The sequence below is a fragment of the Pecten maximus genome, chromosome 1 (assembly GCF_902652985.1).
Source record: "Pecten maximus chromosome 1, xPecMax1.1, whole genome shotgun sequence".
NCBI lineage: Eukaryota > Metazoa > Mollusca > Bivalvia > Pectinida > Pectinidae > Pecten > Pecten maximus.
In genome coordinates this window covers 6124024-6183028 of record NC_047015.1, presented here as the reverse complement: position 1 = coordinate 6183028, position 59005 = coordinate 6124024, and the positions used below count along the sequence as shown (strand labels likewise).

General features: G+C 39.9%; 2 protein-coding genes and 1 long non-coding RNA gene across 5 annotated transcripts; 1 reads left to right on the top strand and 2 right to left on the bottom strand.

Annotated features, from left to right (window-relative positions):
* Positions 1-1755: 1755 nt before the first annotated feature.
* Positions 1756-5173, bottom strand: LOC117322462 (putative nuclease HARBI1). Its single transcript, XM_033877724.1, has 4 exons — positions 4623-5173; positions 3485-3670; positions 2037-2086; positions 1756-1766 (listed from the first exon to the last, which is right to left on the bottom strand). The coding sequence occupies exons 1-4, from the start codon at positions 5171-5173 to the stop codon at positions 1756-1758; spliced, it is 798 nt and encodes a 265-aa protein (XP_033733615.1).
* Positions 5174-14659: 9486 nt separating this feature from the next.
* On the bottom strand, positions 14660-52971 carry LOC117323267 (EF-hand calcium-binding domain-containing protein 6-like). Of its 3 annotated transcripts, none has more exons than XM_033878386.1 (16): positions 52448-52971; positions 35332-35432; positions 34281-34378; positions 33209-33463; positions 32249-32386; positions 31163-31287; positions 30666-30740; positions 26285-26433; positions 25278-25486; positions 21185-21295; positions 20622-20798; positions 20057-20356; positions 19539-19782; positions 17021-17193; positions 16671-16842; positions 14660-16355 (listed from the first exon to the last, which is right to left on the bottom strand). In XM_033878386.1, exons 1-16 carry the CDS (start codon positions 52803-52805, stop codon positions 16113-16115), a joined length of 2928 nt encoding a protein of 975 aa, XP_033734277.1. In that variant the 5' UTR covers positions 52806-52971; the 3' UTR covers positions 14660-16112. The 3 variants fall into 3 exon arrangements, with proteins under 3 accessions (XP_033734277.1, XP_033734286.1, XP_033734293.1); XM_033878395.1 differs by having other exon boundaries at positions 25290-25486; positions 52448-52805; XM_033878402.1 differs by lacking the exon at positions 30666-30740 and having other exon boundaries at positions 52448-52805.
* LOC117323285 lies at positions 28183-28695 on the top strand. Its single transcript, XR_004531700.1, has 3 exons — positions 28183-28298; positions 28446-28529; positions 28677-28695. It is a non-coding gene; the product is annotated as an uncharacterized LOC117323285 (long non-coding RNA).
* Positions 52972-59005: the final 6034 nt, after the last annotated feature.

Below are 59005 nucleotides of genomic sequence, written 5' to 3'. Positions count from 1 at the left end.
ATGGCTGTAGTCGTAACAAAACTATTACTGTACCTCATGTTTAAAACATTGTGTGTTATTAGCCGAAATGTATCACGTGTCCGGGAAATAAAACATAAATTCTCACTTGAGCGCGTACCCCCATGGTGACCCTCATATTCTGATGCGCGGAGTTTTCTCCCTTCCAGTTGTTTATAAATGGCAGACGAACACAAACGCAAACGTTTTCGTGTAGTCGAAGAAGCAGAAATAGATAAAATTCTGCCAAACAAGAATCAATGGCTGTAGTCGTAACACAATTAATGTACATCACCAATGGCTGTTATCGTAATAGAAATTAATGTACATCACCAATGGCTGTAGTCTAACAAAATTTGATTATATCACCGCCAAACACGTGCACTCGTATGCTGTCTCCTATAACGTTTTTTAAGATGGACCTATTAAAATTACTGTAAATAAAAGGTTTTCGTGTAAGTGCATTTATGTTGTTTTTTTCAGGCGAGACCTTAAATTAAAAATTCCCAGTAAAACTCTTTTAACATTTCAGCAAACCCATGGATGTATTGAAACGCGATTATGAGTATTATTTTCAGAGTTGCATGTTAGAAAGAAATTGTCGAATAAAGATAGGGAAAAGTTTTTCGAACGAAAATAAATACTATGTGAAAATACTTTTTAAAATGTGTTCATTGTGATGTCTTATTATTAATTTGGATGATAAGCAACACGTTTTTTTCATTTTCTAAAGCAGATCATTCAAATATATATTGATACTCGTCTCTTTTATCACATATTTTGCAGATACGTTCATCCCTTGGTATACCTCTTCAAATTCCAGTTTCAACTGATGAATAGTTATTTCTTTTTTGGTTAAAGTATTGAAATAATTTTCAAAAACAACGTCGTTCTTGTAGACTCTATGAATTATAGATTTTGGAGATTCTCGACATATTTCCGCCAAGTTTTACTTGAATTGGCGAGCGTTTCACAAACAGGGTGTAACTTACACCCGGGTGTATCAATTAACGTGTACGTAAGTCCCCATTCGTAACTTACGTATGGGCCGTTTCACAAAACCGGGTGTAAATATCTTCGTAAGTTACGTGTACGTAAATACTTACGAGTATACGTAAGTTCAAATTTCGCGCGAAAATTGACGAGAACTCTTCATTTGGAGGTCCAAAAGCTGTATTTGACAGACGACACAAGTTTCTAAACAATGGCGAGTGCCGAGAAGAAGAAGAGACGGCAAAACTTTACCTCAAAAGAGGTTGAAGTCTTGGTTGACGCTGCTGGGGAGCACCTTGAAATAATTCAATGTAAGCTCTCCAGTAGCGTCTCCATTTCTACCAAGGCAGAGGCCTGGCAGAAAGTGACTGACAGGTAGGTAAAATGTCGATACGGCTGTTGCCGATACTGTCAGTACTGAGTCACGAAGTCAGATCAGATGTTTCGATTGTAACTGTTGCTTTCATTCTTTTCACAATATTTAATGAAGCAATTAAGTAAAAGGGAAAGCTCTATTGTAAATGATAAAAGTAAATTTGATAGCAACATAATAATGACAACACAGTTTTTGTTAGTTGTACGCTCTAACAATGAGGTGCCTGGCGGCCGAGTGTTGTGATTTGTGTGTACTGGTTCTCGAGTTAAATGACATCGTATGCATTCTACCGATTTTGGATACGGAGAGACAATATGATTTTGTTTTTCAATCTGTTGCACTTATGGGATAGTTACAGCTTAATCTATATAAGTATCACCAGTGACAGACTACAGGAGTCCTACACAAAAACGTACATGAAACTATTATATTGTAAAAAAAAAAAAGCCTAGTAGGCCTACATGTACAGTAACTGACTGATGACACGGCTACTGGTTTACACATCTTGTTATCTTACAAAATATATTTCGATGTTTCACATGATTTATGCAGAGTAAAAAACATCAACAGTATAGTAGAATTATACCTGTATAAACAAAAACATTGTAAGGAGGCTGATTTGCAAAAGTTCCATGTAGTTTACATTTCATTTCGAAAATTTTGCAAATACCAAAGGCCCTTTCAACAACACTTCTGGTTTTCTTGTGGGCGCGGTTGTACCTTCAATTTGAAAAAGGAGACTGCTATTAATCCATAGAGCTTTACTATTACAAGTCTCCGTCCAAGCGAGTTCATGGTAAGGTGAATGATCACCATTTTAACTTCTAACTTATTCTAGAAGACTGGGTGCTGATATTTATCATGAGGTATTTAGGTTGTTTCCTAATATGAATGACCGTAACTTATTTCTAAGATAAAAAAAAATTAAAAGAATCTTCTCATGATTAAGTTCTAGAAGACCCATTTTGCCAGTACATGTACCTAGGATAGCATTTCAAGTATACACAACTCTTATAATGCACTAGATTGGAATACATAATTTCAAATATATACTTTCTAGTCCATAGGGGTCAGCTTTGTTAAAATTCGAATACCTTTAATTAAATAAGTATTGAGAGTGATCACAACCGGTTACATTACTCATGAACACCAGCAATATACAACTCATATAATTTCTAATTTACATTGCCACCTTAAGGATTATTACATGGTTGGATCATTAAATTATGATGTCGTTATAATTAGCATGTTACGCTAACTGCCAGTGATAAATCATTCAGTAAATTTTATAACCAGTGCAATTGTTTGTAATGGACAAATTGATGTGATATCTGGTTATTTTTATATTGCTCGTTGTTTTATGTCTGTGTTGTTCGTATTCCACATCGTGCTTATTTGTGCCTGCGCACAGTGATCGTTTTGTGGTTGTTGCGTTGTGCGTATCCTACGTCGTGTGTTTTGTGGTGTTATAGTGTTCGTGTGACGTAAGTAGGCATGGAACGGGTTTGACCACTGACGGACACGTTTTTCTCTTTCTTTCTTTCTTTCTTTCTTACTTGCTATTGTACTTTCGCCGGCGTTTGGTACATGTAGTTCTACTTTGCATTTTTTATATGTCCTGTGCATGCCAAGTAAGGTAAATGTTAGCATTTATCTATTTATTTATTATATATTTATGCGATCGGTAATTTCATAATTTTACCGATGATTGTAACTTATTATGTTCGTCGTGATTTTTCCAATGGTCTATTTGTATTTCTGCTAATCATTCTATGTTCTTTTAGTTTTAACTTTGGATAAATGAGAATAATCTTTATATGTTATCTATATGTCTCAGATGTTATCGGATCTTTTAAATATGTATAGATGTATTTGTGATGCTAATTAAATTATGCAATGTTGTTGTACAGTTTGGCGCGTCGGTGTCGATAAATGTACCTATATTTCTTTGCTGTAAGGATATCATATAGACCTTATTCTTTTGTGACGAGTAACTCCTGTGTTCGTTATCAATACGCCAAGACCCACCCCAAATCCGACTATGTTGCATTGATATTATAATGGAATTAATATTTCATTGAATTCTTGGAAACATGCATGATTTGCATATGTATTTACCTGTCATCAGCATGTGTTGTTGGATTGGCTATGGGTGTCAAAAGCCATGGTCTAAGGGGATACCCCGAGTCACCCAGTAGCCATCCATCAATCTCCCGTCTCTCAAAAACTGCACTCAAATTGCTATTGTTCAGAATAAAACTGTCATGGACAGACCCAGGCCACCTAGCTACTATGTTGATAAATCTGCATTTGAAATAAAAAATATGCATCAATAATTTGACCTTGTTTAACATATTTAAACTGAACATTTCCATTTTGATTTATCCAGAAGATATTTTTCACTTTTTATTTTTGTAAGAGTGGTATGATCTTTCTCTAAAAAATCTTTCAGTGTTAAAAATTAATTGTTTAATACACACGGCCAATATGCAAAGTCATAATAGACTTATATTTGAAAGTAATTATGAGAGTAACAAAACTTGGGTGTACTGTAAAATCTATGAGATGATCCGTAAGTTTTAAAATGTTCACAGCACCTCTTTGGCTTATTTAAACTAACACTTAAATGCAGTCTCTTACTAGATGTAATATTATCAATTACACACAAAATGGTAAATCGTTTTGTGTTTATTTAAATCAACTTATCTCAATTACCGTTTTCTTTTGGACCCTTGTGTAGGTGTCATAATAATACAATATAAATTTGCTAATTAATCTTTTTTCTATTGCTATGATTTGGGTTTTACTGGTTTAAATCAGATATCTGTATTGAAATAGAGATATCTCAATTTTAAATTTGAATAAATCTAATTTGATTAGAATATATCTAATTTCATGAAATACTGATGTCGGCAGTATCGTCTATTTAATTACATCACATACTGTGTATACATGTATCTTGATATTTTGTTATATTAATAGAACATTTAAAGGTGTCTTGAATCTTTTGTTTGTGTTTTTTTTTCAAACTATCAAAAAAGTAAGTAAAACCTTCCCTTGTTTATGCGACGATCATGTCATAGACATGGAGGATTATTTCCGTATATATCTGTTCAGTTTCCATTCCTAATTTTAGAAAGCTGTAAAGGGGCACTACTCTAACATAGAGTCTATCAGTTCTCGATATCGGCGAAGTTGTGAAGTAGCATAGCTATGAATTTTGTTAGTTTTCAAGCGTGAATGACGTTTAACTTACCTACACCTACTGTCGACGACAGCTTGGATATTCAGTGCATGAAATCCTTTCCTACATACATACGTATGTTCGTCAGCGGAAGGGGCAATGATAGGAATTAAGGTGCCGTCGATGGCACCGACAACATTTGGAATATGGGCAATGGCATAAAACCCTTCCTTCAGCTGTAAAACATCCGCCGGAAAACTGATCATCCCTCTCAGGTGATGGATAATTCCATCTGTCACACGCTTTGTAATGCAGGAGACAGAGGATCGACTGACCCCATGTAGGTCCCCGGTTTCCGAAAGAAATCCGCCTTTTGCATAATACCTCAGGGCAATCAAAAGTTGTATCTGGGGGTCAATGGCGTGGGAGCGATTGGTTACGGTGAGTAAGTCATCTTTTATAATTTCAAATATACTCACAATTGCACCTCGTGACATACGGTAGCGTTCATTTAAATACCTGTCATCGTTTTTATCTAGGTAATTCCCCCTCTCTCTAAACACTCTTTCTCTCCTCATTGCTCTTCTCATTTCCTCATCTATCAATAACATTCCAGCCGCCATTTTGGATTCGCACTTACAAGTGGGTGTAAAGATACATACAGATTTACACTACCTCTCAGGGTGGTGTAAGTTACACCCGGTTTCAGGAATAACTTACACCCACTTGTAAGTTACACATGCTTTGTGAAACGGACCGTAACTTTTACGTACGGTTTACATACGGATTTACACCCACTCGTAAGTTACACCCTGTTTGTGGTCAGTAAGTGTAAGCTTTACTTCGGAAATTAACCATTTGGTATTGAAATGATGTTCATTAAGCCATATATTGGAAAGTCCACAATTATTCAAAATTTAATACAATCGGTCCATATAATTGTACCACCAGTTTCTTCGTTTACAATAGTTTATACCTTGTATAATATATACCTATTTTATCATGTTTGCCTGCTGTGAGTTTCGTCCAAAAACTAATCATTTTTATTTTACATGCATTAGAGTTAATTTGAATTTTCTGCCAGCAATACAGTGACATCTGCGTATAACAGACACACTAACTTTAAACACACACCAAGCTTGTCTTCTAGTATTCTAGATATTGTGGTAAGGCAGTTGACATTCATTATTTCTAACAAAAAAAAACAAACATTGTAAATCATTCAGAAACACATAAAAAAAGGAAAAGATACTATATTTTCACCTTGCCTTACTTCGTTGTAACATAAAAAATATAACTTTCTCCATTATTTGATTTTTTTACTTAATTACACTATACACAGTATACATATTATGATAATTTTATGCATGTTTCCATTAATGTTATTTACTAAAAGCTTGTGCCATAACGCCTCACGCCAGACTCTATCGAATGCCTTCGCGAAGTCGATGAATGCGCAATACAAATTATTTTTCCTTCGACTTTTCATTAGTTCAAATAGAATACATAATGTATGTATCGTGTCTATATTGTCAGTGGTGGAGTAGCCTGTACGGAAACCCGTTTGACTTTCATTGATGACACGGAAATCCTCAGATAAAGTAGTTAACATGTTGGCAAATATAGCTGTAAATAGTTCACCTATACAGCTCAAAGTCGTAATTAGTCGATAATATTTGGGATTAAATTCTGAGTCTTTATTCTTGAAAATAAGAATAATATTACCTTCGACCCAATATTTTGATAATACAACATTAAAAAGCTATACGTATAACGGTAACGTGATGTCTTTGGTAGCTTTGATACATTCATTTTTAATATTATCATCACCACTGTTGTTGTTTGTTGGGTTTTTTTTTAAAGTTTTATCCATTTTTCGATTTCAGCAACAATTATTGGCTCATTAAGTATTTTTCACTTATCTGTTGCAAACCAGTGTTATTGATTTCACTTTATTACCCATCTTTAGTCTCTGAGCTAATAGTAGGTGAACGATTCAGGTCACGGGATATTTTTACACTGATGATTATTTCTGTTAATTATTTTCCTGTAATTCTTCGGATTTTTAAATTCATTTCACGAAACGTTTTTTTACGATTTTTTTTTCGCCAAATCTTTGTTTATGATAGCTTTGTACGTATTTCTTTTCTGGACCATACACACTCCGCATGTGCAGTTTTACGTCTGTTGTAGTAATTCTTACTCATTTGGATATGTATTTCGATATTTGGATATAACGATTTTTTTATTTGACCTTATTTTTCTGTATTTCGATATTTGTTAATAATGATTTTTATTTGACCCTACGTATCCTCCTTGGTCCCTAGTTGTGCATATTGCATTTTGGGACCGATAAAAAAAAACATGGCTGACAGGCAGCCATCTTGGATTTCAACAATTAAAATTTGTTATCGCTATTTCTCAGACAGTTTTGAAGGGATCTTTCTCATATTTTATATATAAGTTCCCCTTGGTCCCTAATCTTGGATTATGACAACTGAAGTTTGTTATCGGTATTTCTCAGAAAGTTCTATATTTTATATGTAAGTTCCCCTTGGTCACATTTGCATTTTGGAACTGATTAGAAAACAATATGGCTGAGAGACAGCCAGCTTGGATTTTAACAATTGCAGGTTGCTCCTGCTATAGTGTGTTACATGAATTTGTTTTGTTTTTTTACCCTACCTTCTCTGGATTTCTACACGTTTGGGTTCTACCATTACTGAAGAGCCATCTTAGTCTGATGATAATGATAAGAAAACAATTTGAAAGAATACATAGTGTTAGTAACAATTTTCAGTAAAATAAATGTAGGTCAAGTTAGCGTAAACACGAAAACGAATTATATGATTAAATATAATATTATTGCTGTTTGGTAAAATGCCTGAACAAAAATCTTTTCCGTGCATGGTTTCACAGCAATTTTAGGAATGAGGTATATATATTGACTCGCTAACGTAATACAGCGAGAGTTGTCTCTCTTACAACTGACCTAATCATAACTCTCATTTCGCCTCTAACAGCGAATTATCTTCAACTAAGTCCTCTACATCATAACATTATCAAACTTAAATTTATCAGATACACCAAGATTATTAAATATTGGTCGGAAGTTGTGCATAACCAAATAACGAGCTTTACAGGAATTGAATCAAGTCAAGGTATTGTAATTGGCGTGTGCTTGACCGTCATACAATTTTCACAGATCTTTGGATCCAGCATCGTTTCTCTTTGATCAATAAAGATTTTCAAACTCATGCTATTTCTAATACCTTGTTAAATAATTCAGTTCTGACGATAATTTGTATTTTAAAACACTGCAACTTGCAAGTGATTAGGTTGTTGTACTAGTCTGTTATCTTATTATTGGTTAGAATCACGTCACTTGATAAACATACTGTTTGGTGATAGTGAATAATGAATAAACTTGCATCTTATTAATAAAATTAGCTCATTATCATTAACTTATTACATTATTACATAAGCTTTTGTACAGAGATCATCGGAGAAAAGGAGAAAAGGCAAACATTGCGTAGATTAGTCCTTTGAAAATGCCGCAGTCCAATTGACGTTCCGGTAACGTCACAAAGAGACGACGTCATGATTATGTTAACGATTCCCCCGCTTATCAATCCGCTGAGTCTTTTTTTTTACTGCTTTACGCTAATTTTAACGCAGTCAGAGTTTACTAAGCTGAGGAAGATATGTAAATATAAGTATAACAATGATGTATGAACAGTGGGAATTATTATAAGTATGATCATTGTGGACATTGCATAACATGAACTGTAATTGGTTACTTTAAAACAAACACTTATTTATCTAGAAAATGAATCACAAAGAAAACAAGTACTAATTGTAATGGAAAACTATTACAGAAGTCCCCAAATGCCTCCATAGTCCCGAAGATGCAAATGTGGTGATTATGGCAACGAAAATCACGTTGTGAATTCGCAGTCCCCTAAAATCCATAAATACTTTTTTTTTTATAGAAATCAAACAATATCAACATTTCGACCAATCAAAAGTCTCCGCGTGGTTGATATGGCTACAAAACCCTTGCAGTTGAATTCGCAGTCTCTTTATACCTATCTATACCATTTTTCATTGAAATTGAACAAAACCCTTGCAGTTGAATTCGCAGTCTCTTTATACCTATCTATACCATTTTTCATTGAAATTGAACAAATTCTAAATTTCTACTAAGGTCTCGCACAAATAATTATTTCACTATATGTTATTACCAATGACTCCGTCCCCTCAATCACTCATTTGAAGTTCAAATGTTGTGAAATTTATATCAAATTAAAGTTTTAAGATTTCCCTACCAGAAAAATGATGTTATTGGATAGGTTTAATAGCATATAAGAGCACACCTGTACTCATCTTCGCTAGCCAAGGCTTCTGATTACGTTACACTCCACGAACCCTTGGCGGATATAGTCGTGTTCAAACCGTCGCGCCCTGGAATCCCAGGGCATCCAATCAAATCGCGTTTTACATTCTGGCTTGGTTTCGCAGTAAACAAAAAATGCGGCACCCAGTACAGAGCTACATTGCCGACTATGTCATGGCATTTTACCTAAATACAAAAATCACAATCTTTGGGGGAACATTCGCAGTGTTTGATCAATTCATATAAGTCATTGATCACATATCTCATCGAAATAAACCTCGATGTGTGTTTGTAAACATCACCGATGAAGTAAATCGCTAACGCTTGTTTGATTGGTCGAAAATTTCATGCGTGAAGGGTGGTAATTTCGAATCGCCGCTAGAGGGCCAGAACTGACGCCTGTATCTGCCAAGGGTTCGTGGAGTGTAACGTAATCAGAAGCCTTGGCTAGCGAAGATGACCTGTACTTGGAAGACAGTAACCCTGATACTTACAGTATTGACAGTGGACAGGGGAACCCCACCTGGGGAAATTCCCATCTTTTTACACCTGAAATCCTACACCTTTCTATTTATACCAGGAGTCTATTTTTTAGATTTTTTAAATCTCCAGGCCCTACTCTTTATTCTGGTATATAGAAAGTACCCATTGTGTTTACTCAGGAAATAGCTACAAACCCAAAAACACATTTTCTTCAGGGACTTGGTTCAGGTGAAACACCAGCTGATTCGCTGAATTAGTTGTTTGGGACCTACTAATCAGAGGCCAGTAAATGGCCGCCATTTTGTTTAAGTATGAAACTGAGGCTACGAAAGTGATCAATGTTCCATTGTGTACCTACATACCAAATCTTATCAACTGAACAATATCTAAATTACGGCTAATCAGAGGCCATGAAATGGCGGCCTTTTTTAACACCGCCGTTGTTTTTGTATTGTCACACTACACCTACATACTAAATATGCATTTAATTCCAAACACATACGAACGCAAAAATTTAGCACCTTTTTGTGCCAAAAATGAAAAAAATGTAGGATATCATATATGCAATGCAAGAATTTACCATTTTGAATACATTAAGTACGGGAGATTAAAATGTGAGAGATTTTGAGAAAGAAGATGCTCTGTTTTACATTAAACGAAATTCTTTGAATGTCAAAAATACAACTTCCCATTGCAGTCCATTCGTAATATGCTAAAAAAAACCACCTCCAAACAATATCAAATAATTTGTCCAAAAATAGTAATATGACGGGTCGGGTTCATGCATGCATCTGTAGCAGGATTGGTTCTGTTTGTATTTTAACCTCCGTGATCGTCTGTCGGCTTGGCTGCCATGTTGGGTAGTAGTAAGTAGCGCCCCCTAGCGTTGGTGACGTAGGGTTTTCCCCTGGTTATATTTGGTAACCGGGTACGTGCAGCCGGTTCTGGTAGTTGGCTACGCGTGCAGCACGAGGAAATACAGACTAGGGGTTGGGCTACTGGGACTACATATTCCGTTTCGCGGGGTTCTCGCCAGTGCTGGCTGAAGTTTTGACCACGGAACTGGTCAGGTACTGAGACCCTGCGTGTCGCAACCACAGGTACTTGGGGTCAGGAACTAAAGTTATAATGGAATTGTCTAATTTTAATTTGTAACATCATTTCATGTCTATTTATGCACCGATACAACATTGGAATCGATTATAAAGCGCTTTTTAAAAAAAACACCCGTTTCTGGTTGTTATAATACTCTATATTATAACAACCAGAAACGGGTGTTTTTTTAAAAAGCGCTTTATAATCGATTCCAATGTTGTATCGGTGCATAAATAGACATGAAATGATGTTACAAATTAAAATTAGACAATTCCATTATAACTTTGGTTCCTGACCCCAAGTACCTGTGGTCGCAACGTTATTCCGGTAAGTTAGTCTAAATTATGCCTATCGGCCTGGGTCGCTATGTTTCGGTGTTAGGTTATCAGCGTTATCTGCTGATTCCCGGCTGAAGTTTAGAGAGGAACTGACCGAGAATCACCAGATACCGGCATTTAATGTCTATTCTAAATTACCGTCGTCCATAGTATATAATATGTGTCCGTCGTCTATTTCCAGTTATGTCCCTTTGTCCGTCGTCTTAAGTAGGGAAACACCTGTAGCCCTAGTCGGGGGGTTCTTGTTCCGTATATGAGAGTGCAGTATGCGAGTTAATTGTATTTGTAGGCCTTGTATTGTTGAGTGTTCTGTTTAAATTCCAGTCGTGTAAATAAATATCAAAGTTAAATATATCTGCTTGTTGATTGTCTTTTGCAATGTCATGCTGGAGATACATACCGGTGTATATAGCACACAAGTCGTAGGACCTGGAGATACATACCGGTGTATATAGCACACAAGTCGTAGGACCTGGAGATACATACCGGTGTATATAGCACACAAGTCGTAGGACCTGGAGATACATACCGGTGTATATAGCACACACGTCGTAGGACCTGGAGATACATACCGGTGTATATAGCACATAAGTCGTAGGACCTGAGAAAACATATCCACTAAACGAAAACTGTTACACGTCACACGAGACATTGGTGAGTTCTCGGGACCATTCATTGCAGACAAGTAGATATAGAGATTCGAACTCTGTGTATGGCACACTGTTCTATACATTGTGACGGACGGGCGAGTAATTACATGACGTCGATATTCTGATTTCGTTCGCCGCCCGCTGACCAGTCACATAATAAAACAATGACCGGAACATAAGACATATCGCAAAATCGAATAACCAATGAAATAAGACATGATACTACATTGTTGTAACCATTGACCACATGACGCTTATTACAACTTGACAATTACGGAACAATTAGAATACAAAATATATTAAAACCAACCTGCCACAGTAATGAAGATTTTTGTCCAAAGTAATTAAAATTGATTGACAATATTGTTATGTGATTTTTAAAAGAAAAACAAGCAATGACGAAAATCTGTTTTGCGTTGAAATATTGTAAAATGAACAGAAATAAAATGTTTATAATTGGTTCCATAAGTACACAGGGACTGACACCTACACTAATAACCAACTAAAATGAAATGTCCACTTCCAAAATGGCCGCCATGTTCCACGATAACCACCAATATTTAATGTCCGTACGACTGCTGAATCAATTTCTGACAATAACTACATGATCGATTTATGTTGGTTTACACATTAAACTACCTAATCTGGAATCCAATATGGCTTCCTCGCCCTAGAATCTGATTCGCCATGTAAGTGTTGGTCTACATCGTAGTTTTAGTTATTCAAGTCCACCTGGAAGACGGTTACTAGTGAAATCTACATTACTTGAGTTAAACCTTTTGACCTGGATGCAAAGAATGACTGGTTTCCAGATGCATTTTGTATCCCAAATAGTATCGGATACTGGATACGTGGGCGCATACCCCCATGGTTCTCTGTCCAATATTTACATTTACACTGCAGCCCCACTATATAACTTTACCAAGCTCACTTGAAGGTTACGAGTCCATAACTTCCAAATCTTTATTATGACGTCATTATTATAGTGACGTCATAATTGTCACGTCGGCGATAACGGAAGATGGCTGTTGAAAAGGCTGTTCCGTCTTTGACGATAATAATTTGTTCATTCATCGTAGAAGCAAAATTCCTGGATATAGTCTTTAAAAAACGTTGTCAAATGTAAATATAGACATTGAACTGCTTTTAGTTGGAAGTTATGGGCTGATGAATGCCACCTGGACAAAGGCAAATTCAACATGAGCGCGCTTCATTAAATTTGCCTTTGTCCAGTTGGCATTCATCAGCCCATAACTTCCAAATGAAAGCAGTTCAATGCTTAATTAATGCACTGGCAATAATCCTTTATGGGATAAATGGTGTCGGAGCTGTCCGGCCTTCATCGATCTGACATCGTACAATGTCACATGATTGCCGATAGATCAATATCTCGTAGTTACCATCATGACTGAGGTGCTCACTGATGTAGCCACCTGCCAGTGATATTCGGTATGTGCCACAGGGTAATGTCCGAAGGTATTCCATGTCTAACAATTACCCACAGTTGCATCTAGTTTGACAAATAGTGACTTGGCCCTTCTGGTAAGCTCTGACACATCTTTCACACGCTGAGCTAAGGTAACCAGCCCCATTACCATGCGTCTCGCTCTGATACTGCTAGTTCATGGTATACATAATGTCCAGACCCTGTCTTGAACAAGTTATTGAGCACCGTTTGAAATCTTTCGATCTCGATACGAAGTTTCAACAACTAGGGAAATGATGCAGTTGAGGAAAAGGAAAGGACGATCTCATCACTGGCATTAAAACATGCTATTTAATTAGTCCTTGATCTCACAAACGACGTCCTGTACATGCACCTGTAAAGTAAAATAAGCCGAGGTGACCCTAAAAAGTACACCTGGTGAGAGTCGATTAATTTACTCCTTAGGTAAATGAGGAATCTGGACTGGCTGAGGGAAAAGTTTGGAAAATGGTGTCCTGAAGGAGGAATTCGGCGATGTTTTCACGGATTATTGCGTTTTGGATGTAACAATTCGTATTGAGTGACACGGTAGGTTAAAGAAGATTTTTTCTAGATGACTGTAGTATATAGTATGCGCTATGTCAGTTTGAATAAATGTGTTTTTTAGTCGATTGAAGCATGGTGGGATGCTGTTTTGCTCGTGGCGGAGTTGTCAGCCTTGTACTTTACAGAGTACACTTACCACATCCATATCATTTTTTTGTGTGAAAATCACATTATCTATGCAAGCGGCTGTGTTTGTGATATCTAAGAAAAGTCGCACGTGTGCATTAAGTTTGGAGTGTTACAGGGCGGTCTGTTATGTCCAGTATCATTCAGCAAGTCATTGGGGTGACACACATCACAGCCAAATATCAACACTTTGCACCAATGCTATAATTTCGATCCTTGGGCTAGATTAGGCTAAGTAATAAAGCTCTCTATACGCTAAACAATTTTGAATGGATTGAATATGGAAGACATTCAAAATGCCATTTGTTCACAAAAAATGACGTTTCTTTTCCACAAAATGCTTAAAAAAATAATAATTATCGGTGGTATAATTACTGTTTTAGTATTACGGTATTTAGTTTATAGTTAAAACTTTCATATTTCGTTAAAATAGATACTTATTATCTGTTTTGAGACAATCTGCGTTCTTAGTTTATTAATTTAGTTATGTTATTAGCTTATTAGGCAAGTGCGTCATCGATTAATCTGGATTAAATTTGTATCCAATGGAACCAACTTTGATGTCACAAAGCAGTGTATCGATGAGTGGTCTTTAAGTATATAAAATATTTAGGCCGACCCCTATAGGAAATTAACATTGCTGGGAACCCCACCTTTCAAAAAATCAGAAGTCATCGGTATGGCGGCCATTTTGCTTATAAAGTCAACTTTTTATACTACATTAAAGTACATATGATAACCATCCCTCTCAATAACTTCTATTGAATTCTAGTAAATAGTAATAGATCGATTAATAGCAAATTAGATTTTCGAAATTGTTAGCCAATCGAGGCCGTAGTGGACATTTTGGTTGAGGGGGTCATTGCACACCCCAACTGAAAATACATTAATGTGTCATTTCGTTGTGTTTCTTTGTGTTTGCTTACTCGGTCAGATTATGAGGCGGTTCGTCTTGAACGCCACACGAAAAAATAAAAACAAAACAGACAAATATCACACATAGCTTTATTTATTTATTCAGAAACAATGATTTAAAACATGATTGATTTTGTTAGTTAAAATGGAAAAATATCACACACGCCAGACGGTTACTGTGTGGGACAGAAAGGGAAGATCCCCATTCCTGGAACCAAAGAGACGGACACATGTTCCTTGGACGGGTTTGATCTTGGACGACACACATCATCCATAATTTAATTTTAAGTTATGAGTTTGCTTATTTGACTTTATAAGAAGGTGAATTATAATGTTGTTTATTTGACTCTTTAAGAGGTAATTTATTTTCAGTTTGGAATTATACAAACATTACACTTGGTTTGACGAATATTTCTATTGATAACCATATCTTAGCCATAACCGTTCAATATGGGGTTACCTTCTCTAGTGTATAACGCATGACTAGATCACTATAACTGTCGTGAAAATAATTCATTCTTAGGCAGACGTAGAAAAACAAAAATAGACAAAAACACACAGGAGCCCTCGATAACAAGGGAAGCAACCCAGTCTTCAGTACAGGGGATACATAAATCAATTAAAATCTATTTTAATCATTGATTTTTTTTCCCTCATATCACAATAATTATAACGCTATTCATTAACACGTAAAACTATGTGTATACCGATATATTATGCAACAATAATACTGATAAAAGATACACACAATGAAAAAGTAAATAACCATGATAAAGTAACACAAAAATGATATCACAGCCGTTGGTAGAAACTATCCTCGTCCATATATCTACAATATTTTCTTATCCGTATGAAAAATAAAATAAAATCCATTAAATACCTGTTTTGGTTTTTGTGCCATCTATTGATAGATATATGTAGAAATATTTGTCGATAAACTTGTGATATAGACAATGGTGTAAAATGTTTAATAATGTCATTTAATACTATTAAATACTAGTGTCATAATAATAGGTAATACAGTGATGACGATACTAAAACAAATACGTCATAGAGAAACATTCATACCTGACAGTGACACAGAATAAGCGAAAATATCTCAGAATATAAACAATAAATTTTATACAATTTAATCACCCAAATGTAACAAAATCTTAACATGGTGTAAATATATAACGTATACCATCTATGCTCACAACAAGTGTCTATTATAACAAGACTGAACCATTGGGAACGAGAAAACTATTGTAGCGTGTTTACAGGAAATCAAGCCAAAGTAAACTCCTGTTTACAGTGTGTAATTATTTACCTATATATACCCGATTGTTTCCAAATTAATATTAACTATTGATAATAGTTTTCGGCAACTTGAGCCTAGGAATTAACGTATCAATGATCAACTGCAACAACAGTAATCTGGTATCGGGGAAAGTACCATTTATACGAGGTATAGTGAGCAAACTCAAGATAAACAAAATATCAGAATTTTGGTTAGAAACAATATTAATAGTAATGCTGTCTGTCTGTTCACAATCTCTTAACGCTGTGATTGGTCTGGGGTTTAAATGTCTCCTCGATGAATTTTTCGTATGGGATTTTCCCGGACATGTTGTTATCGAATTGGGTCATGACGTGATACACTTCATCTTCGTCAAGAATCACATTGGCCAGTTTCAGCACAGACCGGAACTCCGGCAGGGACAGATAACCCACATTCCTTTTATCAAGTTTCCGGAAGGCACGGCGCAAGTTCTTCCAGTCTCCCGCCAGCTAGATATAGAACAAATGATATATCCAATTATTTAACACTCCGAAATATGATAATAAAGCCTGCATTTCCCCATGAACACATTTTAGATATCTTATATGGCCTCCCCGTTCTATGATTGCACATCGATTTGGCCGGGGTGGATTTATTTACCTATATAGTCTGAATTGGAGTCATGGTGGCCCCAAAACACCTAAAGAGTCACAGAAGAATCATTAATGAATCATTTATAAGAGAACATGGCTTGTCTCAATCTCGTGATGACAGTTTTATACTAAAACATTTTAAACAAAAACATACTACGCGGAATTTCATACCTTCTGCCTTAGTTTGGCTGTGATACCGTGGAGTCCCTTCTGTGGGGGTTCCACAATGTCTGTGATGGGCAGTTCTGGCTGTGGATGCTGAAGAAGGGACAGCATGTTGTTACCATGGCGCCACACCTGCTTTCTCAGTGCGAAGGGCTTCAGGAACTCGATATAGTTAACCCTAGAATGGTAAAATAACAAAACACACATATATCAAATGATTAGAGAGGATACTGTTTATACCGTTCGTAATGAAAAATTCAATTTAAAAGAAAAATACATAGAATAATGTTTTAAACACTAAAATTGTTAGATGGTGTAGAGGTACGTGAGCTTTGTTTTGTCATCAAAGTACTTACCTTCCATCTTTCCTGATCTCGAATTTGTTACAGAGCATGTTGACTTCGTAGTCGCTGAGGTGGACACAGAGCTCAGTAAGGAGTTCCCGGAACTCGTCTCTCTGTACAAACCCGGTACCATAGGGATCCATGGCTACGAACTCCTTCCGTAGGTCCTCCCACATATAATCCACCTGTTACACAGTAATGATAGAGTTACAATTGTTGGGGAATACATTCAACATCAACAAATATTCATGCTCAACAGTTTATTTTATATGAATATCAATAGCTTATTGTCTAATACTTAACTGACAAAATAATAGTCTATCAAGTATTTCAAATTAAGTACCCCTAGTTTAAGGGTTACTATCTCTTAGAACATTGAGCAAGTCTACTTACTTCAAGGAGTTGCTTCCCCTTAAATCAATCTATCATGTCAATGTGTACATATGTCTGTATTTCTTACCACCTGTTGTCACTTTAAGGAGAAGACTTAGGTAGGCTATGCTAGATGTCGAATCATATTGACTTTTCTATTATGTTATAATCTGTTGAAATTGTTACAAAACATTTATCAGTTTCATTTGTTAGCATAACTTTCCATCGAAACCCATTTTTTTCGTATTTCCATCGTTGAATTGTCATGTCTAGTGTAGTTTTAAAAAGAAGTATGCTAAACGTGGTATGATGTGATAACAATCTAAGATTCACTTTTAAAATCTACTCTTAGAATAACTCATCGAAAACAAAATATCATAAGTCGAGGCATTTTTCGATGCTGTTTCACCATTTTAGATGTTCTAATTTGCTTAGTTAACGTGCGTCTGCCCTACAGTAAAGTGACCTGGTTATCATAGTCCAAGTTTACTGTAAAGTAAAGTGGCCTAGTCAGCATAGTCCCGACCCTAACCATACAGTAAAGTGGCCTAGTTACATAATCTCGACTCTAACCATACAGTAAAGTGGCCTAGTTACATAATCTCGACTCTAACCATACAGTAAAGTGGCCTAGTCAGCATAGTCCCGACTCTAACCATACAGTATAGTGGCCTAGTTACATAATCTCGACTCTAACCATACAGTAAAGTGGCCTAGTTACCATAATCCCGACTCTAACCACACAGTAAAGTGGCCTAGTTACATAATCGCGACTCTAACCATACAGTAAAGTGGCCTAGTTACATAATCTCGACTCTACCCATACAGTAAAGTGACCTGGGTATCATAGTCCAAGTTTACTGTAAAGTAAAGTGGCCTAGTTACATAATCTCGACTCTAACCATACAGTAAAGTGGCCTAGTTACATAATCTCGACTCTAACCATACAGTAAAGTGGCCTAGTTACCATAATCTCGACTCTAACCATACAGTAAAGTGGCCTAGTTACCATAATCTCGACTCTAACCATACAGTAAAGTGGCCTAGTTACCATAATCTCGACTCTAACCATACAGTAAAGTGGCCTAGTTACCATAATCTCGACTCTAACCATACAGTAAAGTGGCCTAGTTACCATAATCTCGACTCTAACCATACAGTAAAGTGGCCTAGTTACCATAATCTCGAATCTAACCATACAGTAAAGTGGTCTAGTTACCATAATCCCGACCCTAACCATACAGTAAAGTGGCCTAGTTACCATAATCTCGACCCTAACCATACAGTAAAGTGGCCTAGTTACCATAATCTCGAATCTAACCATACAGTAAAGTGGCCTAGTTTCCATAGCCCTAACTCTGCCTTACGTGACCTAGTTACCATAGTCCTGAGTCTACCTAAAAGTTAAATGATCTAGGTACCATAGTCCTGAGTCTACCTAAAAGTTAAATGATCTAGGTACCATAGTCCTGAGTCTACCTAAAAGTTAAATGATCTAGGTACCATAGTCCTGAGTCTACCTAAAAGTTAAATGATCTAGGTACCATAGTCCTAAGTCTACCTAAAAGTTAAATGATCTAGGTACCATAGTCCTAAGTCTACCTAAAAGTTAAATGATCTAGGTACCATAGTCCTAAGTCTACCTAAAAGTTAAATGATCTAGGTGCCATAGTCCTGAGTCTACCTAAAAGTTAAATGATCTAGGTGCCATAGTCCTAAGTCTACCTAAAAGTTAAATGATCTAGGTACCATAGTCCTAAGTCTACCTAAAAGTTAAATGATCTAGGTACCATAGTCCTAAGTCTACCTAAAAGTTAAATGATCTAGGTACCATAGTCCTAAGTCTACCTAAAAGTTAAATGATCTAGGTACCATAGTCCTAAGTCTACCTAAAAGTTAAATGATCTAGGTACCATAGTCCTAAGTCTACCTAAAAGTTAAATGATCTAGGTACCATAGTCCTGAGTCTACCTAAAAGTTAAATGATCTAGGTACCATAGTCCTAAGTCTACCTAAAAGTTAAATGATCTAGGTACCATAGTCCTGAGTCTACCTAAAAGTTAAATGATCTAGGTACCATAGTCCTAAGTCTACCTAAAAGTTAAATGATCTAGGTACCATAGTCCTGAATTCGCTCACGAGCTTACAATATTATTACCTTAGCCCTAAGGTTGTCCTGTAACATGTCAGCTGCACAGTTGAGTTTCCTTGATCGCAGCATGAAATCTGCATCACCTTTCCTCGGAGGGTTGACTTTGGCGTTTGGAAATGCAGCTGAGCGCATGGAGAATCCGAAGTGGCGGACAAACTGGTGGTAGTCTAGCGTTTTGTCAGTGTTTGTTATGAAAGTCTTCCATAGATCTCTGATTTCGCCTCTGGAAATTTCCGGTTGAATATCAAACCTGAAATTATGAATGGAATGTGTTCTACATTATGTAATGGGATATCTACCAAAGGGACAGGTAGGGTGATTTGCATAAGATATCATTCTGGTCTAATATCGAATTGCAGAAAGAATGTAACTATTTTAAAATATGTATTACATTGATCAAAATTTCTTCATAAGCATTGCAGTTTTGTCACTTAATTAGTAGTCTCTTCCAAAATAAACAATATTTGAGATTAAAGTACGACAATGGAGTAGACTTGATGTTTAAAGAAATCAAACAAGCTTACTTTTTCATAAGCTGGTAGAACGTTTCTTGTGATAATCGTCTAGAATTAATTTCGTCTTGTGCATAAAATGCCTTTTCTACGTCTTGGAACCTCCTGTTGAGTAGATCTTTAATAGTACTGAAGAGCTCTTGGGGAGCACGTCTATTGACACCGAAATTATCCAATGCCTCATCAAGCTCGAGGTCAGGGTCAACTTCCATCGCCTCTTCAACTGGTGCCATGGCAGCCCCAGGTCCACCATTCACGACAACAGGAGCGTCTGTTTTGTTTTGAGTCTCAAACAAACTTGGTGCAAGACCCCTGGGAACGATCAGAAGACATTACTGTTTGTGTTTGGGAGGATAATTTATCTATCGTCAGAATATTCAGACATCTTTCTAATAAAAAGGAATAATTATAAACTTTCAACTACAAATATTAATTAAAATTTTCTAATTTCTCTAGAAATATGCTTAAAAGGGAAGATGAAAGGTAAGTACGTTGATGACAAACAGTACTATATTTTATGGATATTGGTGTTGATAGAGATGTAGTTTTCCTTAATTTGAAACAAAACAACACTTACTTTGTGTCAAAATGCTGCATGAAATCTGCATATTTGACATTTCCATCTTCATCCAGAGGGAGTTTATCTACGAAATGCTCAAATTGTGGATCAGTGAGATGGAACTGGAATTTGCTTTCCATGGCTGCCCGGAATTCCTCCTGGCTAATCACGTTCATACCCAGTTTGTCTATACTCCTATAATACAAACATTTATTAGATGACATTTTTCTATTACACAATAAAATGAAAGCTGTACCCAAACTTAACAAGTTTTGGTCAGGTGAAGACGTCGTCTACAATCTGACGATCCGACATTAATGTAAGATCTAAAGGTTCAAAATAATGTTCAATTTAAAATTACTTGGTTAACACTTATTTGGAACAGAACTATAATACAAATACCATATGAAAGGCATTTTACAGTGATATAGTTACAATATGATGTGATTTGATTCAGAAAAAAATGCAGACTTTAGATGGAAGCATAGAACATGTCTTCAACACACATTTCAATCAGCATTATGTATGATCGAGACACAAGCTGGTGTCCCTTTTGTTATAGACGTCGAGGTCATACATACTTGAATGTGCCAAGCAATGCCAGGAAGTCCCTCTGGAACATATTCATCAACTGCACTTCGATGCTGCTCATGGTAGAACCAGCCCCTGGGCTGTCAGGACGCTTGTTCACCCTGTAACCCCATAAACAGATCCTGTTAGACAGTGTAAAACAAGTTGTTCCCTAGTACAATTCTGTTAGACAGTGTAAAACAATGTCGAACCCTAGTACAATTCTGTTAGACAGTGTAAAACAATGTCGAACCCTAGTACAGTTCTGTTAGACAGTGTAAAACAATGTCGAACCCTAGTACAGTTCTGTTAGACAGTGTAAAACAATGTCGAACCCTAGTACAGTTCTGTTAGACAGTGTAAAACAATGTCGAACCCTAGTACAATTCTGTTAGACAGTGTAAAACAATGTCGAACCCTAGTACAGTTCTGTTAGACAGTGTAAAACAATGTCGAACCCTAGTACAGTTCTGTTAGACAGTGTAAAACAATGTCGAACCCTAGTACAGTTCTGTTAGACAGTGTAAAACAATGTCGAACCCTAGTACAATTCTGTTAGACAGTGTAAAACAATGTCGAACCCTAGTACAATTCTGTTAGACAGTGTAAAACAATGTCGAACCCTAGTACAATTCTGTTAGACAGTGTAAAACAATGTCGAACCCTAGTACAATTCTGTTAGACAGTGTAAAACAATGTCGAACCCTAGTACAATTCTGTTAGACAGTGTAAAACAATGTCGAACCCTAGTACAATTCTGTTAGACAGTGTAAAACAATGTCGAATCCTAGTACAGTTCTGTTAGACAGTGTAAAACAATGTCGAATCCTAGTACAGTTCTGTTAGACAGTGTAAAACAATGTTGGTCCCGAGTATAGTTCTGTTAGACAGTGTAAAACAATGTCGAACCCTAGTACAGTTCTGTTAGACAGTGTAAAACAATGTCGAACCCTAGTACAATTCTGTTAGACAGTGTAAAACAATGTCGAATCCTAGTACAGTTCTGTTAGACAGTGTAAAACAATGTCGAACCCTAGTACAATTCTGTTAGACAGTGTAAAACAATGTCGAACCCTAGTACAATTCTGTTAGACAGTGTAAAACAATGTCGAACCCTAGTACAATTCTGTTAGACAGTGTAAAACAATGTCGAACCCTAGTACAATTCTGTTAGACAGTGTAAAACAATGTCGAACCCTAGTACAATTCTGTTAGACAGTGTAAAACAATGTCGAACCCTAGTACAGTTCTGTTAGACAGTGTAAAACAATGTCGAACCCTAGTACAGTTCTGTTAGACAGTGTAAAACAATGTCGAACCCTAGTACAATTCTGTTAGACAGTGTAAAACAATGTCGAACCCTAGTACAGTTCTGTTAGACAGTGTAAAACAATGTTGGTCCCGAGTATAGTTCTGTTAGACAGTGTAAAACAATGTCGAACCCTAGTACAGTTCTGTTAGACAGTGTAAAACAATGTCGAACCCTAGTACAGTTCTGTTAGACAGTGTAAAACAATGTCGAACCCTAGTACAGTTCTGTTAGACAGTGTAAAACAATGTCGAACCCTAGTACAATTCTGTTAGACAGTGTAAAACAATGTCGAATCCTAGTACAGTTCTGTTAGACAGTGTAAAACAATGTCGAATCCTAGTACAGTTCTGTTAGACAGTGTAAAACAATGTCGAACCCTAGTACAATTCTGTTAGACAGTGTAAAACAATGTCGAACCCTAGTACAGTTCTGTTAGACAGTGTAAAACAATGTCGAACCCTAGTACAGTTCTGTTAGACAGTGTAAAACAATGTCGAATCCTAGTACAGTTCTGTTAGACAGTGTAAAACAATGTCGAATCCTAGTACAGTTCTGTTAGACAGTGTAAAACAATGTCGAATCCTAGTACAGTTCTGTTAGACAGTGTAAAACAAGTTGTTCCCTAGTACAATTCTGTTAGACAGTGTAAAACAATGTCGAACCCTAGTACAATTCTGTTAGACAGTGTAAAACAATGTCGAACCCTAGTACAATCCTGTTAGACAGTGTAAAACAATGTCGAACCCTAGTACAATTCTGTTAGACAGTGTAAAACAATGTCGAACCCTAGTACAATTCTGTTAGACAGTGTAAAACAATGTCGAATCCTAGTACAGTTCTGTTAGACAGTGTAAAACAAGTTGTTCCCTAGTACAATTCTGTTAGACAGTGTAAAACAATGTCGAACCCTAGTACAATTCTGTTAGACAGTGTAAAACAATGTCGAACCCTAGTACAATTCTGTTAGACAGTGTAAAACAATGTCGAATCCTAGTACAGTTCTGTTAGACAGTGTAAAACAAGTTGTTCCCTAGTACAATTCTGTTAGACAGTGTAAAACAATGTCGAACCCTAGTACAGTTCTGTTAGACAGTGTAAAACAATGTCGAATCCTAGTACAGTTCTGTTAGACAGTGTAAAACAAGTTGTTCCCTAGTACAGTTCTGTTAGACAGTGTAAAACAATGTCGAACCCTAGTACAGTTCTGTTAGACAGTGTAAAACAATGTCGAACCCTAGTACAATCCTGTTAGACAGTGTAAAACAATGTCGAACCCTAGTACAATCCTGTTAGACAGTGTAAAACAATGTTGGTCCCGAGTATAGTTCTGTTAGACATTTTAAAACAATGTTGTTCCAAAGTACAATAATCTTAGAGAGTGTAAAATAATGTTGGTCCCGAGTATAGTTCTGTTAGACAGTGTTCAGCAAGGAGACGCTACTTATTATCTGTCATTAGCATATAGTCATCACAGTTATATTTACATTATGGAAGTTAGTAAGGTGCTAATAATTCGGACGTCCTCCAGAAAACATTAATTTTATATGCTATCATATAAATGTTCAACAGAGGAAGTTTTGATGCTAGAATAAACATGAAAATACTGGTAATAGTTGTTGTCAAAGGCCTAGGACTGTTGTCCAATTGTATAAGCATAAATACTAGTGTCTAGCATCATGTTAAACTGATCACGTGTCCCTTAAATAAAATATCAATAGGGTTTTCAGTGTGTTTGTTCTAAGAACATTAAGTTTGATAATGTTTGTAGCGTCTTTTTTACAGTATGAAAACCTGATCACAACGTAACGTTCTCAATAGCATGTTTACAATACGCCTTTTAATTTTCAATATACAGTATTGCGTTTCCACAATTAAAAACTGTTTCTAATTATATCGAAACAATAAAAGAATTGAGGTTATATTATGATTTTGATGATAGATCTGTGTAAGTATGAGAGTAAGACATACAGTTAAAACAGTAAATTATTAAAGTGTTAAGTACTTCACCACAGAGGTACAATTGGGGAAACTCGACTATATGACAGAAAATGACGTGGAGTGCAAATGCCACATGAACTTTATACCATAGGGAAAGTTAGAAAAGTCCATTGTACCTGGTTATCATTAATCCTTTAAAAGAGGTATTGTGTAATATTGGGTCATACGATTATAATGATTTCTTGGCGAACAGGCGATACAAAGTTAACGATATTTGATAATCAGTATAGCAAAACAGAAAGCTACAAATCAATACCACCAGTTATCTCCCTTCTACACTAGTAGTCATATAAACTGTCCAGCTTGTCATAACAGACCGCCATAGCGATAGAGTAAAACTACAGGGACACAATGAACTACAGATAGAAATACTGATACCTGTCTGATATGGCATCGAGGCTACGCAAAATGTTGGTACATGAACTAATCTATTCTCCAAAATGGTAAAGCATAGCTTTTTCGAAGCTATATAGATCACATATGCATGGATTGCTAAAATCCAAGAATATATATTAAAGTAGATCATGAATGACACTACGAATGGTATAAGATAATTTACTAATAAAAGACGTTCTATATTACAGACAGTAACCGTGGTAACTACTGTATCTATCGGGTCACTACAGCAGAACCATACATCCACAAGGACAGCACGTCTCCATGGCGATGAAAGCGTCATGGTGAAGAGTTGGTACACACCGAGTGCTACAGTAGATGGTGTGTACACTGAGAAGGAGACAGCTCACACCAGGCACACAAGTGTACAACTCTGTAATGGAACAGTGAAAACTAACAGTCTGACTAGCCTGTGTTTGTTGTTGGTGAGGATGTTGTGAGTCATGCCGGTCTCTGATCGGTCCTGGAAACGATGGAGGAACTCCCTGTACGGGACACCCTCTCGCCGAGCCTGGACACTACATCGGGATAGAAAGGCTGCCAGGAGCTTCTTCTCTAAAGTTAGGCCATAGGTCGACAGTACACTCAGGAAGTCGTCAAAGGCCACCTGTCAAACGAATAGTTTTACTCTTTTAAAAATCAAAAAACGCAAAGAAGTCATTAAAGGACAATAACCCAACCTTTCATAACATCCTATCAAAAGTTGGAGATATTATTTGCATATCGTGAAATTTCATATCAAATCACCAGAAAAGCTGGTTATTGTCAAGGAGATAACCAAAGAGACGTGACTGTTATGACAGGATGATAGCGACGAGGCAATAAAGGCGATAAGACCAAGGAGAGGGAGTTGTCAAGGACAGGGATTTCTCAGAAGGCTGATTGTAAATCAGTCATCAAGAAAAGACTGTCAGGGAGAGGGAGTTCCCAAGGAAATTTTGTTGTCCAGGAGAGGGAGGTGTTGAATTTATGTTGTCAAGAAGAAGCAATAATTAAAGAAACAATGTCGTCAAAGAGAGGGAGTTGTCAAGGAAATGCGATTATCAGTAAGAGTTGTCCTCGAAATACGGCTGTTAATGAGTGGATTTGTTAAGGTAATGTGGTTGTCAAGGAGACGGACTTGTTAAGGAAAAGGAAATGTGGGTTTCAAGGAAAGGAGTTGTCCACGAAAGGGATTTGTCGGAAGGTGGTATCACCGATCAGAGGGGATGTTAAGGAAAGTTGACTATCAAAAAGTGTCGTCGGTTGTCATGAAAATGGTTGTGAAAGTAAATGCCAATCAGAGAAGGGCTGTTATAATATTATAACAATCCAGTACAATATACATTATTTATCACAAATCCAACGACATGGCGAGAATATGTACGGACCGCAATAGCCGATAACAGTTAGACAAAGTACGTACAACTCCCGAATTCTTTTCGTCCTTCGCCTCAAAAGCTTCCTTCATGGTGTGGCAGCCCTCTCGGAATTTATTCTTCATCCATCTCTCCACATCTAATGACTGTTTTCTTTCTATCTCCTTCCGGCGGGGTGACCGATTGGAGTTTGAGCCTGGGAACACAAATATTGTGGATTAGTGGTTCTGGTCTGACACATCAGAGCAGGCGTCATACACTTTTTTGTTTGCCGTTTAAAACTTCTTGTTCAAAATGATTCGCACTTTATATCAATGTTATCATAATTATCAAAGATCGTGTCCACATTTCTTATCTGTAAGCATTTGATATCAATTACACTCAATGATAATGTTTTAAGCGAAATATTTCAGTCACATTTCATAAAATATTCCTTCCAGGAAAGATGAACATGCTTTTGAATGATTATATGTGAGTGTTAATATAAAAGTACGCTTTGATGAATTAGAGATTAAAGGACAAAAGTTTAATCAAAACAATTTTGAGATAACAATAAATTAAAAAAAAAAAAATCAAGAAATAATTTTTTTTTAAAAGAAGAAAAAGATAAATATTAAAATAAAATAGCACATTGTAAATATAAGTATATATAAATGGTCAAAATTCCTCTAAAACTATACGTCATGCACATGAATAAAATAATTCTGATGAGAAAGAGAGAGATTCCAGAGGGTAGGTTACCAGTAACATCTGAGAACAAATATTACCATCCAGAAATACAACTTCACGACGGCTACGGCAGTAGGAAGTGAAGCAGTTTGAATATGCTTCAACTTTTAACAGGGAATTGGTCACTTTACAATGATTATTATTCAATGAAATTACGTTAATAATTTCAATGTGAAAAAAGTGAAAACTATCTTCCACAAATATTCAAAAAGCAAACATTCTGACCATCCTGTAGCAAAAAACTCGTATCTAAATGGATGTTATTACTCTTAAAGTTTATAAATCTACAGTCTATCACAATTAATGGTAAAATGTACAGCCCTTTCGGGACGGGAATGATAATACAGAAATACGTTAGTGGGTATCAGATGGCCCCTCAAAGCATGACATTTAGATCTAAATGACATAGATAAAGTATTCATTTAAAGGAAGTTAATCATATAAACATTTAAAACAAAACCCATAACACCTGAAAATATATGTATATATAACAAAACGCACACCAGTAAAGAGTTTCCGAATGTCAAACGCCTACTGGGCACACGTCCGTAATCCTGTCCACACCCGAGTCTCAAACTACTGTTACAACACGCATGTCACAAACTGTACCAAACCGATCAAACCATATTCGTGGGCATGTATAAATCCCATGATTGGCAATTAAACTTATTTGAATTATATAGCAAAACCAGTGATATTATCAATGTGCATGTTTTCACCTTCATCAGACAATTGACCGCGACATAATGGTCCCAAAACCCTACAGGTATAGCAGTGACAGTCATTAAACCTGAACGCATGCTGAATAGCCCCAGGCAGAAAACACGTCGACTAGCCCCAGGCAAAAAACACGTCGACTAGCCCCAGGCAGAAAACACGTCGACTAGCCCCAGGCAGAAAACAAGTCGACTAGTCTCAGGGCGAGAGTATGCTGAATAGCCACAGGGTGAAAACACACTGAACAGCCTCAGGAGAAAGCATGCTGAATAGCCTTAGTTCAGGTTAAAAGCATGCTAAATTGGCTCAGGGCGAAAGTATGCTGAATTGTCTAAGGGTGAAAGCATGCTTTCTTTTGGCCAGGCAGGATAAATACTAGGCCAGGCAGGGTAAATACTAGGCCAGGAAGGGTAAATACTAGGCCAGGTGTGGGAGATATTAGGCCAGGCAGGGTAAATACCAGGCCAGGAAGGGTAAATACTAGGCCAGGTGGGGGAGATATTAGGCCAGGCAGGATAAATACTAGGCCAGGAAGGGTAAATACTAGGCCAGGAAGGGTAAATACTAGGCCAGGTGTGGGAGATATTAGGCCAGGCAGGGTAAATACTAGGCCAGGTGTGGGAGATATTAGGCCAGGCAGGGTAAATACTAGGCCAGGTAGGGTAAATACTAGGCCAGGTGGGGGAGATATTAGGCCAGGCAGGATAAATACTAGGCCAGGAAGGGTAAATACTAGGCCAGGTGTGGGAGATATTAGGCCAGGCAGGGTAAATACTAGGCCAGGTAGGGTAAATACTAGGCCAGGCAGGGTAAATACTAGGCCAGGTAGGGGAGATACTAGGCCAGGTGTGGGAGATATTAGGCCAGGCAGGATAAATACTAGGCCAGGTAGGGTAAATACTAGGCCAGGTGTGGGAGATATTAGGCCAGGCAGGATAAATACTAGGCCAGGAAGGGTAAATACTAGGCCAGGTGGGGGAGATATTAGGCCAGGCAGGGTAAATACTAGGCCAGGAAGGGTAAATACTAGGCCAGGTGTGGGAGATATTAGGCCAGGCAGGGTAAATACTAGGCCAGGAAGGGTAAATACTAGGCCAGGTGGGGGAGATATTAGGCCAGGCAGGATAAATACTAGGCCAGGTAGGGTAAATACTAGGCCAGGTGGGAGAGATATTAGGCCAGGCAGGATAAATACTAGGCCAGGAAGGGTAAATACTAGGCCAGGTGGGGGAGATATTAGGCCAGGCAGGGTAAATACTAGGCCAGGAAGGGTAAATACTAGGCCAGGTGGGAGAGATATTAGGCCAGGCAGGGTAAATACTAGGCCAGGTTGGGGAGATACTAGGCCAGGCAGGGTAAATACTAGGCCAGGTAGGGGAGATATTAGGCCAGGCAGGGTAAATACTAGGCCAGGTAGGGGAGATACTAGGCCAGGCAGGGTAAATACTAGGCCAGGTAGGGTAAATACTAGGCCAGGCAGGGTAAATACTAGGCCAGGTAGGGTAAATACTAGGCCAGGCAGGGTAAATACTAGGCCAGGTAGGGGAGATACTAGGCCAGGCAGGGTAAATACTAGGCCAGGTAGGGGAGATACTAGGCCAGGTAGGGGAGATACTAGGCCAGGTAGAGTAAATACTAGGCCAGGCAGGGTAAATACTAGGCCAGGTAGGGTAAATACTAGGCCAGGCAGGGTAAATACTAGGCCAGGTAGGGGAGATACTAGGCCAGGCAGGGTAAATACTAGGCCAGGTAGGGGAGATACTAGGCCAGGTAGGGGAGATACTAGGCCAGGCAGGGTAAATACTAGGCCAGGCAGGGTAAATACTAGGCCAGGTAGGGGAGATACTAGGCCAGGCAGGGTAAATACTAGGCCAGGCAGGGTAAATACTAGGCCAGGTGTGGGAGATACTAGGCCAGGCAGGGTAAATACTAGGCCAGGTAGGGGAGATACTAGGCCAGGCAGGGTAAATACTAGGCCAGGCAGGGTAAATACTAGGCCAGGTAGGGGAGATACTAGGCCAGGCAGGGTAAATACTAGGCCAGGTAGGGGAGATACTAGGCCAGGCAGGGTAAATACTAGGCCAGGAAGGGGAGATACTAGGCCAGGTAGGGGAGATACTAGGACAGGAAGGGGAGATACTAGGCCAGGAATGGGAGATACTAGGCCAGGCAGGGGGTATACTAGGCCAGGAAGGCGATATACTAGGCCAGGAAGGGGTATACTAGGCCAGGTAGGGGATAAACAAGGCCATGTAGGTGATATACTAGGACAGGAAGGTGATATACCAGGCGGCCAGGGGGGTGGGGGGGGGGGGGGGGGGGGGTATATACTAGGCTAGGAAGGAAATATGCAAGGCCAGGCAGGAGTTATACTAGGCCAGGTAGGCGATATACAAGGCAAGGTAGGGGATTTTCCAGACCAGGAATGGGATGTACTAGGTCAGGTATGGGAGATACTTCACCAGGAAATATTTCATAGAATACGGAGGAGGGTTTCCTGGACAAGAGAGTGGAATCATACTGGACAATGACGGACAGTACGGTGTTTAAAGATATCCTGGAACTCTGGTAGGGGGTATCATCGAGTAAAAACGACGGTAGTGTGGGCAAGGGAGAGAAGTCTCGTGAGGGTTTAAAGGGAGGTATTATGTAGTACCGAAGACAGTGTTAGTAATTGGTGACAACATGCAAATAGAAAAGTGCATGGTTTACTCCTGTCAAAGTTATGCGTATGTCAAATAAATACTACTCAAATTTCTAACACATTTTGAAAATTCTGAAGAAATCTTAATTACAAGTTTTTCACAAACTTACAAGTTAGTGCTCATGGCATTCTATTATGGAAACATTTGTCAAATCGGGAACATTTCACTTCAGAGTGATAATAGAGAAGTTTGTCATATTTGGTTTTGTCAGTGTGTAAGTCTGCAGTGTACTGTCAGTAGGTAGAGGTGTCGGCTTGGACAGGTTTACACAACTCACCACCATACTCTTCTAGCTCCGGTATGTCCTCGATTTTAGCCTTTTTGTTTTTGTTCTTTTTACTTTTTTTGCGTTCTGGATGTTTTTGAGAAATGATGAATACAGACTTAATATTACAATCCACACAAAGCGACAAATTTTAGTGGTGTTAATCGCCTTTTAAATTATTATCACAAACAAATCATATTAGATAATTACACATGAAGTATGACCTGTTTTTACACGGTCCACAAATCATATTAGATGATTACACATGAACTATGACCTGTTTTTACACGGTCCACAAATCATATTAGATGATTACACATGAACTATGACCTGTTAACATATTACAATTACTGATTCACACAACTGGTCAGATAAAGCAGAATTCCTACTTCATTTAATGAAATCATCATGTCTCTAGGTCTTTGATATGGATAGGAATTAAACATTTTTCGGATTGATATTTTCGAGTATTTGATGACGTATGAGAATTACAGTGAACCATCTCCTACCTCCAGGCTCAGGGATCGGAGACAGGACGGGCCTAGCTTTATTTGGAGTTCCACTTCGGAAAGTTATACCAAGACTGTTCAGAAGTCTCTCTGCTCCAATTGTTCCTGTGATTTTGGGGTCATACCTGGAAAAACCAATGTCAAATAAAATAGATCAATGATGTATGTTAAATATAGAGTGGCGAGTGAAGGGGTTGTGACGACGTACTTCACCACGTAACAAATTATCCCTCCATCAAGTCATCTATCTCTATCGCAACTAGTAAAATCTCTGGTGTAGCGCCATTCAGAACCTTGATTGTTGGCTTAAACAACAACACACAATTACATACCAAAGCTCTACAACACACAATAACATACAATAGTTCTACGGTAACACACAATTACATACAATAGTTCTACGGTAACACACAATTACATACAATAGTTCTACTGTAACACACAATAACATACACTAGTTCTACGGTAACACACAATTACATACAATAGTTCTACAACACACAATTACATACAATAGTTCTACAACACACAATTACATACAATAGTTCTACTGTAACACACAATTACATACAATAGTTCTACAACACACAATTACATACAATAGTTCTACTGTAACACACAATTACATACAATAGTTCTACAACACACAATTACATACAATAGTTCTACAACACACAATTACATACAATAGTTCTACTGTAACACACAATTACATACAATAGTTCTACAACACACAATTACATACAATAGTTCTACGGTAACACACAATTACATACAATAGTTCTACTGTAACACACAATTACATACAATAGTTCTACAACACACAATTACATACAATAGTTCTACGACAACACACAATTACATACAATAGTTCTACGGTAACACACAATTACATACAATAGTTCTACGACAACACACAATTACATACAATAGTTCTACAACACACAATTACATACAATAGTTCTACGGTAACACACAATTACATACAATAGTTCTACGGTAACACACAATTACATACAATATACACACCCGTACGGTATCAGATTTCCGTGCCTGTTCAATATTACCTAATTCAGATTTACTTACTTTTTCCATAATTTTTCAAATTCGGAGTCTTCCATATAGAACATTAGTTTGTTACACATTTGTCTAAATTCTGACTTAAGGATCCGACCGGAACCTCCAGGGTTAATCTGTGGAATCAGGTCGGCTATATCTAGGAACCTAAAAGACAAATACAGAAGGGATTATCTTTGTACCTAGGTGCTTTGGAGGATAAATCACATTTATCCCGTCATCTTTGTACATAAATCGTCTTTTTTACCTGTGTCATCTTCAGTGTATGATTTATATATGATTTAATGATATATTGACTGTGTACCTTCCTCCATTGTGTTTATTATCAACTGTATTAACATCTGATTGATCTTTTTTCTAATCTGTCCTCTCTCCTCTTTAGAAGATAGTGCTTCGACCTTATATCTGTCACGGACGACGGCGAGACAGGTAAGTCTATCTCGACAATACTGCTAGTGATTAAACTGTAACAGGTAAGTCTATCTCGACAATACTGCTAGTGATTGAACTGTAACAGGTAAGTCTATCTGGACAATACTGCTAGTGATTAAACTGTAACAGGTAAGTCTATCTCGACAATACTGCTAGTGATTAAACTGTAACAGGTAAGTCTATCTCGACAATACTGCTAGTGATTAAACTGTAACTGGTAAGTCTATCTGGACAATACTGCTAGTGATTAAAATGTAACAGGTAAGTCTATCTCGACAATACTGCTAGTGATTAAACTGTAACAGGTAAGTCTATCTCGACAATACTGCTAGTGATTAAACTGTAACAGGTAAGTCTATCTCGACAATACTGCCAGTGATTAAACTGTAACAGGTAAGTCTGTCTCGACAATACTGCTAGTGATTAAACTGTAACAGGTAAGTCTGTCTCGACAATACTGCTAGTGATTAAACTGTAACAGGTAAGTCTGTCTCGACAATACTGCTAGTGATTAAACAGTATTAAACTCGCACACACCTCTGCTTGGCCTTCTCTCTGAGCTGGGCGTGAACCTCACTACAGGTCATGGAGGCTTTGTCCGAGGTGTAGTTCCTCTGGACGGGGTCCATCCACTGAGGGTAGTCATCAGGCATCTCACGGAAATGTGCAAACAACTCCGTGTAATTAACCACCTGGCGGTCAGAGAATCCGAACCGGTCCATCAATCGGTTAAAGACAGACTGTCCCATCTCTGTCGCTAGGATGGTCACCAGAATCCTGTGAAGAGCTTCCCTGTAAGTAGACACGCGACGGATCATAAAACGAAAAGACAGGTGACTTGATGACCAAAAGTCGACAAGAACAGTGATTGCAGCGATGAGGACATGACAGAGTGAAAAGACAAGGAGAAATGACTATATGAGGGGAAGCATGACTATATGAGGGAGACATGACTATATGAGGGCAGACAATGACTACGAGAGGGGAAGCATGACTATATGAGGGGAGACATGACTATATGAGGGGAAGCATGACTATATGAGGGCAGACATGAATATATGAGGGCAGACATGACTACGTGAGGGGAAGCATGACTATATGAGGGCAGACATGAATATATGAGGGGAAGCATGACTATATGAGGGCAGACATGACTATATGAGAGCAGACATGACTATATGAGGGCAGACATGAATATATGAGGGCAGACATGAATATATGAGGGCAGACATGGCTATATGAGGGCAGACATGAATATATGAGGGCAGACATGACTATATGAGGGCAGACATGACTATATGAGGGCAGACATGGCTATATGAGGGGAACATGACTATATGAGGGCAGACATGACTATATGAGGGCAGACATGGCTATTTGAGGGGAGATATGATTATATGAGGGGAGACATGACTATATGAGGGGAATGTCATAACCTGTATATCTATATCTACAATGACATAACATGAAATATATATATATATATAAGAGAAACACTTTGTGTATATAAACATATAAAAGAAATAAATATTAACATAATATGGAATTTCAGTTGTGATGTCAGTAATTCCTTTTCATGTTTACAATGTCGTAACATGAGTTATCTTACCGTGATACATTTCCTTTCTGTTCTGGGTCCATGTCTTTGAACCTTTTCTTTACTTCATAGAAGCTTCCTCTCATCTTCTGTCTCAGTTTCGCCTCAATCTGAATAATGAATACATACAACATAATAATGAATACATACAACATAATAATGAATACATACAACATAATAATGAATACATACAACATAATATTGAATACATACAACATAATAATGAATACATACAACATAATAATGAATACATAAAACATAATATTGAAATATAGATACAACTGTGTTATTTCTATAGAGTATTACTACTGCCGTGTCGATAGAATGATATTGTTAATACTTCTAAGGAATATCAATGGTATTCTCTCATTCATCGAAAAAGGTGAGTTACATAATCATTATATTGTACATTCATAAAATGTATCTAGATTTTCGTATATAATTCTTAAGAATGTAGAGTCTGTGCATCGCCAAATAAAAGCATGCTATTGACGAATGTACCACAATGAAACAAAAATGTGTTTCTCGTCAATAAACGACAAACATCCACAGCATATTACATGTATTTATCGTCAATGAACGACAAACCATCAAAGCATATTACATGTAATTATCGTCAATGAACGACAAACCATCACAGCATATTACATGTAATTATCGTCAGTGAACGACAAACCTCCACAGCATATTACATGTATTTATCGTCAATGAACGACAAACCATCACAGCATAGTACATGAAGTTATTGTCAATGAACGACATCCAGGCGCGGATCAAGGATTTTCGAAAAAGGGGGGGGGGGGGGGTCCAGTAAGTTAGTGATAATGCGAGCGCCGTAGGCGCGAGGCGATTTTTTTTCTGTTCTCAAAGCTATAAAAAGATTTTCCTCCTCCGAAAAAGGGGGAGGGGGTCCTGACCCCCAGGACACACACACCCCCCCCCCCCCCTGGATCTTTCATGTAGTTATTATCAATGAACGACAACCCATCACAGTATATTACATGTAGTTATTATCAATAAACGACAAACCATCGCCTATTACAATGTTTAAAGCGAAACTGACCTCGTCTACCTCCAATCTTGCACGTGTGGACGCATTGGACAGTCGGGAGGATACACGGCTTTCCGCTCCCATTCGGCTCATCACTACGTCAGCTCGACTTCCTGGAAAAAATAGATGTATATACTTATCACTATGGTATCCTTATCAATGCTCGACCTATTGGCTATGTATGATGTGCTATCTGACGTCTATATTTATTTATTAAATGTAGAATTGTTAGAATGTAGAAATTTATTCGTGTGCGTAAAGAGTTTGCTTAAATATCTACTTTTAAAGTGCATTTAAATACGTATGAGGTAAGTCCACATTGATCGTTGATATTAATACGGGTTATCTCAGTTTTATCTCGGTGTAATACACAACCTTACTGTACACATTAAATAGCTTACTTATGTCATATTCAAAATGTAATGTACCTAATGTAGGAGTAGTGGCTAATATATGTTTACTATAAATACTAACCAGAAACAGACGCCTGTGGTTAATTAATATCGTGAATACCTATGTCACGTGGACATCATTTGGTCATTATGTCATGATGTAATGTTCATTTATCTAATTACACAAAGACTTTTATTTTATTAGAAAAAAAAATACCGAGTGTGTCTTGTTACTATTGGATATGTTCGTAAACCCAGTAATCCGACTAAGTTCAATTAAGACTAGCAATACAGCTCGGTCAGTGTACGTTATCAGCCACAAATCCTATTAACATAATCTATTACTCTATTAGTATCATACATGTGACTGTCCGGTATAGGCTTAAGCTGTAGTAATAGACCTTATAATACACAACATTACCGGCAAATCATTTCGGATTGGATTCCAGTTCCAAGAGTGTTTGTATTTTGACATCAACACACATGTTTAACACACACATAAAAAGAGAACAGTATATATAATATTTATATTCACTTGATTGTAGATGTGACATGTATAATTTCCTTGCCATCTTACACTTATTATGACGAGGTACCCCGTAAAACATTTACATTTTAACTGCTGAAGCGTCAGTACCAGTAAATGTTTGTATTTATAGTCGGACAAAATTTTAAATGGAAAGATCTGTCTCAAGACCGTAAAATATCACTAATATCACTAAATATTACACGCCCAAATTACTGGACCATACAGTGTCAGCACAATGTATACGTGACATCACAGTAAAATTTAACACTATCAATCTGGCCCAATATCAGGTTATGGTAGTGTTCACATAGACCTACACAGACCACCCGGCCATAGACCTACACAGACCATCCGGCCATAGACCTACACAAACCACCCGGCCATAGACCTACACAGACTACCCGGCCATAGACCTACACAGACCACCCGGCCATAGACCTACACAGACCACCCGGCCATAGACCTACACAGACCACCCGGCCATAGACCTACACAGACCACCCGGCCATAGACCTACACAGACCTACCGACAATGATTCTATATATCATGGACGGAAACGCAAATGGCATACGACGTTAAGTCCGAACAGTAAAATATTGATTGTGAACATTATTTATTAAGACTCTATAACAGGACAGATGTCGACATTCACAGAGGGAGTATATCGATAACACGACTAGGTACAGACATATACCAGCTTCGATTTATTGTCAAATAGATTGGAGGCTATGTAGACATGAGACATGTTAAATTTTATTATATGTCCATGAAATAGCCAATTCGTGTGTGGAAACAGTATCTTCACTTGGAAATTCTGGCATATGAAGACCATATAAACGAATGTAGTGTTATCACACTGAAATGCCATATACGGTCCCCAACCGGTCACATTATACTGACAAAGGGTCCGGTCCCTGACCGGTCACATTATACTGACAAAGGGTCCGGTCCCTGACCGGTCACATTATACTGACAAAGGGTCCGGTCCCCAACCGGTCACATTATACTGACAAAGGGTCCGGTCCCCAACCGGTCACATTATACTGACAAAGGGTCCGGTCTCCAGCCGGTCACATTATACTGACAAAGTCGTCTCCAGCGGTCAATTATATACACGATCGGTCCAACCCACATATACGACAATCGTCAATAGAAGGCGTCTGACCGGTACATTATACTGACAAGGGTCCGGTTGAACCAGTATCTTATTTGGCAAAGTCTCGGTCCTGAGACCATATAACTGCAAAGGTGTTATCACATAACGACAATCGGTCTCCAACCGGTCACATTATACTGACAAAGGGTCCGGTCCCCAACCGGTCACATTATAATGACAAAGGGTCCGATCTCCAGCCGGTCACATTATACTGACAAAGGGTCCGGTCCCCAACCGGTCACATTATACTGACAAAGGGTCCGGTTCCCAACCGGTCACATTATACTGACAAAGGGTCCGGTCCCCAACCGGTCACATTATACTGACAAGGGTCGGTCCTAGAGGTCACTTTACTGACAAAGGTCCTCACCGGTCACTTATACTGAAAAGGGTCCGGTCTCCAACCGGTCACATTATACTGACAAAGGGTCCGGTCCCTGAACGGTCAATTATACTATATGACTGTGTCCAACTAAAGAGGTCGTCCTACCATTGTATGACCGCGCAACCGGTCACATATACTGACAAAGAGTCCGGTCTCCAACCGGTCACATTATACTGACAAAGGGCCATGTCCCCAACCGGTCACATTATACTAACAAAGGGTCCGGTCCCCAACCGGTCACATTATACTGACAAAGGGTCCGGTCCCTGACCGGTCACATTGTACTGACAAAGGGTCCGGTCCCCAACCGGTCACATTATACTGACAAAGAGTCCGGTCCCCAACCGGTCACATTATACTAACAAAGGGTCTGGTCTCCAACCGGTCACATTATACTGACAAAGGGTTCGGTCCCTGACCGGTCACATTATATTGACAAAGGGTCCGGTCCCTGACCGGTCACATTATACTGACAAAGGGTCCGGTCCCCAATTGGTCACATTATACTGACAAAGGGTCCGGTCCCTGACCGGTCACATTATACTGACAAAGGGTCCCGTCCCCAACCGGTCACATTATACTGACAAAGGGTCCGGTCTCCAACCGGTCACATTATACTGACAAAGGGCCAGGTTCCCAACCGGTCACATTATACTAACAAAGGGTCTGGTTTCCAACCAGTCACATTATACTGACAAAGGGTCCGGTCCCCAACCGGTCACAGTATACTGACAAAGGGTCCGGTCCCCAACCGGTCACATTATGCTGACAAAGGGTCCGGTCCCCAACCGGTCACATTATACTGACAAAGGGTTCAGCAGTCACTATACAGGAATGTGTACAATGTCGTCACTATACAGGAATGTGTACAATGTTGTCACTGTAGAGGAATGTATACAATGTCGTCACTATAAAGGAATGTGTACAATGTCGTCACTATACAGGAATGTGTACAATGTCGTCACAAGAGGAATGTGTACAATGTCGTCACAAGAGGAATGTGTACAATGTCGTCACTATAAAGGAATGTGTACAATGTCGTCACTATACAGAAATGTGTACAATGTCGTCACTATAAAGGAATGTGTACCATGTCGTCACTATACAGGAGTGTGTACAATGTCGTCACTATACAGGAATGTGTACAATGTCGTCACTATACAGGAATGTGTACAATGTCGTCACTATAGAGGAATGTATACAATGTCGTCACTATACAGGAATGTGTACAATGTCGTCACTATAGAGGAATGTGTACAATGTTGTCACTGTAGAGGAATGTGTACAATGTCGTCACTATACATGAATGTGTACAACGTCATCACTATACAGGAATGTGTACAATGTCGTCACTTTAGAGGAATATGTACAATGTCGTCACTATAGAGGAATGTGTACAATGTTGTCACTATAGAGGAATGTGTACAATGTTGTCACTATAGAGGAATGTGTACAATGTCGTCACTTTAGAGGAATGTGTACAATGTCGTCACTTTAGAGGAATATGTACAATGTCGTCACTATAGAGGAATGTGTACAACGTCATCACTATACAGGAATGTGTACAATGTCGTCACTTTAGAGGAATATGTACAATGTCGTCACTATAGAGGAATGTGTACAATGTCATCACTATAGAGGAATGTGTACAATGTTGTCACTTTAGAGGAATATGTACAATGTCGTCACTATAGAGGAATGTGTACAATGTCGTCACTATAAAGGAATGTGTACAATGTCGTCACTATAGAGGAATGTGTACAATGTCGTCACTATAGAGGAATGTGTACAATGTTGTCACTGTAGAGGAATGTGTACAATGTCGTCACTATAGAGGAATGTGTACAATGTCATCACTATAGAGGAATGTATACAATGTTGTCACTGTAGAGGAATGTGTACAATGTTGTCACTTTAGAGGAATGTGTACAATGTCGTCACTATACATGAATGTGTACAACGTCATCACTATACAGGAATGTGTACAATGTCGTCACTATAGAGGAATGTATACAATGTCGTCACTATACAGAAATGTGTACAATGTCGTCACTATAAAGGAATGTGTACAATGTCGTCACTATAGAGGAATGTGTACAATGTCATCACTATAGAGGAATGTATACAATGTTGTCACTGTAGAGGAATGTGTACAATGTTGTCACTTTAGAGGAATGTGTACAATGTCGTCACTATACATGAATGTGTACAACGTCATCACTATACAGGAATGTGTACAATGTCGTCACTATAAAGGAATGTGTACAATGTCGTCACTATAAAGGAATGTGTACAATGTCGTCACTATAGAGGAATGTGTACAATGTCGTCACTATAGAGGAATATGTACAATGTCGTCACTATAGAGGAATGTGTACAATGTCGTCACTATACAGGAATGTGTACAATGTTGTCACTGTAGAGGAATGTGTACAATGTTGTCACTTTAGAGGAATGTGTACAATGTCGTCACTATACATGAATGTGTACAACGTCATCACTATACAGGAATGTGTACAATGTCGTCACTATAGAGGAATGTATACAATGTCGTCACTATACAGGAATGTGTACAATGTCGTCACTATAAAGGAATGTGTACAATGTCGTCACTATAAAGGAATGTGTACAATGTCGTCACTATAGAGGAATGTGTACAATGTCGTCACTATAGAGGAATGTGTACAATGTTGTCACTGTAGAGGAATGTGTACAATGTCGTCACTATAGAGGAATGTGTACAATGTCATCACTATAGAGGAATGTATACAATGTTGTCACTGTAGAGGAATGTGTACAATGTCGTCACTATACAGGAATGTGTACAATGTCGTCACTATAGAGGAATGTATACAATGTCGTCACTATACAGGAATGTGTACAATGTTGTCACTGTAGAGGAATGTGTACAATGTTGTCACTTTAGAGGAATGTGTACAATGTCGTCACTATACATGAATGTGTACAACGTCATCACTATACAGGAATGTGTACAATGTCGTCACTTTAGAGGAATATGTACAATGTCGTCACTATAGAGGAATGTGTACAATGTCGTCACTATACAGGAATGTGTACAATGTCATCACTATACAGGAATGTATACAATGTCATCACTATACAGGAATGTGTACAATGTCGTCACTATACAGGAATGTGTACAATGTCGTCACTGTAGAGGAATGTGTACAATGTCGTCACTATAGAGGAATGTGTACAATGTCGTCACTATAGAGGAATGTGTACAATGTCGTCACTATAGAGGAATGTGTACAATGTTGTCACTATAGAGGAATGTGTACAATGTCGTCACTATAGAGGAATGTGTACAATGTTGTCACTATAGAGGAATGTGTACAATGTCGTCACTATAGAGGAATGTGTACAATGTCGTCACTATAGAGGAATGTGTACAATGTCGTCACTATAGAGGAATGTGTACAATGTCGTCACTATAGAGGAATGTGTACAATGTCGTCACTGTAGAGGAATGTGTACAATGTCGTCACTGTAGAGGAATGTGTACAATGTCGTCACTATAGAGGAATGTGTACAATGTCGTCACTATAGAGGAATGTATACAATGTCGTCACAAGAGGAATGTGTACAATGTCGTCACTATAGAGGAATGTGTACAATGTCGTCACTGTGGAGGAATGTGTACAATGTTGTCACTGTAGAGGAATGTGTACAATGTCGTCACTATAGAGGAATGTGTACAATGTCGTCACTATAGAGGAATGTGTACAATGTCGTCACTGTAGAGGAATGTGTACAATGTCGTCACTGTAGAGGAATGTGTACAATGTCGTCACTATAGAGGAATGTGTACAATGTCGTCACTGTGGAGGAATGCGTAAAAATTGTGACTGTGAGGAACTTGTACAATATCTTTACCTGAAAGGAACTTTTACAATTTTGTCACTTGATAGAGATTCGAAACAATATCGTCCCTGGGTAAAACTTTGTACAATATTGCCGATTTGGATGAACTTGTATAACATATATTAATAAGTGCTATTGCATGATCGGAAACATCACATCAATATAACGAGTACTTGTCATATTAGTTATAATAAATGCATTGGTGAGCAGTTGAATAAATTCCTGACTGTAAGAAATATTAATCCGCATTATGTTCGTATAAGTCTCAAGCACAATAAAAGTTCACGTGATTGATTGTTTACACGTTTTAAAACGTTTTAATTACAAGTTTCATTTATTGCAAAATCAATTAATACGTTACACGCCAGTATGGCAGGCCTAACACCACTCTGGGTACAAGCCAGTTCCGACATGACTTTGAGTCCTATTGACAAGCCCGGAGTGAAAGCCTCGGCTAATTATATACAACCCACCTGACGTACGCGGTATACCGATTTTTAAGGAAGTGGTCTTTAAATGAATTTGCCAATTTTGTCGTATGTATTAAACATGGGGCTGTACATGGGGGAGCCAGCTACATAACAATTTATCCATTTAACTTTTAGATGTATGACATAGTATTTCTGTTCTGGAAAACATTAACAACGGTCGACCTTACTAGATGGACAGTGGGACACAGACACTTGCCAAGAATTGGGTTAGGAATTTGTACAAACTCCCCGTGGGTTGGGGTAAACAGGTCTTCGCGCCTACTTGTACAAGCTCCTTGTGGTGTTAGGTAAACTGGTCTGTGCATCTTGAATGTACGTTTTGAAGTAAAACTGGCGGGTCATTTTACATGGTGTTTCAGAAGTACACAGAAAAAAAACTATGGGGTCGTTTTGTAGAATTCCAAAGACACAACGAGCCGTTCTAGAGGAATGGTTATACCCAGCGGTTCTCCCAGTACTAGCGTATAACACTTTATATTTACATCATTATGGGAATTCTTAACTAATACGTATAGTATGTAGGACTTCTATCTGGAGCCCCGTAAACGACAGTCTATATAGATGTATATGAATGGTGTGAGTATTGTATATAAATGCTTTTGAATTGGTGGGCGTGAACAGCTCGCAGCAATTTAATTATACAGACGTGCCCGTCTATACACTGAGGACATGCGACCGCATTAAAACCCGTTTAGAAAAAAATATGATAAAATTGATAAGTAATTTCCAATGTACACGGAATAAGTTTATAATCCTACACAGCTGAGTAGAGCACTAGGTTTAAACGTTCGCGAGATAGGCTCACAAGAGAGAAACTAATTCTTGATTTGACGTATCTTAATTTTAATGCAAATACATGCATGTTAAAATACAGGGGGCCTTTATGGGGGATCATATTATATATAGCTATCAGTCTAGTGGTACCTAGTACACTCACACGTGTTATATATAGCTATCAGTCTAGTGGTACCTAGGACACTCACACGTGTTATATATAAGGACAATGAGAAAAGTGACGGAAAGTCGAACTTTTTTTTTATATATGTGTATATTGGATCTCTGCATAAGAGGTTGGCAGTCGGTTCAATATTCTCGGTTACTGTTATTTAATAAACCTCAAATTTCAGAAACTTATATAGTAAACTGGTACTTTTTTGTTTATATTTATTGCAGTCCCCTAATACACAATCTATAACATATTTATAAATGTATATTATAGTTTCCTAATACAATATGTATGTATCAGCAGTCCGGTATATTGCCATATGTATTTTAAATGAGTAAAGTCCGCTGTTGGAGACTGAAATCTATCGACTTTTATCGACTGGTATGTAGACGGTTAATCAAGACAAATATTTAAATGTAGCATTGATATTTTTCTCTTGGCTAAATATTGGACTGGTCCTGTGTGTACTTATCGGGGTTGTTGATAGTTAACACCGGTAGGAAAATCTCTACCGTGTTATACTTGGCAGTAAACGACACAAATACAAGGATCTCGAGTCGGAAGGATTTATTACAAGTAGTTTATATAAGACCACCCTATTGATGGTGTGTTTCCGTAATCTTATCCCCCCCTTGGATAGGTAGGCCAGTACTCGGTATTGAAGGGTTTTCAATCACTAGATAGACTAGTGAAATCCACAGGTAAATAAAACTCGTTTTATTGGACTCAATCAACACGGGTCAGGTTTGATTGGACTGCAATTTATTTCACCGCGTTGGTGTGAAAATGACGCTTTGGAATGGCTTAGATCATAAGTCCACAAAAAAATCCTGATTTACAGAGCTATTTAAGTTTGGAAATGACCCAAATGCTGAGAGTGTTGTTCGCGTTCCGTGGAAAGTGGTGACGAGATTAATATGAAACAATCTTTAATACTTCGAAAGTAGGGGGACGGACGAGCTTTTTACGAAACTAATTACTTTATATGACAGGGGTACGATAATTATCCCCTAGTGTAATAACACCGACGGAACACTTATACAGGCGGTAAACTTGTAATTAACTAATTAATGCTATGATATTGACTTAGGTAACAATAAATACGAGATAGCCACGAGATTATCTTACATAACAATAGATACGAGATAACATCGAGATTAACTTACATAACAATGGATACCAGATAGCTACGAGATTATCTTACATAACAGTGGATACGAGATAGCGACGAGATTATCTTACATAACAATGGATACAATATAGCCACGAGTTTGATTTACAAAACAACGAATACGAAATAGCTACGGGATTTATCAATGGATGCGAGATAGAAGCATAGCTGCTATGACAAGGGGTATTTTATACTGCTTTGACAGAGAGGAAGACACGTAAATAACTCGAAATTAAGTTATTTCTTTGATACGTGAATGATAGAAAAATAGGACATTAACCTAGTTCTTATGAGGGGCCGCGGTGGTCGAGTGGTTAAGGTGTACCGACACTTTATCACTAGCCCTCCACCACTGGGTTGCTAGTTCGAAACCTACGTGGGGCAGTTGCCAGGTACTGACCGCAGGCCGGTGGTTTTTCTCCGGGTACTCCAGCTTTCCTCCACCTATAAAACCTGGCACGTCCTTAAATGACCCTGGCTGTTAATAGGACGTTAAACAAAAACAAACCAAACCAATCTCATGACTACATTGCATAAGAATATATTGTAGGACACGACCGACAGTGTTACTGTGGTGTCTATTGTAGGACACGGCCGACATTGTTACTGTGGTGTCTATTGTAGGACACGACCGACAGTGTCACTGTGGTGTCTATTGTAGGACACGACCGACAGTGTCACTGTAGTGTCTATTGTAAGACACGACCGACAGTGTCACTGTGGTGTCTATTGTAGGACACGACCGACAGTGTTACTGTAGTGTCTATTGTAGGACACGACCGACAGTGTCACTGTAGTGTCTATTGTAGGACACGGCCGACATTGTTACTGTGGTGTCTATTGTAGGACACGACCGACAGTGTCACTGTAGTGTCTATTGTAGGACACGGCCGACAGTGTTACTGTGGTGTCTATTGTAGGACACGACCGACAGTGTTACTGTAGTGTCTATTGTAGGACACGACCGACAGTGTTACTGTGGTGTCTATTGTAGGACACGACCGACAGTGTTACTGTAGTGTCTATTGTAGGACACGACCGACAGTGTCACTGTGGTGTCTATTGTAGGACACGACCGACAGTGTCACTGTAGTGTCTATTGTAAGACACGACCGACAGTGTCACTGTAGTGTCTATTGTAGGACACGACCGACAGTATCACTGTAGTGTCTATTGTAGGACACGACCGACAGTGTTACTGTGGTGTCTATTGTAGGACACGGCCGACAGTGTTACTGTAGTGTCTATTGTAGGACACGACCGACAGTGTTACTGTAGTGTCTATTGTAGGACACGACCGACAGTGTCACTGTAGTGTCTATTGTAGGACACGACCGACAGTGTTACTATAGTATCTATTGTAGGACACGACCGACAGTATCACTGTGGTGTCTATTGTAGGACACGACCGACAGTGTTACTGTGGTGTCTATTGTAGGACACGACCGACAGTGTCACTGTAGTGTCTATTGTAGGACACGACCGACAGTGTCACTGTAGTGTCTATTGTAGGACACGACCGACAGTGTTACTGTAGTGTCTATTGTAGGACACGACCGACAGTGTTACTATAGTATCTATTGTAGGACACGACCGACAGTGTTACTGTGGTGTCTATTGTAGGACACGGCCGACAGTGTTACTGTAGTGTCTATTGTAGGACACGACCGACAGTGTCACTGTGGTGTCTATTGTAGGACACGGCCGACAGTGTCACTGTGGTGTCTATTGTAGGACACGACCGACAGTGTCACTGTAGTGTCTATTGTAGGACACGACCGACAGTGTTACTGTGGTGTATATTGTAGGACACGACCGACAGTGTCACTGTAGTGTCTATTGTAGGACACGACCGATAGTGTCACTGTAGTGTCTATTGTAGGACACGACCGACAGTGTTACTGTGGTGTCTATTGTAGGACACGACCGACAGTGTCACTGTGGTGTCTATTGTAGGACACGACCGACAGTGTCACTGTAGTGTCTATTGTAGGACACGACCGACAGTGTCACTGTGGTGTCTATTGTAGGACACGACCGACAGTGTCACTGTGGTGTCTATTGTAGGACACGACCGACAGTGTCACTGTAGTGTCTATTGTAGGACACGACCGACAGTTTTACTGTAGTGTCTATTGTAGGACACGACCGACAGTGTTACTGTGGTGTCTATTGTAGGACACGACCGACAGTGTCACTGTAGTGTCTATTGTAGGACACGACCGACAGTGTTACTGTAGTGTCTATTGTAGGACACGACCGACAGTGTTACTGTAGTATCTATTGTAGGACACGACCGACAGTGTTACTGTAGTATCTATTGTAGGACACGACCGACAGTGTCACTGTAGTATCTATTGTAGGACACGACCGACAGTGTCACTGTGGTGTATATTGTAGGACACGGCCGACAGTGTTACTGTGGTGTCTATTGTAGGACACGACCGACAGTGTCACTGTGGTGTATATTGTAGGACACGACCGACAGTGTAGTGTCTATTGTAGGACACGACCGACAGTGTTACTGTGGTGTATATTGTAGGACACGACCGACAGTGTCACTGTGGTGTCTATTGTAGGACACGACCGACAGTGTTACTGTGGTGTCTATTGTAGGACACGGCCGACAGTGTTACTGTGGTGTCTATTGTAGGACACGACCGACAGTGTTACTGTGGTGTCTATTGTAGGACACGACCGACAGTGTCACTGTAGTATCTATTGTAGGACACGGCCGACAGTGTCACTGTGGTGTCTATTGTAGGACACGACCGACAGTGTTACTGTAGTGTCTATTGTAGGACACGACCGACAGTGTTACTGTGGTGTCTATTGTAGGACACGACCGACAGTGTTACTGTGGTGTCTATTGTAGGACACGACCGACAGTGTAGTGTCTATTGTAGGACACGACCGACAGTGTCACTGTAGTGTCTATTGTAGGACACGACCGACAGTGTTACTGTAGTGTCTATTGTAGGACACGACCGACAGTGTTACTGTAGTGTCTATTGTAGGACACGACCGACAGTGTCACTGTGGTGTCTATTGTAGGACACGACCGACAGTGTTACTGTGGTGTCTATTGTAGGACACGACCGACAGTGTCACTGTGGTGTCTATTGTAGGACACGATCGACAGTGTCACTGTGGTGTCTATTGTAGGACACGACCGACAGTGTTACTGTGGTGTCTATTGTAGGACGCGACCGACAGTGTCACTGTGGTGTCTATTGTAGGACACGACCGACAGTGTTACTGTAGTGTCTATTGTAGGACACGACCGACAGTGTCACTGTGGTGTCTATTGTAGGACACGACCGATAGTGTTACTGTAGTGTCTATTGTAGGACACGGCCGACAGTGTTACTGTGGTGTCTATTGTAGGACACGACCGACAGTGTCACTGTGGTGTCTATTGTAGGACACGACCGACAGTGTCACTGTAGTGTCTATTGTAGGACACGACCGACAGTGTCACTGTAGTGTCTATTGTAGGACACGGCCGACAGTGTCACTGTAGTGTCTATTGTAGGACACGACCGACAGTGTCACTGTGGTGTCTATTGTAGGACACGACCGACAGTGTCACTGTGGTGTATATTGTAGGACACGGCCGACAGTGTTACTGTGGTGTCTATTGTAGGACACGACCGATAGTGTTACTGTAGTGTCTATTGTAGGACACGACCGACAGTGTCACTGTGGTGTCTATTGTAGGACACGGCCGACAGTGTAGTGTCTATTGTAGGACACGACCGACAGTGTTACTGTGGTGTCTATTGTAGGACACGACCGACAGTGTTACTGTGGTGTCTATTGTAGGACACGACCGACAGTGTTACTGTAGTGTCTATTGTAGGACGCGACCGACAGTGTCACTGTAGTGTCTATTGTAGGACGCGACCGACAGTGTCACTGTAGTGTCTATTGTAGGACACGGCCGACAGTGTTACTGTGGTGTCTATTGTAGGACACGACCGATAGTGTTACTGTGGTGTCTATTGTAGGACACGACCGACAGTGTCACTGTGGTGTCTATTGTAGGACACGGCCGACAGTGTTACTGTAGTGTCTATTGTAGGACACGGCCGACAGTGTTACTGTGGTGTCTATTGTAGGACACGACCGATAGTGTTACTGTGGTGTCTATTGTAGGACACGACCGACAGTGTCACTGTGGTGTCTATTGTAGGACACGGCCGACAGTGTTACTGTGGTGTCTATTGTAGGACACGACCGACAGTGTCACTGTGGTGTCTATTGTAGGACACGGCCGACAGTGTTACTGTGGTGTCTATTGTAGGACACGACCGACAGTGTTACTGTGGTGTCTATTGTAGGACACGGCCGACAGTGTTACTGTAGTGTCTATTGTAGGACACGACCGACAGTGTCACTGTGGTGTCTATTGTAGGACACGACCGACAGTGTCACTGTAGTGTCTATTGTAAGACACGACCGACAGTGTCACTGTAGTGTCTATTGTAGGACACGACCGACAGTGTCACTGTAGTGTCTATTGTAAGACACGACCGACAGTGTCACTGTGGTGTCTATTGTAGGACACGACCGACAGTGTTACTGTAGTGTCTATTGTAGGACACGACCGACAGTGTCACTGTGGTGTCTATTGTAGGACACGACCGACAGTGTCACTGTAGTGTCTATTGTAGGACACGACCGACAGTGTCACTGTAGTGTCTATTGTAGGACACGACCGACAGTGTTACTGTGGTGTCTATTGTAGGACACGGCCGACAGTGTTACTGTGGTGTCTATTGTAGGACACGACCGACAGTGTCACTGTAGTGTCTATTGTAGGACACGACCGATAGTGTCACTGTGGTGTCTATTGTAGGACACGGCCGACAGTGTTACTGTGGTGTCTATTGTAGGACACGACCGACAGTGTCACTGTGGTGTATATTGTAGGACACGACCGACAGTGTTACTGTAGTGTCTATTGTAGGACACGACCGACAGTGTTACTGTAGTGTCTATTGTAGGACACGACCGACAGTGTCACTGTAGTGTCTATTGTAGGACACGGCCGACAGTGTTACTGTGGTGTCTATTGTAGGACACGACCGACAGTGTCACTGTAGTGTCTATTGTAGGACACGACCGACAGTGTTACTGTGGTGTATATTGTAGGACACGACCGACAGTGTCACTGTGGTGTCTATTGTAGGACACGGCCGACAGTGTTACTGTGGTGTCTATTGTAGGACACGACCGACAGTGTTACTGTGGTGTCTATTGTAGGACACGGCCGACAGTGTCACTGTAGTGTCTATTGTAGGACACGACCGACAGTGTCACTGTAGTGTCTATTGTAGGACACGACCGACAGTGTCACTGTAGTGTCTATTGTAGGACACGGCCGACAGTGTCACTGTGGTGTCTATTGTAGGACACGACCGACAGTGTCACTGTGGTGTATATTGTAGGACACGACCGACAGTGTCACTGTGGTGTCTATTGTAGGACACGACCGACAGTGTCACTGTGGTGTATATTGTAGGACACGACCGACAGTGTTACTGTGGTGTCTATTGTAGGACACGACCGACAGTGTTACTGTAGTATCTATTGTAGGACACGGCCGACAGTGTTACTGTAGTGTCTATTGTAGGACACGGCCGACAGTGTCACTGTAGTGTCTATTGTAGGACACGACCGATAGTGTTACTGTAGTGTCTATTGTAGGACACGGCCGACAGTGTTACTGTGGTGTCTATTGTAGGACACGGCCGACAGTGTTACTGTAGTGTCTATTGTAGGACACGGCCGACAGTGTCACTGTGGTGTCTATTGTAGGACACGGCCGACAGTGTTACTGTGGTGTCTATTGTAGGACACGACCGACAGTGTTACTGTGGTGTCTATTGTAGGACACGGCCGACAGTGTTACTGTGGTGTCTATTGTAGGACGCGACCGACAGTGTCACTGTAGTGTCTATTGTAGGACACGACCGACAGTGTTACTGTGGTGTCTATTGTAGGACACGACCGACAGTGTTACTGTGGTGTCTATTGTAGGACACGGCCGACAGTGTCACTGTGGTGTCTATTGTAGGACACGGCCGACAGTGTTACTGTGGTGTCTATTGTAGGACACGACCGACAGTGTTACTGTAGTGTCTATTGTAGGACACGGCCGACAGTGTCACTGTGGTGTCTATTGTAGGACACGGCCGACAGTGTTACTGTGGTGTCTATTGTAGGACACGACCGATAGTGTTACTGTAGTGTCTATTGTAGGACACGGCCGACAGTGTTACTGTAGTGTCTATTGTAGGACACGACCGACAGTGTTACTGTAGTGTCTATTGTAGGACACGGCCGACAGTGTCACTGTAGTGTCTATTGTAGGACACGACCGACAGTGTCACTGTGGTGTCTATTGTAGGACACGACCGACAGTGTTACTGTAGTGTCTATTGTAGGACACGACCGACAGTGTCACTGTAGTGTCTATTGTAGGACACGACCGACAGTGTCACTGTGGTGTCTATTGTAGGACACGACCGACAGTGTTACTATAGTATCTATTGTAGGACACGACCGACAGTGTCACTGTGGTGTCTATTGTAGGACACGGCCGACAGTGTCACTGTAGTGTCTATTGTAGGACACGACCGACAGTGTCACTGTGGTGTCTATTGTAGGACACGACCGACAGTGTTACTGTAGTGTCTATTGTAGGACACGACCGACAGTGTCACTGTGGTGTCTATTGTAGGACACGGCCGACAGTGTCACTGTAGTGTCTATTGTAGGACACGACCGACAGTGTCACTGTGGTGTCTATTGTAGGACACGACCGACAGTGTTACTGTAGTGTCTATTGTAGGACACGACCGACAGTGTCACTGTAGTGTCTATTGTAGGACACGACCGACAGTGTCACTGTGGTGTCTATTGTAGGACACGACCGACAGTGTTACTATAGTATCTATTGTAGGACACGACCGACAGTGTCACTGTGGTGTCTATTGTAGGACACGGCCGACAGTGTTACTGTAGTGTCTATTGTAGGACACGACCGACAGTGTTACTGTAGTGTCTATTGTAGGACACGACCGACAGTGTCACTGTGGTGTCTATTGTAGGACACGACCGACAGTGTCACTGTGGTGTCTATTGTAGGACACGACCGACAGTATCACTGTAGTGTCTATTGTAGGACACGACCGACAGTGTTACTGTAGTGTCTATTGTAGGACACGGCCGACAGTGTTACTGTAGTGTCTATTGTAGGACACGGCCGACAGTGTTACTGTGGTGTCTATTGTAAGACACGACCGACAGTGTTACTGTGGTGTCTATTGTAGGACAACATATAGGGTTGTAGATACAGATGGGCTGTACATACAGACAGACATACAGGGTTGTAGATACAGATGGGCTGTACATACAGATAGACATACAGGGTTATAGATACAGATAGTCCGTACATACAGACAGACATACAGGGTTATAGATACAGATGGTCCGTACAGACAGAAGGACATACAGGGTTGTAGATACAGATGGTCTGTACATACAGACAGACATACAGGGTTGTAGATACAGATGGTCCGTACATACAGACAGACATACAGGGTTATAGATACAGATGGTCCGTACATACAGACAGACATACAGGGTTGTAGATACAGATGGTCCGTACATACAGACAGACATACAGGGTTGTAGATACAGATGGGCTGTACATACAGACAGACATACAGGGTTGTAGATACAGATGGTCCGTACATACAGACAGACATACAGGGTTGTAGATACAGATGGGCTGTACATACAGACAGACATACAGGGTTGTAGATACAGAAGGTCCGTACAGACAGACAGACATACAGGGTTGTAGATACAGATGGTCCGTACATACAGACAGACATACAGGGTTGTAGATACAGATGGACTGTACATACATGCATGTATGAAGATTTGATTGTGCATTTACATACCTTTGGATTATGGTATGTTTAAAAACTGATTATGCATGGAAACATTTGTATTAGAGTTTGTAATTATAAATTGAATTGTACATAAAAAAGATTGAACATACATATACATGTATGATCGTACGTGATAATGCACATGCAACAGGCTTCACTTTAAATATCAAAACGTATATGAACAATAGTTTGTTTATGTCCTTACCAAAAACCGGGAGTCTTGTTTTGTTGGGATCCCCGTACGTGACTTCAACTCCCTCGGGAATGGCAGTGGCGTTGTAATTGGGATAGGACATGGCCATCCTCGACCCCCTCCGGCTCTCCCTCCCTAAGGCACTTACACTCTTCCTTGTGGGGTAGGAGTTTTCATTAGCCAGCGGACGACTGGACATTCCAAAGTTTGGATGGGACCCGGGCCTGTCTCCGGCCCTAGATACTCCACGTACTCCTAAATTGTCTGGGTTCTCCATTCTGGAAAGTGGGTGTTCAATTTGTGGTAAGCTTACACCAACTTTCTGCCCCGGTCCCGAAAAAGACGGGCGAGGTATCCCTACCTGTGACATGTTGTCGCCTTTCACGGCACCCGTATAATTAATTAAATTTCTGTAAATATCCTGTGTATGAAAGATGGTTTCCTCCAATGTTTGCTAACAAGACCCCATAGGCCACCATAGGACTTGTATAGGAACCACGGGATAGTCCGTAAGACTCAAACACCGAGTAGTCCCTAGCAACGCTGCCCGGTTACCCCGACACACACACTTGTCATTAATTTGCGCATGTATCGATAAGTCTGTATTATTTCCCGTGTCTTTTTGTTAACGCGCTATTCAAAACAGATCAGCCATAAAAGACTTAAATACAAAAGCCTGGCCCTCTCCACATATCGTAGGTACACATATACATACAAAATCGGTAGGTACCCGTAATTCATACCCATTTAGCGTTACTGTTAAATACCGAGTCCCGTTCCATTACGGGTAATCACAGCGGACCGGTCAGGTAACGATCCCAGGTGAGGAACAATTGGAGGAAAAATCTATATCTCACCACAGGCCGTGTATGCTCAGGTGTAATCACAGGTATATATGGTTCACTCTTTGTTTTAATAAATAAAAAAAGAATCTAATATATGCGTGTACAATCACCATTTAAAATTGGTTGTTGTATATGATACTACGCGTTGTAATCATTTCACACTCTCTTTTATATTTCTATGTACGTACCACGACGCTTCTATTGGGTGTCTTTATTACATAACATAACCAGTACTCGTTCGTGCTGTAACTATATCTAACGGAGGAGAAATATGATAATTTTATGTACGACAGCACGACATGTACTCTATTGTAACACAAGCATATACCATGTTTGATCAGTATAGCGGTTTGTCGTAATCAGATTTTCTCTAGGATAACTAGTTATATTACTGTTAACTGTAACATGAACAGTCGATTGACTCCGTGTCACGAACGCTCTGTCATGATCAGCTGGCTACCGAAAGTCTCAACAAACAATTCCATTACGAGCTTTGCTTTATCAAGTGAAGTCCATCTACAGATATGTTAATCGAGTAATTTGACTACTCGTGTTATTGTAATCAGTACTTGGCGCGTGACTTTATGTATGCGCGTGATCTTGTGACCAGTACAATGAGCACGCCATTGTAACAAGTGCTATGCGCGTGATCTTGTGACCGGGCCTTTGCGCGTAATAGTGTGACCAGTACTTGACGAGTGATATTTTGACCAGTATGTGTCGCGGGAAATCGTGACACCAGATGACGCGTGATTTGGTAGTAAGGGTTATGGACATATCTGTGCTATGTTAGATAAAGAATATGATGACACGGGACTTTCCAAAAAGTGTTAAAATTTCCTATCGGAGAAAAGTCTGAAGCGAACAATTGACATCGAACACCAAAGATGTACATAGCATTCATCAATTGACAGTCACATCTTTTATGCAGGAAAACATTCAACTTCATCTCAATGATAATGGATGGTAGATAATACGTGATTCTTTGAGCGTTCAGTTACGTTTTTTGAAAAAGCGCCATGAAAACATTGTATTGTCTGTAGGAGTCTTTGTTTGGACCAGACGTGTCCCCAGCCGGTCGATAAAATTTATCGACTTATATTTTGTTTTGTCCTCAAATGAAATGACCGTCAGACGAGTGGAAGCGTCTGAAAAGACGCCATAAATTACACGCGAATAAACAAACGATTAAATCGGGAAGGGAAAATGCAACAACCAGACCTGCACTCGAACCCAGAGCCACCGAACCCTAGCCGTACATTCTACCAATTAATCCACTGCCAATCGGCCTACTCCCCTATCGTTTAACAAATTCCTCGAAGACAAGTACGTGATGCCCGATACTAATATACGTAGGTATATCTAGTTGGATACCTAGTTTATCAGACGACGGAAGTCGTGTGTGTACTAACCAACGTAAACAGCACTTCCCCTAAACAATCCCGAAGGATTCCCCTGACCAATCCTGGACACTTCCCCTAAACAATCCCGAAGGATTCCCCTGACCAATCCTGGACACTTCCCCTAAACAATCCCGAAGGATTCCCCTGACCAATCTTGGACACTTCCCCTGAACAACCATAAAGTCTTCATCTGAACATTCCCGAACACTTCCCTTGATTCGTGAACAATCACGAAGCTTCCCATGAACAATCCTGAACTCTTCCCATGAACAACCCTAAACACTTCCAATGAACAACCCTAAACACTTCCCATGAACAACCCTAAACACTTCCCATGAACAACCCTAAACACTTCCAATGAACAACCCTAAACACTTCCCATGAACAACCCTAAACACTTCCCATGAACAACCCTAAACACTTCCCCTGAACAACCCTGAACACTTCCCCTGAACAACCCTGAACACTTCCCATGAACAACCCTAAACACTTCCCATGAACAACCCTAAACACTTCCCATGAACAACCCTAAACACTTCCCATGAACAATCCTAAACACTTCCAATGAACAACCCTAAACACTTCCCATGAACAACCCTAAACACTTCCCCTGAACAACCCTGAACACTTCCCCTGAACAACCCTAAACACTTCCCATGAACAATCCTAAACACTTCCAATGAACAACCCTGAACACTTCCCATGAACAACCCTAAACACTTCCCATGAACAACCCTAAACACTTCCCATGAACAACCCTAAACACTTCCAATGAACAACCCTAAACACTTCCAGTGAACAGCCCTGAACACTTCCAATGAACAACCCTAAACACTTCCCATGAACAACCCTAAACACTTCCCATGAACAACCCTAAACACTTCCCCTGAACAACCCTGAACACTTCCTCTGAACAACCCTGAACACTTCCCATGAACAATCCTGAACACTTCCCCTGAACAATCCTTAACTCTTCATCGGATGTAATGACGAGCAACAAGCATCTCGAACGTCATATTACATAAGGAGATTAATTAAGTTTATGATCTTGATAGCAGTTTATTATCCTTGATCGCTATCAACCTTGATCGCTCTTCATCAACCTTCATCGCTCGAAATCATGTGCTATATAGTTTTCTTTCTCAGCAGTTAAAATTTATCACCGGAAATCGTGATATTGAGAACAAGCAGCGATCTGAATGCGAATATTTAGACTCTCGTTTGAATGTGAAATTATTTGGAGGTGAATGTATGGATTCATGAACCCACATTTGGGGGTGGATTTATGGATTCATGAACCCTTATTTGGAGGTGGATTTATGGATTCACGAACCCTTATTTGGAGGTGGATATAAGGATTCATGAGTTCTCATTTGGAGGTGGATTTATGGATTCATGAACCTTCATTTGGAGGCAAAGGTGTAGATTCTAATTTGAAGGTGGATTTCTGAACTCTTTATTGAAATTCGATACGTAGATCTCGGCCAATTCCGTCGGGAGTTTGATTCAGAATCTTGACGGAATGGCCCGAGTTTATGCGACTGTCCCTCGGAGATTAGTGTAAAATGAAGTTAATTGGATTGACTGTTTACTCAACTCTCGTGCTTCACACTATGTGGCGATCGTAAACTGAAACGTTCACTCGATACGGACATATAATGATAATGAAAACCTCATTTATAACCAATATGAATACATCATTGTAAACTGTTACATATTATTAAAGTAGCCGAAAGTCACACAGATTGTCAAACATTATGCAGTAGTAGAAATATCAATATGCATAACTGACATGAAAATCGAAAATTAAGATAAAGTCATGAGTTTTTTCTTCTATTCTTCGTGGTTTGTTGGCTGGCTGTGGGGCACATTCTATCGTTACTACGGATTAACAGGACTCCACCGAGTACTTGGGATTACTGATTATGAACCTGTTTGTATATCCCTGACATTGAAATAACGTTATCAGAACACCATTAAATAGTTCCCTCCCGGTGTATTTCCCGGCTGACTTCTGGCCACGTCTCGCGGCTCTGAGATAGGACCACCGGGCTACAACATGGTACTCCAGGCTTGCGCTACACTTGAATCGTTTGGATTGGACCCACACAGAGGTCGTAGATGTCTTATCGTCAACTATTATTCAATACTTCGCTGGACTAATACATCTTAAGATAAAGAACTAGCTTTGTTTTTGGTTGTTTGGCACCATTGTATACCACAACAGGCGCGGATCCAGGATTTTCGAAAAGGAAAGGGGGTCCCAGTAATTAAGTGATAATGCAAGCGCCATAGGCTATACAAAAATGTTCCTCCTCCGAAAAGGCTCAAAGGCCCTCTCTCACCTACCGACCTGACCATAGTCTAGAGCCTAAAGGCCCCTCTCACCTACCGACCTAACCATAGTCTAGAGTCCAAAGGCACCCTCTCACCTACTGACCTGTCCATAGTCTAGAGCCTAAAGGACCCTCTCACCTACCGACCTAACCATAGTTTAGAGCCTAAAGGACCCTCTCACCTATCGACCTGACCATAGTCTAGAGCCTAAAGGACCCTCTCACCTATCGACCTGACCATAGTCTAGAGCCTAAAGGACCCTCTCACCTACCGACCTGACCATAGTCTAGAGCCTAAAGGACCCTCTCACCTACCGACCTGACCATAGTCTAGAGCCTAAAGGACCCTCTCACCTACCGACCTAACCATAGTCTAGAGTCCAAAGGCCCCTCTCACCTACCGACCTGACCATAGTCTAGAGCCTAAAGGACCCTCTCACCTACCGACCTGACCATAGTCTAGAGTCCAAAGGCCCCCTCTCACCTACCAACCTAACCATAGTCTAGAGCCTAAAGGCCCCTCTCACCTACCGACCTGACCATAGTCCAGAGCCCAAAGTCCCCCTCTCACCTACTGACCTGTCCATAGTCTAGAGCCTAAAGGACCCTCTCACCTACCGATCTGACCATAGTCTAGAGCCTAAAGGACCCTCTCACCTACCGACCTGACCATAGTCTAGAGCCTAAAGGACCCTCTCACCTACCGATCTGACCATAGTCTAGAGTCCAAAGGCCCCCTTTCACCTACCGACCTAACCATAGTCTAGAGCCTAAAAGGACCCTCTCACCTACCGACCTGACCATAGTCTAGAGCCTAAAGGAACCTCTCACATACCGACCTGACCATAGTTTATAGACCAGAGGTCCTCTCTCATCTACCGACCTAACCACAGTCTAGAGCCTAAAGGCCCTCTCTCACCTACCGACCTGACCAAAGTCTAGAGCCTAAAGGACCCTCTCACCTACCGACCTGACCAAAGTCTAGAGCCTAAAGGCCCTCTCTCACCTACCGACCTGACCATAGTCTAGAGCCTAAAGGCCCTCTCTCACCTACCGACCTGACCATAGGCTAGATCCCAAAGGCCCTCTCTCACCTACCGACCTGACCAAAGTCTAGAGCCTAAAGGACCCTCTCACCTACCGACCTGACCAAAGTCTAGAGCCTAAAGGCCCTCTCTCACCTACCGACCTGACCATAGTCTAGAGCCTAAAGGCCCTCTCTCACCTACCGACCTGACCATAGTCTAGAGCCCAGGGCACTCCCCTCTCCGTACCCACTAATTCAATTCATTGTACACGAATATAGTCTAGACTCAAGAGTTCCCAAACCCTCAGTCTAAGTATATTACCCCCCAACTCCTACTAGTATAAATATATTATCCCCCAACTCCTACTAGTCTAAGTATATTATCCCCCAACTCCTACTATAGTCTAAGTATATTGTCCCCCAACTCCTACTATAGTCTAAATATATTATCCCCCAACTCCTACTAGTCTAAGTATATTATCCCCCAACTCCTACTAGTCTAAATATATTATCCCCCAACTCCTACTAGTCTAAGTATATTATCCCCCAACTCCTACTAGTCTAAGTGTATTATCCCCCAACTCCTACTAGTCTAAGTATATTATCCCGCAACTCCTACTAGTCTAAGTGTATTATCCCCCAACTCCTACTAGTCTAAGTATATTATCCCCCAACTCCTACTAGTCTAAGTATATTATCCCCAACTCCTACTAGTCTAAGTATATTATCCCCCAACTCCTACTAGTCTAAGTATATTATCCCCCAACTCCTACTAGTCTTAAGTATATTATCCCCCAACTCCTACTAGTCTAAGTATATATCCCCCAACATCCTACTAGTCTAAGTATATATCCCCCAACTCCTACTAGTATAAGTATATTATCCCCCAACTCCTACTAGTCTAAGTATATTATCCCCAACTCCTACTAGTCTAAGTATATTATCCCCCAAGCTCCTAC

Coding starts and splice junctions, on each gene's coding strand:
- LOC117322462 (XM_033877724.1), bottom strand. CDS start 5,173: ATGGCGGCTGGAATGTTATTGATAGATGAGGAAATGAGAAGAGCAATG. Junction 3,671..4,622: donor GTCGTCGACAGTAGGTGTAG/GTAAGTTAAACG, acceptor TTTCAAATGCAG/ATTTATCAACATAGTAGCTA. Junction 2,087..3,484: donor ACAACACATGCTGATGACAG/GTAAATACATAT, acceptor TTCAAATTGAAG/GTACAACCGCGCCCACAAGA.
- LOC117323267 (XM_033878386.1), bottom strand. CDS start 52,805: ATGTCACAGGTAGGGATACCTCGCCCGTCTTTTTCGGGACCGGGGCAG. Junction 20,799..21,184: donor GCATTGCTTGGCACATTCAA/GTATGTATGACC, acceptor TTTGTATTATAG/GAGTATAGACAAACTGGGTA. Junction 17,194..19,538: donor AGGACAACCTTAGGGCTAAG/GTAATAATATTG, acceptor ACTGTGTAACAG/GTGGATTATATGTGGGAGGA.